General features: G+C 37.1%; 3 protein-coding genes across 4 annotated transcripts in view; 1 reads left to right on the top strand and 2 right to left on the bottom strand.

Moving 5' to 3' along the window:
- Positions 1-23,869: 23,869 nt before the first annotated feature.
- LOC145793577 (uncharacterized) lies at positions 23,870-25,366 on the bottom strand. Its single transcript, XM_082876439.1, has 2 exons — positions 24,556-25,366; positions 23,870-24,408 (listed from the first exon to the last, which is right to left on the bottom strand). The coding sequence occupies exons 1-2, from the start codon at positions 25,364-25,366 to the stop codon at positions 23,870-23,872; spliced, it is 1,350 nt and encodes a 449-aa protein (XP_082732565.1).
- A 24,849-nt stretch (positions 25,367-50,215) lies between these two features.
- LOC114281426 (AP-1 complex subunit sigma-1) lies at positions 50,216-56,125 on the top strand. The gene is made up of 7 exons (XM_028223870.2): positions 50,216-50,516; positions 53,234-53,320; positions 54,345-54,436; positions 54,530-54,638; positions 54,737-54,772; positions 55,622-55,708; positions 55,819-56,125. The coding sequence occupies exons 1-7, from the start codon at positions 50,514-50,516 to the stop codon at positions 55,888-55,890; spliced, it is 486 nt and encodes a 161-aa protein (XP_028079671.1). The 5' UTR covers positions 50,216-50,513; the 3' UTR covers positions 55,891-56,125.
- Positions 56,126-65,731: 9,606 nt separating this feature from the next.
- The window catches only part of PTP1 (protein tyrosine phosphatase 1), a 9,664-nt gene continuing 3,306 nt past the window's right edge, over positions 65,732-72,089 (bottom strand). The window contains exons 5-8 of one of the 2 annotated variants that reach the window (XM_028223868.2): positions 68,828-68,962; positions 67,593-67,741; positions 67,355-67,496; positions 65,732-66,078 (exon numbers count right to left, since the gene is read on the bottom strand). In XM_028223868.2, coding sequence (XP_028079669.2) covers positions 65,995-66,078; positions 67,355-67,496; positions 67,593-67,741; positions 68,828-68,962 — 510 coding nt within the window. In that variant the 3' untranslated portion in view covers positions 65,732-65,994. The remainder of the gene's footprint in view (positions 66,079-67,354; positions 67,497-67,592; positions 67,742-68,827; positions 68,963-72,089) is intronic. The other variant, XM_028223869.2, reaches the window with a different exon arrangement.

The following is a 72,089-nucleotide window of genomic DNA, read 5'->3' as shown; positions in this document are numbered from 1 at the left end:
GCACCGGTCAGAGGCCGCATGAGATAAGCCTGGATGAACTCAGCGTAATTGCCCTCGTCTCTAAAGCGCTCCGAGTCCCAGCCGATCGTATAATCCATCATCTCCTCAAAGGTGTACCTCTCAGTGTGCCTTATATGGATGGAAGGCGGCCTCGGGACTACCTACTCCGATAAGCTGAGGGTCTACCGCAAGAAGCGCTCACCCAAGTACCATGCCCGACAGACTGGACCCTCCAGTAGAACCCTAAACAGGCCAATCTCTCGAGCATCAGCATACCTCTCTCGAACTACGTCAGGCAACGGGGCCCAAGGCTGCTAGGTGATCTGCAAATAAAACATAGTTTGTTATCTATTGTTATTGAGAGTCCAATTTAAAGCAAAGCTTAAATAAACTATAATGTTTGACATACCTCGGCTGCGGTGATGGTGTCAAAGTAGCGGCGGAAGAACATGAAGGACTCCCGTGGCCTCCGCTCGTATCTCACATCGAAGCGGTGAGAAAATGGAACACTGAGAGGGATCTCCTCATCTGGCACTGGGGCAAGCCTAGGGAAGTAGGCATACACCCACAACTGTATAGTGTAACAGAGCAGATATGAGTATGCTTATCAGATAAAGTAGTATACAGATAAAGCAGAGTGCAGTATATGCAGGGTATTGTGCAATGTGTGCAGTGCACAACCAGTGTAAAGCAGATTGCGTGCGCGCAGTGTGTGTGATGTACAGATAATGAAAAACAGAATTAAAAAGACAGAAAAAGGGAACATGTACCTCCCAAGCTCGCCAGTAGCCTCCAAGTAACTGTCCGCTGCGGCGGGAGGATGAGCTCATATACACATCAAAAGTGGCCAAGCCTGAGCCACCCCAGTCGTAGCCGCGGATCCGCTTCACGTCCATAAGCGCACTCAGCAGGTAGAGGGCGACGGTGTTCGCCCGGTCGGCGAAGAGCGTGGTCCCCAGCAAAAATATGATAAAATCGCGAGCGTACTGCTCCTCCTCCTCTCGAGTAGTAGGCGCCTAGATCCGGAAGTGATCCTCAAACCATGAGTACCTCACAAATCCTGCCCGGGCAAGAGGTGGCTGAGTGCCGAGCAAGTGTGGCTGAGCAACATCCCACTCATCCATATCTGTATCAAAGGGGATCAGATCACCCCCTACTCCGATGTCTGTGAGCATGAAGAAGTCAAAGGGAGTCATTGTCATCTCCTCAGTGGCAGAAAGGTAGAAGGGGTTGGTGGTATCCCACCACCTCTCCACCAAAGCAGCAAGAAAGGGCCTGCTCCCAGTGAGGCACAAAAGTCCCATGCAGAAGGTCCCAAAGCTGGCCTGGTCGACAATATGGCGAACCGCATCAGGTAGCTCCATATATCATCCTCGAACGACGATATTCCCATACCCCCAGAAGGCATGGGAATCTCCCTATGTTTAAAGACAAACATATGCAAAGTAGTGTCGGATGTACAATGTTTGAATGCCTTCAGAATTGGGGAAAATGCAGTGTGGGTGCATATGTTCGAGTTTACACAGATATTAGGTGGGCTGAGCATACGATGTAACAGTTTGTTTGGGTTATTCAATTGAAAATGCAGTGCGTGTGCATGTGTTTGGGTACGCTCAGAATTGATGAAAATGCAGCGTGTGTGCATGTGTTCAGATTTAAACAGATATCGGGTGTGGGTGTGCTCACAGTGAACTATAGCATGTGATGTATCAGTGTGTCTAAGTTAAGCAGTTAAAGAACAGAATCGACTATCGCAGTTATATGTTCTACATTGCAGAAAATGAAACAGAGGAAGAACATACCTCAGCGGCGCTGTAAAACAGATGTGACTCTGGCTCGCGCAACAAAAGCTCTAATGGCACGCCCTGCGCATAGTTCCTAAAGTGGCGGATGCCATCGGGAGGCAGCACGTGTATCGCCGACCTGTAAGTCGCCGGATCGAACGGCCGAATACGAAGAGGTAGGAGCTCGACCTCGGGGTCCACGTCCATCTCCAGGGGAGTCCCACCATGTGGAATGTCGTCTGTCATCTCAAAAGGAGCATGAAAATGGCCGAGAATGTGAAAAAAGGGCAAGAATGCGAAAGGTTAACCCAAAAGTCAACCCCGAGAAAATGAAAAACGGGAGAAAAGGTCGGAGTGTGGAAAAGGCACGAAAACCAAGTAAACTTGGGGGGAAACAAACCCCAAGTAGTGGAAATCTAGAAAGAAACACCGAAAACCGAGTTTTGTTCGGTTTAAAGTGTGTGAAACGGGAAGGGTTTCGCGAATCGAACAACGAAAAAGAGTCGAAAACAAGAGAAAAACACGGATCGAAGGTCGGGAAATCACCTAGGGAGAAAGGGAAATGCTTTTCGAGCTTAGAGAAGTGAGGATATGGTGTTTGGAACCCCATAGTTAAAGACCCGTGGCCAAAGGACAAAACTGCCCCTGAAATTGCCATTTTTAGCCGATCGGCCAAATTGTTAGCCGATCGGCTAAATATTTGGTTGATGAGATTATTTTGTGGCCGATGGGTGGCCGGTGGCCTCCCCTTGTGGTCGATGCACCTCCTACACCCTTGCTTGGGTCATTTATGTGGTTTGGGACCTTCATTCCTCAAGACAGTGCAAGGAAGTGGACTTTTGAAGTTTAACCGGCTTCCGTGTTGACCTCAAACCATGTCTTCTGTATGCGATGCTCGGTACGTGCAAGGTGTATCCTTTTTTGTATCCTTTTGTATCTTGCGAGATTCAGAAACTGCTTTAAATACATTGCATTGCAATACTTTGTCATGTTCGTAATAAGCGCACCATCTCTTGTATTGTTATGCGCTTTTATATGCACTGTCACGCACACCATGCTTGCATTGTCATGCACAACCCTTAGGTCGCATTGTCTTGCACCCTCCCTCCATCTGCGTTGTTTCACGTGTTTCATTTGCATCATCATGCACCTTATCAAATTACGTGCATTGTCATGCATTTCAGTTCACATGCATTGTCATGCATTTCAGTTCATGCATTGTCATGTACGTCTAATTTGCATTGTCATGCATTTCAGTACGTGCATTGCCATGCATTTCAGTACGTGCATTGCCATGCATTTCAGTTCATGCATTGTCATGCGTGTCTCATTTGCATTGTCATGCATTTCAATCTCGTGCATTGCCATGCATTTCAGTTCATGCATTGTCCTACGTGTCTCATTTGCATTGTCATGCATTTCAGTACGTGCATTGTCATGCATTTCAGTATGTGCATTTCCATGCATTCCAGTTCATGCATTGTCATACGTGTCTCATTTGCATTGTCATGCATTTCAATCTCTCGCATTGTCATGCATTTCAGTTCATGCATTGTCATGCACGTCTAATTTGCATTGTCATGCATTTCAGTACGTGCATTGCCATGCATTTCAATTCATGCATTGTCATGCGTGTCTCATTTGCATTGTCATGCATTTTAATCTCTCGCATTGTCGTGCATCTTTCATTTGCATTGTCATGCATTTCAGTTTATGCATTGTCATGCGTGTCTTATTTGCATTGTCATGCATTTCAACAACTTGCATTGTCATGCATTTCAACAACTCGCATTGTCATGCATCTTTCATTTGCATTGTCATGCATTTCAGTTCACGCATTGTCATGCGTGTCTCATTTGCATTGTCATACATTTCAACAACTCGCATTGTCGTGCATCTTTCATTTGCATTGTCATGCATTTCAACAACTCGCATTGGCATGCATCTTTCATTTGCATTGTCATGCATTTCAATCTCTCGCATTATTGCATATTTCATTCGCATTGTCTTGCATTCCCTATAACCAGCATTGTCTTGCTCGTTATTTGCGTAGTCTTGCATTCCCTATAACTAGTATTGTCTTGCTCGTTATTTGCGTAGTCCTGCATTCCCTATAACCGGCATTGTCTTGCTCGTTATTTGCGTAGTCCTGCATTCCCTATAACCGGCATTGTCTTGCTCGTTATTTGCGTAGTCTTATATTCCCTATAACTAGCATTGTCTTGCTTGTTATGTGCATTGTCTTGCACCCCTCTAACTTGCATTGTCTTGCAAACTTTTCTAACCTGCATTGTTTTACAAACTTATCTAACTTTCATTGTTTTGCAAACTCATCTAACTTGTATTGTTTTGCAAACTTCTCTAACTTGAGTTGTTTCGCAGATCCTTAACTTGCGTTGTTATGTTCGTTATTTACATTGTTATGTACGTCTTTAACTCGCGTTGTTTCGCATGTTCTACCTGCATTGTTATGCACACTTTACTCACGTTGTCACGCAGTTTTAAATTGCATTGTTATACATGTTTCTAACAATATTGTACTTGTTAAGTTTCTTTCTTTTGCAGGCACGATATTGTATGTACGGTTCATTTGAAGCTGGCGCGACCAGACAAACCAGACAGGTATCGCGTACTCCGTGTGAGACGAACCAGAATTATATAATTCTCTTACATCCTTTCTGCATGTAATGTAGTTAAATTTGTATTTGCCTACTTAAAACTGTTGCATGTTTTTCTTCGTTACAGTTTTCTTTGCATGATCATAAGTTATATTCGGCACCCTGGATCATACATTGATTACTAACATGTTCTTTGTTTTGGCTCGGAGTACACTGTGAGTGTTTATGTTTTAGCATCTCGTATGTATGTGAGTGTCAACATGACAGCGTGCTTGCCATGAGGCTAATTGCTTATGTGATATAACTGCCTGAATGCCTGTGGGTGAAGGTTAGATTGCTTGAATTGGGACAATTCATTGAAATTCGCATTTTTAGCCTACTTGCGAGTAGCAAACTTCAAACCATTTCCAAACAAACATGAGATATTTTGTTTCAACTTAGGCAATCTAGTCTATACTTGTATGTTGTGCGCATCACGTAGTAAGCTAGCTAATAACCGGAACAAAAACACATGTGTTTTCAAAAACAAGATATCATGCTTAGTACAGGCCGATCTTTGGATCGGGCAAGCGGGGGTGCTCATAGATGACCTTCCCCAATCATAACCAAGTTCCCGAGCCGAGGCAACTTTGGTGATGACGGACACGTGGCCTTTGGCAACGAGTCAGGGTTTCCTAAATTCCCCCAAAACAAAATATTTAGGTGGCGACTCTGTATCTAGAAAAGCAGTCCATGTTTGGCACTTCTTTCTTAAAAATTAGTTTTCCAAAACGATTTGTCGGATTTGGACTCTTTGGTGATTTATCAGTCTCGCATTGCATTTTGTGGGATTAGATTCAAAACCGTGACATTTGAGTCCGAATTGTAGAAGCATGAGGCCCTCGGGGTGCGTCTACAATATATATATTTTTCTGATATGAATATTATTTAAAGAGATTTACTGTGCAATCAAATTTTTTAAATAAAATAAATTATTATATACAAGTCACTATGTAAATTTGTTTTCACATTATTGTTTTAGAAAAAGGTTAGCAAATCACTATTTATTGAGAATGACTTGACCAACATTTTCAAACTTTTGTGGTTACTCCACATGATTGAAAAAAACAAAGTCAAAAAAGAGCATCTTGAGCTCATGTCATCCATCGTCAGAAGATGAGCGTTTCTTCTCCCAACGGGCAAATTTTTAAGTATAAATAAAAGTGTTGTGTGTGGAGAAAAATTAAGAACTTGAAGGGAAAAAATCTGTGTACTCCAAAATTTTGAGTGTATTGTATTTTGCTCTTTCACTTTCAGATCTAAGTGTAATATTTGTTCTTACACTTTCATATTTACTCTTTGTGAGAAAATTATTGTTAAAAAGGGTTAAAGTACCTCTTATTTTTATTCATTATTTTGTGAGAGATTTTTGTAAGAGTAAGGTACTTATTGTTAAGTGAGGCTCAATAGATAAAAATAAGACCTGTGTAAAATCCACAAGCTTTGTGAAACCTTGGTGGTGTATTGATTCATTTTGATAATGAAGAAATTCTCAAGGAGGTTCCTTGGGAAGTGGCATAGGCCCGACGTGCCGAACCACTATAAATCTCAGTGTTTAATTTTCTCTCTCTATCTCTCTTACTTTTGTATTAATAATTATTGTTTTGTTTTTTATTCTGAATTTTGTGTTTATTATTTTTTTTAATATTATAAATTATTTTTTTAATAACCTAATTCACCCCATCTCTTGGGTTGCCTAACTAAGATAACAAAATGCCCCTTCATTTTACAATATGTTACACCCTTTTTAATATTCAAATCATCAAGTCGACACTTCACTATCTATGGCACCTGTTTTTCATTAATGGAACAATAATCATTCCCAAAATATACTAATTCGCACTGACATCTACAAGGAAAATAAGTACGCCTGCAATGTAACGCCCCAATTTTTATACCCAAATGATAATACGATAACCGTGGTTCTTTAAAGAAAAATTGAAAATAAATTCCCACACTTGCATTACATGATACAAATAGTCTTCAAGCAATAATACATTCACTTCAAATCAAAATAACATAAACAAATAGATACTCCCAAGAGTTTACAAGTTTCCAAGGCTTAGGTCTGGTTACACAAAATGGTTATTCAAACCCACACAAATACAGCCCTTGGCTTACAAACAGAGTTACAGCAAAATGAGAGCCTTGTACTCTCAACACATATTTCCTCGCCTTTAGTTAGATGGGATCACCACATCTTTTCCTACACAAAAATCACGTAGGGTGAGCATAAAGCCCAGTAGGAAATCCTTAACAAAGTATATACATTTTATACAAGTCTCAAGAGATGAAATGCATATGTCATGCTATGTCCTTTTTTTAAAGTAAATCACATTTTTATCTTTTGAAAACCATCATACTCAATGATGTCATGCAATTTCAATTATTCAAAACTTAACAATTTATTTCAATGGCAGTAAATACGACTCTGGTAATCCCTAGGTCGGTGTCTGCAAGTAAATTATATAAGTACTACCAAAATTGTCATTTTTACCGGTATTAACCGAAAGGCTCGACATCTATCCGCGCGAGTTTTCGATCTTTTACCCCGGACTCTTAGGCCAACATACTCAATATCATCTACACTACCTATCAAGACTTACCAACGTATTTACCCCAAAATCATTCCATAAAAACTTGTTTCTCAACATTCTTTTCTCAATGCAAGTTTTCAAATCAACTTTCAAAGTTTAATGTAATCAAATGAATTGATATGCTAATTTCACAAGATGAATATAAATACTTTTATTCCAATTCATCATCCAAGGAGTAACACAATTCCCTCTTCTTAAGTATCCTTAACAATTAGTCATTTCAAGACTATTTCAACATTTTGAACAATAATTTTCAAAATGAACAACAATTCTCATATTCCATGAAATTCATCATTTATATAAAAATAAATAAGAAATTTTCCAAACATCCATTTATTTTGACAGACAAAATAAATATAACAATATCATTCATGGGTTTTCAATTTCTTTTAAAAATCCTCAATTTCTAGGTTTTCTCACAAAAACTATACAACTCAAATCTTTTGAAAGAAAACTTTTCAAAATCATATTTTCTTCAATCAACGAACATTAAAACCCATAAGATCATTTTAAAAGAACAAGAGATAAACTCACTTTCAAAATCGCTCAACTTCTTGAATCAACAATCAATTTTTAAAGCTATCGAAGGATGATTTCGGAAATCATCTAGATCTTACAAAAATATATATATATATATAACTCTAAGAAAATCCCTACCTCAAGTAATGAAGAAGAATTGAGATGAAACCCCAAAATCAACGATGTCTAAACTTGATCTCCACTACACACAACGAAGCCCTCGAGATGATAACCAACTTTGATGAAGAACTTAGGTCTAAATCCTAATGGATTTGGAGAAATCAAAGAGAGAAGATGACTTTTAGAGAGAAAAGCTCTAGATCTGAAATTCTAGAGAGTTTTAGACAGAGAAAGAACTGAAAAAGTGATCTGAAATATCAAATTCACGAACTGATATAACATGGTCCACTTGAGTATGGAAAGCCCCGCTCGAGCGTCAGACACAGCCTCCCGCTCAAGCACGGAAAGCTCCGCTCGAGTGTCAAATATACTTTCCCAATACTTTTGCAGACATGTCAAACTTTTGGAGCCAAACATTCTCCACTCGAGCGCATAAATGGCCGCTCAAGCAGACAAGCAACTTCAAATGCATTTTGCATTTTTACTTCGGGGGTGTAACAACCCTTATCCGTAATTAGCCACTAATCCATATTTAATGATGCTAATTGAGTGAATCAAATGAATTATTGGGGTTAGTATGTGATTTGCATGATATTTGGCTTACTATCTGTTACTTGTAGAAATATCTGTTTGAAATTCCATTCTAATATGTAAATTGAAAGCCTTATCGGCATCCGAAAACGAAATTGACTACACCGATATGTTATTTGGAATTTTTAGAACCATATGGAAAATTTTATCAAAATTTGATTCAGTCAGATTAATTAAGTCATGTTTGGTTAGCCTAATATTCTAATTATTGTATTTTTTGCACCATAGCTTTATATGAGCCTAATAAGCTCATTTGAACTCATTTACTTCATCTCCCTTAAGTGGAAAAATCTAAGAATTTACTTGAGAGAGAGAGAGAGAGAAGAAGAAGAAGAGATTGAAGAGGAATTGAAGGAATTCACCAAGATTGTGCAAGTATCTAGCTAATTCAAGACTCTAGGTAAGATTACAACCTCTAGATTGTGTAACTAAGTCATTTAACATGAAATTTCTTCAAGATTATGAGTTTGAATGTGTATATTGAGCCTAGAATAGAGTTTGAGTTGCAATTCATGCATGCATGTCCATTTTCTTACAAATTGAGCATGATTTCCAAGAATTCTCTCTTGCATGTTTGAAATTCATCTTCATTTAGGGAAATCATCAAGTTTCAAGTTGTTTTGTGGGGTTTGATCATGTTTTGAGGAGTTGGATACAAGAAAAAATTTATGCATGTTGTGTTCATGAACATTCATCATGTTTTAAGTTGAAATTGTGAGTTTTTGACAAACTCTTGGGCCATGATTTTATGAAATAATGCTTAATTCATCATGTTTTACAAGTTTACTATGTTATCTCAAGTTTTGGGGCCTAAGAGATGTGTTTTGAAGGTTGGAATTCAAGTTTTGAGCTTACAGGTGCAATCTGGAAATTCCAGAATTTACATCTACGCTCGAGCGTGGGAGTTTACGCTCGAGCCGCCACTCTGTGTGCGTGCACTCCGCTCGAGCGACCAAAAGTCCGCTTGAGCGTGAATTGCAAGCTCCCAGAAGTTTCATGCCGTTTGCAGATTGGTCGAGCGAAGGAATGTGCACTCGAGCGACCATTCATATTTTGCATGTCTGCTCAAGCGAGGAAAGCTACGCTCGAGCGTGGACCTTATTTTCAGAAATTTTACCTAAGTGTTCCAAGGCATGTTTTGGCATCCTCATTGCATCTTAGGCATTCCTAAGCCTTAATTAAGCCATAGTAATGAGGTTATGGATTAGAAACACACTAAGCAAAGAATGTACTAAGTTACGAGATTCAAGAGTGTGTTTTCATCTATGGGATAAGAAAGAACAAGAATCAATATAAAGTAAGCTAAGCCGTGTTGGCCACATGAATGTGTAATGATAAGACATGCTTGTGTTATGTATTTTGTGATTGTAGGTCAAGACTCGGGGATTGATTGACCACCTACTGGAACCACTGTGAGTAACGTTATCGTAAAGATACATTCATATGAAATTATGTTCCAAATGAAATGTGATAAGCTATGATTTTTGAAATGATATCTGTTTTCGTGAACGAATATTCCATGTTTGAAATCTGTTATGGCATCCATAGATAGTCCCAAGTCATGGGGAACGGCATGAAAATGCAGGTCCATGACATACAAGTAATTACGAGATCTCGTTAGCCACTTCATTGTGGTGATATGTGTTTAATCGGTATCCGAAACCGATTACTCTAGTCGGAAGACGTTCTGTGATGTGTTCTATGGGATGTACCATTATTATGTTCTGATATGAGGATGATTATGCTATGATCTATTTTCTACTTATGATATGTTCGGATTTCGTTCACTAACCCCTTTACCTTAATGTTATTCACTGGGCTTTAGCTTACTGTTTGTATATATATATGTATAGGTGAGCATTCTGGAGTTCGAGCTTGAAGGCTTTTGTTTGGATCTGCGGTCCGTTGTTAGCCAACCATTGTGCCTCACGTGGAGGTTCCCGAAGCGTCCTGTGTTTAAGTTCTGGGGTTTCTATTTTTATAAGACTTGATTTGATGTCGTTGGCTGTACTTAAAATACTGTAATGTGTGTGGGTATAATGTATGAATGATTTTTGATTATGTATATAAAGTTTTAAATATTCTGTTCACATAAGTCAGCACAGCTCATTGGACAACTATATTTATGTATTTGCTTCCGCTAGCCCCCTTAATTTTGTTAATCTGTTCAGAGGCCTTCGGTAATCCAAGGATTACTCGCCGGTTACGATGCTAAACTTATAAGGGCGAGTTTGGGTCGTGACAGGGGGCGCTGCCACTTGTCCCCGCCTGGGCGTTGCCCCGGACCCGCAAAGGGGTGTTGCCCCTAGACCCCCACAAGCTGACCGGGCAGCTCGATCCCTGATCTACTTAGCGAAGTGGTAAAACATGAAAGAATTAACTTTTGATACAGCTCTGCAAGGCACAATTCGGGTTGGATTCGCATCTAAAGGTTTGGAGACATTACCTGTTCCAAACAGACCGCTACAACCCGATAACCAAAATAAGGGGAATACAAGGAAACTACGATATGTAACAATAACATTGTTCAGAACCATACCAACCAGAGCCTAGAACACCACACAGAGACAGATCAAAATTGGGATCGCTACATGCAAACTGCCATTACCATCTAACCTCCGATCATACATGTTTACTCTGACCAACACACTTGTATTGGGTGTGCAAAGGGGGAATATTTTATCAACTTTAATACTCTTTTATTTTTATCTCAACCTCAACTGAGAAAATAAATTAGGCAACGCAAGTTCAATACAACTGAAATCGCTTGCTGAAACACCTTCAACAATACCAATTTTTATATCGTTAACCTTCATCTACCTAAACATTACAAATAAATTTGCTTATAAAAAAATAATTCTAAACAGTATTAAAATACATTTGACTCCTTAATGTAATTTTGCATTCTTTTCCGCTAACAGTAGCAGCCTCTAAATATATAGCACCCTTCTGAATACTCTTCACATTTCCTAACAACGTATCTTTGTAGTCGATCCAAACATTCACTGGGCAAAATGGATCCATAACCTATTTTCTAGTGTCGAACATGCTCTTTGTCCTTGCCACCGACGAGCTTGATTCTCATTTTCTTCAGCATACAAAACCTATCGAACTGATTAGGATCAACAATCCAAATCTCAGGATTACCCTCACCAACACCAATAAATATCTTATCAGGTGTGAGGACTGAATCTAACGAACTATTGTCACTTATGATGAAAAAAAGAACGTGATGCACCACAGCTTCTTCTTTGGCGTCTTGTCCTAATTGAACATTCCTAATTAATTTTATACTCTTAACCATGATTTTGTCCGACTAACGGTCACACCTTTTATTTCCTAACTCAATCTTATTCAACAATTTCGTCACACCTCTATTGTCAAATGTAACGTCCCTTAATTGTGCATTATATAGTTGTAACTTCCTTACTCCCCTTTTGTTCTTTTTAATGTATTGAAGAATATTTTACGCATACCGTCTGCAAATATACGTTGCTCTAAAAGGTGAACAACCACAATAACTACGCTTATATCCACTGACTGTCGATGTTCTTGACATCTTGTACGCAAAAGGAGTTTGATACTAGCTGCTTACTACTTCTTCCATATTTTAAAAAACACTCCAACTCTTTTATCTCAACACTTCTACAGGATCTGTTACTTCTGTTAACCCTTCTATTCAAGCACCTTAGCTTTGATATTTTTGCCCTCTGTTATTTGTACCCATGAACAAACTTTGTTGGAGCTGACAATCGGCTCTCTTCCCAAAGTATTATTTGCCACATCAAAAAACAATTTACACACATTTGAGTGAACTGTGTGTAATTTTCGGGATACTCTTTTAAGGAGAAAAGACATATCTATGATAAAATAAGAATTACTGAATTTGGCAAAGATAAAATCAAATAGAAATGTCAGTAAGAGACATTTTTCACGACCCAAACCCGCCCCTATAGGTTTAACGGCGTAACTGGCCAGTAATCCTTGGATTACCAAAGACCTCTTATCAGAATGACATATAATTAAGGGACTACGGAAGTAAATATACAAAATATACATAGTCCATAGAGCTGTGCAAACATACATGGGACAAAAATTTGAAACTTTATAACATAAACACATAAGATGTCATGTCCACATAAGCCTCACAACACTATGCAAGCATCATCAAAAGAGACTTAGCCCAGTATACAGATAAACGAAACATAGACATTCTTAGCATGGTACACAAAGTAACTCTTGACATGGTCCACAAAACTTGACTTCTATACACGGGAACCTCCCCAGGAGGCACGGTGGGTGGCTTGACAAAACATAACTTAGGCTTTCAATTCTGGGCCTGATCACGCGCCCGGTCACCTACATACATAAATAATACAGTGAGCTGGAGCCCAGTGAATAATAACAGAGTAAATGGTTTAAATGAATGATGTCCATCACAAAGTCAGAAATTAGAATTTATATCAAAAACAGATTTATATTCATATTCTTGTTCAAACTGCATACAGAGATCAGAGTTCATGCTTCATCATACATAGTACATCCATTAGCGTTATCATCCTTGTCAGTTCCATAAGGAATTTCCGGTACCGGGAAACTTGTAACATACTTGTGTTACGGTATTGTTACCCTCGGGAAAGGGCCTTGAGACCACGGTATTATTACCCCCAGACAAGGGCCTTGCGCTCATAAACCACGGTATTGTTACCCCTGGGCAAGGGCCTTGTGCTAAGGACGCCACGAATACATTTCAGAAATTTGGACAATCATTCATTGTACAAAATATAACATTGCATAAAATAGATCTTAATTTATAACATTCAGAAAATAATTAAAGTTAAATATAACTTTACTAAGTTATTACTCACAGATTGTCGTACAGCTCGATAGCCAACCAATGGATCAATAGCTTACGGCGCGTGACCTACATAAACATAACAGATACATATACTGAAACACACATTTGGATCGTACATGACTTATCTCATTTCGTTCTTAATGTGTTTCTAGCCTTTATCCTCATTATTATGTCTTAATCTTAGCCTAGGAATGCCTAGGATGCAAAGAGGATGCTGAAATGTACTTAGAAACACTTAACAAAATTTGCTGAAAAGGTTGTGCATCTCAAGAGTAGGTTCCGTGCTCGTTGAGCAGTGGCCGTTTGCAAAAATAATTTTTGAGAATTTTTACTGAGGTTGACTAATTTTCTCGAAAATTATTCCATTTTTTCAAAACTGGACCATTTCTTGGACCCAAAAAGGAAAATTTTCAGTGCTCATAACCTAACTTGCATGATTTTAAATCAGAAAATCGAACAAGCATATTAATCTAACTCTCATGTTGGTCAAAATTGTTTTAGCAGAATGTCAAAAACAAAAATGGTCAAAATAATGAACTAGAGGCACAGTTAAGTCAGGTGTTCTACCTTTTCCCCATTGTCAACATACTTGCCAGGAAGGACACTGTACCTGCCAGAAAAGGGCACAACAGAAACTAACAGCAAAATGCCGAAAGTTCTCTCATCCTCCAAGCAGTGAGGTATCAAGCTAAGTGCGAAGCACGAACTGGAATGGAGCAGGATATTCCATTCCCTCTTCTGGACAGATCGAATCACGTCCAAACTCCCTAGTAGAGCATCGTCAACCGATGTCAGTTGCAGACTGGCCACACACCTAGTTGTAGCACAACCCCTCTGTGGGGGAGTTCATTGTTGTGAGCAGAAAAAGAAGAATCTAGCAGAATGCTAGGGGGCAAGAGCCCGTAATTTCTTGTTTATCCATCAACCACCCAGGGGAGGGATAAAAAATGAGAGATTGAAGAATAGAGAGATGTGCGTGGAGAGAAAAAGTGAGGAAAAAGGCTTTCAGAAAAACAGAGCCGGAGGGTCGAGTGATGTGAGGATCACAAATGAGAAAGGGTGGGAAAACAATACCCGGAGAAACTAGCTCCTCATGCACTGAGAGGTCTCTCGTCTTTGTAACACGCCTGAGTGTCGTGTTTGTTGTCTTGTTTGTTTCAATTCTTGTTTTGAGTCGTTTCGAGTGTTACTCAATTGTGTTTAGGTTGTTTTACCTTTTGTTTTCCATCGTTGAGTCGTTTTCGCTGTGTTCAGTCGTAGGCTTAATACCTGGTCGAAAATTCATCTTTTAATTTCAAAAATGATTTGTTTTGTGCTTAGAGTGCTGTGCCAGTCTCCACATTTGTGCAAAACAAGATTCGTTCTTTCATAAAACCGCAGGGTTCAACCCAAGTCATGTCAGAACAGTGAAACCAAGACCTATCTGAAGCTACATAGGTTCCAAACTGCAAAGTAAAAGAAAAAAGGGAAAATTTGGAGCATCTAAGTTTGTTTCAGCTTCTGCAAGGCCCGTCATTACATCCTGTATGTTCAGGATGAGCTGCGTGTTCAAATTGAGCGGTGTTATGAGCTGTGTGCCAAGAGAACAGAGCTGTGTGTTCAGAATGAGCTGTCTGCCAAGTGAACAGAGCTGTGTGTTCAAAGGGAATAGAATACTATGTTGACTGTTTCACTATTTCAAGCCAGAATGACAATCAGAAGTGCTCTCCCTGAGTACCATTCCCCGTCAAAGTTGTCTTGGCTTTGTTTGCAATGAGGGAAAGTTGTGAGTATGATCAAGAAGAAAATGGCATTTGTGGTTTCTGCATGCAGAAGTTACCATTTGTCAGCGTTTTCAACACCTTTGTACTGTGAGTTGAAGGTAGGAGTTCGAAAAACACAATGGGAGATCTCCGTCAGAGTAGAGCGGTTTACCGCCACTCACTCCATGAGGTACTTTCTAAAGCGCCGCTTTGTTTGTTTATTGCATTCCCTAAACATCATGCTCTACATTGCTTGTAGCATGTACTGTATCATCGTACCTATTGCGTTTATTTGCATCTTGTGTTACCTTGTACCATTTATCCTTTTATGCCGAACGACATTTAGGATCGTTGTCCTCCGGGACTTTTTCAGGTTGCGCCGAGCACGGGCCTGATAGGTTTTTTTTTTTTTTTCGAGCCTCTTCTCACGATTTCAACGTGGTTAAAGTGTTCTTTTCCTCACACGTTTTCAGCGTGTTTGGAATTCATCTCAGGTTGTGTTGTGTACGCACCAGGTGATTGTTTTCAGACCTCTTCTCACGATTTCAACGTGGTTAGAGTTTGGTTCTTCCTCACACGATTTCAGCGTGTTTGGAATTTTGTTGACCTCTTCTCATGATTTCAGCGTGGTTAGAGTTTGGTTCTTCCTCACACGATTTCAACGTGTTTGGAATTTTGTTGACCTCTTCTCACGATTTCAACGTGGTTAGAGTTTGGTTCTTCCTCACACGATTTCAGCGTGTTTGGAATTTTGTTGACCGCTTCTCATGATTTCAGCGTGGTTAGAGTTTCGTTCTTCCTCACACGATTTCAGCGTGTTTGGAATTTTGTTGACCTCCTCACACGATTTCAGCGTGTTTGGAATTTGTCTCAAGCTGCGTTGCGCACGCTCCTGATTGGTTGTTTTGGGATTTGTTTTTCCCTCTCTTAATTCCAGCGTGGTTGGAATAAGTTCCCATTCGCATCTACTATCTGTTACATCATGTCTATCATATCTGTTTTTCTTTCTGGTCTAGGAGACCTTAAATCCTCTAAAGGTGCAATTCCTTTGGTGTTTGTCGTGCCCGAACGACTCCTAGTGGTCTAGTATAGTCACCTGGCTGTGTTTGCGGTGAGTTCCTAGGGGACCAACTGAGACGGTGGAAACTAGAGTTCGAATGGCTTACGCCTAGAACGCAAAGGTTCGGAATTTTCGAGACTAAAGTCTGGTTTAAATACCCAGGGGTATATCCTCGACTTGAAATCTGTATGGCAACCCTATAGATTGAGATAGCATGTATATGCGCCTCAATTCTGGATACTAAATCAACCTAGTCTGTCACCCTATTGGAGAATAGGAAAAGCTGCGACCATAGCCAGGGAGAAAAGTAGTACCTGCCGTTCAACCGAGAAGAAGCAAAAGATCCCCAGCAGAATGAGGTAGGTCATTGCCAATTGCCCCTGTAAGGTATCTTCGCTTCCTAACTACTACATCATCTAGTATGTATATTACATTGTACATAGCATACATTACATGCATTCATTGCATTTAGAATATATATTGCATTGTAGTGCGCTTCCACTTGCATTGTCATGCACTCTTCACTTGCGTCGACACGCATGTTTCGCTTCCACCTGCATTGTCATGCATTCTTCACTTGCGTCGACACCCATGTTTCATCTCCACTTGCATTGTACATTGCATTGTAGTTTGCATGCATTTACTGCATTATCCATCTATGACTTGCGCCTTTCCATGTTGAGCTTGGTCTGGTGTGTGCCCATACTTTTTGCGCCAGAGCATGGTTATGATATTATGTGTATGCATCCAGTGTTGAAGGTGACGACACCGTTTCCGTGTCAGGCATGGTTTGTTTGTGTCCATACCTGTTCTAAGCAAGATACGGTTTGGCCGCGTGCCTTATCCGCTCCATCCATTGCATATTGAATATATATTGCATTGTAGTTTGCATGCATTCACTGCATATCCATTCTATCGCTTGCGCCTTTCCATGTTGAGCTTGGTCTGGCATGTGCCCATACTTTTCGCGTTGAAGCATGGTTATGATATTATGTGTACGCACCTAGTGTTGAGGGTAATGGCACCGTTTCCGTGTTAAACGTGGTGTGTGTGTGTCCATGCCTTTCCTAGGCAAGATACGGTTTGGCCGCGTGCCTTATCCACTGCATCCATTGCATTTTAGCTAGTATGTATATTGCATTGTACATAGCACATATTGCATGCATTCACTGCGTCACCTCCATCTATCACTTGCGCCTTTCCATACTGAGCTTGGTCTGGTATGTGCCCATACTTTTCGCGTTGAAGCACGGTTATGATATTATGTGTACGCACCTAGTGTTGAGGTTGACGGCACCGTTTGCGTGTTAAAGGTGGTTTGTTTGTGTCCATGCCTTTCCTAGGCAAAGTATGGTTTGGCCGTGCGCCTTATCCATTGCATTGTAGTGTAGTGTGTTGCATCCAACATTTAGGATCACGATCTTTCCTCAGCGGGTCATTCCTCACTTATATTATGCCACCCAATTACTTGCTTTATCTACGAAACGCATAGTTATAAGATTATGTGTGCGCGCCTAGTGTTGAGGGTGTCGACACCATTTCTATGTTAGACGTAGTTTGATTTTGCATCTCCATCCCTTCATGATATTTGTGTGGTTTTGTACTGCCTATGGTTTGATTGATTCAATTGCATATCATTCGCATTGTTTCAATACATTATATATTATTACATTGTTTTGTAGTATTACATATCATTTTGCATCTTTTATCCGCATTGATATGCGTCGCACTTAGGCTGTATTGTCTTGTATCCAATCCGCATTGTTATGCGTCACACTTAGGTTGCATTGTCATGCATCCACACTTTGCTTGCGTTGTCACGCACTTTTCACTTGCATTACTGTGCATGTTGCTAACAATATTGTACCTGTTAAGTTCTCTTTCTTTTTCAGGCACGATATTGTATGTACGGTTCATTTGAGGCTGGCACGACCAGACGAAACTGGACATGAACGATATTGTATGTACAGTTCATTTGAAGCTGGCACGACCAGACGAACCGCACAGGTATTGTATTCTTCGCGTCAAACGTAGCGAGAATTACATAATTCTCTTACATCCTTTCTGCATTGTAATGTAGTTTGGTTTTTGACTTGCTTAAAACTGTTGCATTTATTGTATGTATTTGCTTCGTTACAGCTTTCTTTGCATGATCATAAATTATGTTCGCCTTTGTGCATTGTTCTTGCATCTTGCCCCTGCCTTCGGGCACATATCTTGCTATCTTGTATGCTTGTCTAAGTCTTCGGCCTTGTCAAAAATGGGTCGTCTCTGGGCTTTGACATTCACTCACGTCATTGTTATGACTTTCGAGTTCTGTCAAAGAGGGGCAACTGTAGACACTCCATTTTCGACCGTCCTCAAGACTTGGACGTCATCGTTTGAACACTCGATGATTATCCTTGTTCGTGTTCGTCTTAAGTTCTCGGAGGTTTCGGTCGCATACCTTGCCTCAAGACCTCTCGACTTGTTTGTTTTGTGCTTGGTTGTATACCAAACACTTGTGTTTTGCTTCTGAGGGTAGGGAATGGCTTGTTGGCCATCTCCACACCTCACCGGCCTTGGCTTGAGGCCACCGGCCTAGTTTTCTTGCCACCGGCCAAATATTTTGGTCGGTCGGCAGTGTTTTTGGTCGGCCGGCCATTTTTGTTAGTTAATCGGCCATATTTTCCAACTGACCCATGTTCATCTACTTTATGCAGATATTTAGTGCCAGCTAGCACAGCTGGCATGCACAATTCACCCCCTCCATACACGTTTATCTCTTGTTTAGCTTGTTTTGGAAGCTTTGCAAGATTGGGATTCCATAAAGAGGGAGCTTCTCCTCCCTCCTCAAGGGTTCCCGAGGTCTGAAATTAGGGTTAGGAGAGTTTTGTATCTATTTGTCTCTGTATCTCCCTCTCTTTACATATTTGTGTGTGTATAAGGTTGTTTTGTTCATATTTTTGCACTAGAACACCTAGTAATACACCATCCTTGGTAGCTGAGGTCCTTGGAGGTTGATTTTGGTGTTCTTGGGTTGCTTTGGACTCAAAAAACCTGCTAGACCATTGTTCTTGAAGAAGGTCTATAAGGGTGAGTATTCTTGTTTTAGTTTCCCCATTTTTGCACAAGCTTTTAACCTATCTTGTATATGTTTTTAAGCTTCGACTATAACTGATAAAAGTTCTATTTTTAAGTGCTTTAAATAGTTGTTTAAGATTATTTTGGTGTTTGGGGTTGTTTACCCCATCTTAGGCCTTGTTTGGCCTCATTTTTGTGCCTTTTTTGTGAGCTCCGAGACCACCTTGTATTGGCCTTCTCACCACTGAAATCAAGAGGCATTTCAGTGGTGGGGATGGTGTTTTGAGGTCCTAAGAAGGAGAGGGTCATCCCCTCTCCTTCTTGTCTTCGATACTTGCCATATTTGCCTTATGTGTGAGCACCTTGTTTAAGTTCATGTTGGCCATGTCTTAGTTGATATTTGGTGTTATTTTGCCATGATTTACCTCTATCCAAAGTTGGTTTAGGCGTGCCATACATGCTATGTATACTTGTCTTGTAATCCCTCGATTTTGCCTTAACATGCATCTAGCATTTAGACCACTATGCTTACTTGTTTTGGCCTAACTCCATGAAGCTTTTGGCCTTCTCTTGCCATGCTAAAGGTCTGATTTTAGTTGTTTGGGTCATCCATGACTTGCTTTGTATGGTTACCATGCAACCTAGCTTGTATGCTTTGAGTGTTGGCTCCTCTACCATGCTCTATTTGCATTATTTCAGTGGTTTGGCACCATTAATTATGATATTTTAGTCCTTGTTTCATGCTCGTATGCTTGCATTTATAACTCCTTTAATGCTTTAAAGAGTTAGGGTTGTATGCCTCATGGATGTATCATTGTGTATGCCATCATGTCTAGGCATTTGGGATGCCATCTAAGTGGGTTTTTGGGCTCATTTTAGTATGTCATATCTCTGATTTTGGTCGCCTAAATCATGCCATGTTTGGTTGTCTTAGGCGTAGTGTAACACCTCTTTGGTGGCCTTGTATGCCTCATGCCTTGCCTCTTTTGTTTTAGCTTGTTTTAGCTTTGGCCATTGCATGTTTTAGGCTTACTTTGGCATGATTTGGAATTGTTTTGGTCCACTTTAGTCATTTGCTTCATGTGTCACATGATCATGGTTTGAGCCTTTGGGCTAGTTTCAAGTTTTTTGTGCATGATTTGTTTGCATTATTAGGTTGATTTGGCATCATCCTTTGCATGTTTTCAGAGCATTAAAATGTTTGCCATGTGCCCATGTTTGTCCCTTTTAAGTGTCCTTAAAAGTTGTCATTTTATGCTTAAGTGTTGAACCATTATACATGCATGTTTATATATGACTTTGTCCCTCATCCCTTAGCATTTTAGCCACTGATTGTGGCATGCTTGAGAGCTACCCATGTTAGTGTAAGTCCATCTCACCATGTTGTTGCATGCTTATTTCATTTTACATGTTGTTGCATGCTATACATGTCCACGTGTTTAGGTTGTATTCTTATTGCATATTGCATGTTAACATGCTCATGTTGCATTAGATTTGTTGCACACTTGAGTTATTTGCATGCTTGCTTGCCTAGGTTGCATTGCATTGTGTGTGCATCTCTTGCCTCTTGATCAATCATGATAGAGGTTGGGGCCCTTATGTGTTTTTGTGCATTTCATTTGATATCAAATTGCACACTTGGCGCCTTTGGCCATCATGCATTGAAATGCGTGATTGGTGGCCCGAGGGTCGAGAACCAAACCGCCTTGAGTTCATAGCATGATAGGGAGGGTGGTTGTGCATTCATTGCCTTGTAAATTCCTGGCCATGCACTGTCTGTCCTCTGCTGCAGCAAAAAACAGAGTTCTGCAGGAACAGATGGCCGGTCGGCCCTCTTCAGTGTCGGCCAGCTACCAAAGTCCAGCCGATGGCCCCACTTTTGGTCGGTGACCACTTCCTAATGGCCGGTGGTCCTATCTTTTGGCCGATGACCTCCCACAGTGCTCAGGGAGTAGTCCAGAAGTAACCTTGAGACTTGTGCAGTCCTCAGAGGTGTAGAACAGTGCAAACAGAGGCAGCATGAGTATGGCGTCGGATTTCTGAGCGAAACCGAACATGCATGCATTCATCCCTTTTCCCGAGGCCTCTTTATTGCTTTCTTAGCTTAATTAATTCATTTAATTAGTTAAGTGTTGTGTAATAATTAATTAGCTTGTTAGTTAGTTAATTTGCATTATTCTTTCGGACCTTCCGAGAGAGGGCAAATTGTGTAATAAGCGTGCGTGTGTGTGATGCATGTCTTCTAACCCCACGTCTTTCTCCCTTTTATTTAATCGCTTACAATGGTTAGTTATAGGGCCCGTTTCAATTAGCATACTTATGATAGCATGTTTGCACACATTCATTCGTATTGCATGCACTGGGCTCGGCGCATCATGCTAACTGCATTGTATTTCAATTCCAATTTGAATACATGTATCAAGTTGCATTTCACATGACATCTTAGAATAGCCAAGCCTATTTCTAGTTGCATTTGGCATATGTTGCATTAGCCATTTTAACATGAACTAGGATCATGCATTTGATTTCTAACTAGTTTCTGTTTTGCCTTGGAGTACTAGGTAAGCATTTACGCTTTAGCATTCTTGCATGTGTGTGAGTGTTGCCATGACAGTATGCTTACCATGAGGCTATTTGCGTATGTGATATAACTGTCTGAATTCCTGTGGGTGAAGGTTGAATTGCTTGAATTGGGATAATTCATTGAAATCTGTGTTTTAGCCTACTAACGAGTAGCAAACTTCAAATCATTTTCCAAACAAACGGATATGCGATGCTTTGTTCCAAATTAGGCGATCTAGTCTATACTTGTTTTGCTACGCGCATCACAGAGTAATTCTAGCTAATTAATCGGAATCAGAACGCATGTGTTTTCAAAAATGAGATATCATGTTTAGTAGTGGCCGATCTTTGAACGGGCGAGCGGGGGTGCTCATAGCTGACCTTCCCCAATCGTACCAAAGTTCCCGAGTCGAGGCAACTTTGGTGATGACGGACATATGGCCTTAGGCAACGAGTCAGGGTTTCCTAAATTTTTCAAAAATAAAATATTTAGGTGGCGACTCTGTATCTGGCAAAGCAGTCCATGTTTGGCACTTCTTTCTAAAAATCTGTTTTCCAAAATGATTTGCCGGACTTAGACTTTTTGGTGATTTATCAATCTTGCATTGCACTTTGCGAGATCAGATTGAGAACCGTGACATTGAGTCCGAACTGTAGTGAGCCCAATGAACAAAATGGGGATTCCCTCCCGGGGCATTCGGGGACGTCTATAGAAACGGCTGTAGCAGTCTGGCAGGCATTGATGTTCAGCTTTAACTTGTTGGCAATGTAAGCATCGAGCCACAAAAATCAGCAATGCTTTTTTTGATTCTCGGCCACCAGAAATTTTGTTTCAAATCATGGTATATCTTTGTATTCCCCGGATACATAAAAAATTTAGAGGTGTGGGCTTCAATCATAACACGCTTTCTCAAATTCGAACAATCAGGAACACAAAGTCTATTCTGGAATTTCAGCACATTGTTCTCCAGCACAAATCCTGGCTTCGATTTTTAAGTCTATGTCATCCACAATCTTTTTTAGGAATTCATCTTGCAGTTATTTCTCCCTAATCTCTTCAATGATTGTAGGTTGAGCAGAAATGACGGCCATGACCCCGCCCTGTTTACGCAATGCAATTTCAATCTCATTCTTTTCCAAGTCACATAATAACTCTCTTTGACTGGTGAGCAAACAAGACAATTATTCAATAGATTTTCGGCTTAAGGCATCTGCCACTGTATTATCTTTCCCTGGATGGTACAAAATCTACAAATCATAATCCTTGATCAGTTCAAGCCATCTCCTCTGTCTCATGTTCAATTCTTTTTGGGTAAAGAAATATTTGAGGCTTTTATAGTCTATGTACATTTCACAGGTCACACCATACAAATAATGTCGCCAAATCTTCAAAGCAAAAACCACAGCGGCGAGTTCAAGGTCATGAGTCGGATAATTCTTTTCATGGGGATGGAGTTACCGAGAGGCATAAGAAATTACCTTTCCATTTTGCATTAGAACACACCCCAAGCCTTTATAGGAAGCATCACTGTAAATCTGAAATCCATCCATTGCGTTTGGCAAAGTCAAAATTGGCGCAGTTACCAGTTTAGTTTTCAATTCTTGGAAGGCTGACTCCCGTTGATCGTTCCTGTCAAACGGTACATTTTTCTACGTCAACTGTGTCAATGACATAAGTTTTGAGAAATCTTTCACAAATCTTCTGTAGTAACTTGCAAGTGCCAAAAAACTTCTAACTTCTGACACATTAGTTGGTCTTGGCCAGTCCACGATGGCTTCAATTTTCTGAGGGTCAATAGAGATACTGTCCTTATTTATTGCATATCCCAAAAATGCCATGTCAAGCTAAAATTCACATTTGGACAATTTTGCATGCAGCTTCTTTTGTCTCAAAATATGTAAAGCAGTTAGCAAATGGTTCTCATGCTCTTCCCTACTTTTGGAGTAAATCAAGATATCATCAATAAACACAACAACAAATTCATCTAGATATGATTTAAATACCCTGTTCATAAGATCCATGAAGGCAGTAGGTGCATTAGTAGTCACCCCAAATGGCATTACCAAAAATTCATAGTGCCCATATCTAGTCCTGAATACAATATTCTCTACATCTTCTGCCTTAACTTTTAATTGGTGATACCCAGAACTAAGGTCTATCTTAGAGAACATTCGTGCTCCCTGCAGTTGGTCAAATAAGTCATCTATTCGGGGCAATGGATATTTGTTCTTGACAATTACCTTGTTCAACTCACGGTAGTCAATATATAGCCTCAAAGACCCGTCTTTCTTCTTGACAAACAACACTGAAGCTTCTCAAGGTGAGGTGCTCGAATGGATGAATTTCTTGTCTAAGAATTCTTGGAGTTGGACTTTCAACTCTTTCAGTTCAGAAGTTGACATTCTATAAGGGGTCTTAGAAATTGGTTGTGTCCCGGGTACTACATCAATGGTGAATTCAATTTCCCTATCAATTAAGTCCCCAGGTAGATCATCAGGAAATTCATTTACTACAAAGATGTTCTCAACAGTAGAGTTATCAGAAGTCATAGTCAAAATGCAACACAAGTAACTCCGACACCCTTTTCTCAACAATTTTTTGGCTTTCATAAATGAAATCAAGTATGGCGGAGGAACTACCCCGTTTCTAGTAAAAACAAACTCAAGCACATCAGGTGCTCTAAACACGATAGATTTACTCACACAATCAATGGTGGCACAGTATTTCGTTAACCAATCTATACCAAGTATGCAGTCAAAATGATCAATACCCAATGGTAACAAATCAACATACAATGTCACATCTCCAATCACACCATCACATGCCGGATAAACAGAAGTACATATCATAGAACCTCCAGATGGTATAGAAACAGATAGTAAACAGTTCATAGGTTCTAACGGGCTAGTTAATTTCTGAGAAAAAGCATACAATACAAATGAATGCGTAGAACCAGAATCTATCAACACATAGACATTTTGAGTACAGATAGAGATTATACCTGACACCATAGATTCGGTATTTTGTACATCTCCAAGCACTAATGTAAACACTCGGCCTTGTCTCAGAGTCTCTCTCCCGGTATGGGTTTTCACATTTGTTCTTGGTATAGGAATGGATCCAGCTGAACTTGCCGTGGGACGATTAGCATCAATAGATCTCATCGGACAATCTCTGATCATGTGGCTAGTCGTGCCGCATCGAAAACGAGCGCCCGGGGCTCGGTAACACGTGCATTTATGTCTTCTTCCACACTCAGAATAGACTAGCATAGAGCCACTACTTTGACTTGAATTGCTTGATGATCCAGTATTTTGCTTTTTGTTTGTAAATGATGAACGACCCTTCCAAAAATTGGATCCGTTTCTTTTGCTTCTCCATTCTGTTGTTAGTGCTTTGGTTTGTTGCTTTGCTGCCAAAATGGCTTCTGTCATCAACAACCTATCAAGTACTTCCACATAAGTAGACAACTTCAATACGCCTACTCTGTCATACATATCCAAATCTAGTCCTCCCTCAAACTTTAAGGCTTTCTTATAATCCGAGTCCACTATGTGTGGGGCAAAACGAGCTAATTCAGTAAACTTGGCCTCATATTCGGCCACCGACATCCTGTCTTGCTTAAGTTCTTGAAATTCCGACACATTTCGATCCCTAAAGCATTGGGGAAAGTACTTGTTGTAGAAGATCTCATTGAATTGAGCCCAAGCCATATTCCCATTACTATTTCGGATCAATAACCACCATCTCCGAGCTTCATCTTTAAGAGTGTAGGTGGGCAATAAAACCTTCTGAGTCTCAGTTTTGCACATATGTGGAGAATGGCATAGCACTCTAAGCACAAAATGACATGAAATTGAAAGTGAGAAATGAGTTCTCAACCGGGTATTGAGCCTACGACCGACCATAGCCAAAACGACTCAAGAAAGGAAAACAAAAGGTAAAGCAACCTGAACACATCTATTGACACTCGAAACGACTCAAAACAAGAATCGAGACAAACAAAACAAAAGACACGACACTCAGACGTATTCCAATGGCAAGAGACCTCTCAATTCACGAGGAGCCAGTTTCTCCGGGTATTGTTTCCCACCCTTTCTCATTTGTGATTCTCACATCACTCTGGCACTCAATCTCTTTTTCTCTGAAAAGCCCTTTCCTCACTTTTTCTCTCATCACACATCTCTCTATTCTTCAATCTCTCTGATTTTTTATCCCTCCCCTGGGTGGTTGATGGATAAACAGGAAGTTATGGGCTCTTGTCCCTAGTATTTAACTAGATTCTCCTTTTTCCGCTCACAACAGTGAGCTTCCCCACAGAGGGGTTGTGATGCGACAAGATGTACAGCAGATCTGCAACTGACATCGGTTGACGATACCCCTGGCTTAACTTGATCGAGATAAGCTACAACATGTCCCACCGGCCAGGTATACAATTGATTGGTCTCACAAACATTGCGTTTTCTACGTCCCCATTCCGGGTCAAACACTAATTTTTGATTTGATCATGCGGATGAAGGAACCGAATATCCCGCTCCATTTTCAATCTGTGTTTCGCACTTGGCTCGATACCTCGCTGCTTGGAGGATGAGAGAGCTTTTAGCCATTTGTTGTTAGCTTCAGTGGTGCCCTTTTCTGGCAAGTAGAATACCCTTTTCTAGCAAGTACGGTGCCTTTTTTGGCAAGTAGAGTGCCCTTTCTGGCAAGTATATTGACAATGGGGAAAAGACAGAAAGCCTAAATCAACTGTGCCCCTAGTTCATCATTTCAACCATTTTTTGTTGTTGAGCTTCTACTAAAACAATTTTAATCTATATGAGAGTTAGATTAACATGCTTGTTCAATTTTTTGATTCGAAATCATGCAAGTCAGGTTGTGAGCACTGAAAATTTTCCTTTTTTGGGTCTAGGAAATGGTTCAGTTTTGGAAAAATAAAAAAAGTTTTGAGAAAATTAGTCAACCTCATTAAAAATTCTCAAAACTTGTTTTTACCAATGGCCACTGCTCGACCAACACAGAATTTACTCTTGAGATGCACAACCTCATATCCAAAACAATGGAAAATTGCCCCTTGTCTAAATGGGACTGCATGGCAACGAAAAGTTGCCCCTTGTCTATATGGCACCACAGCGTACTGTAATCAGTCCTCAAAGTGACGATCATAACCGAACTCTCGGATACAGAGAAGACAAAGATGATCAGAACCATTACATGGACACAATCGATTTGGAAGTGTTTATGGTTGGACTTCAGAATGAAATTGCCTACGTATCCCAAAGATGGGAATCAAGCTTGATGTAGTTTCAGGTTAAGGTACACTCGGGTATGAACCTCTCCTTTTACGCTCTAACTTTTGCCAAGGCCGCCTTTTTGGGTTTCAACCTTGTGAGCTCTGTTTTTCTTTTCTTTTCATCTTTTCATTTCTTTTTATTCTTTTCTTTTCTTTTCATCTTTTCTTCATTCTTTGCATTTTTTCTTTTTCTTATCTTTTCCTTGCTCTAACTTTTGCCTGGGTCGCCCTTCCGGGTTTTCGGCCCAGCGAGCCTCTCAAGGATAAAAAAAGTTTAACCTATCCATGTTGATCGATTTTGAGATCTCGAAGCCATCTGCATCTAGGAGAATGGCTGTTGTTCACTGATGATGTAGGAGTCCATCCAATGGGGGCTGAATTTGCCCCTAGTATTATGGAGAGGAACTCGGTTGTCCTTCAACAATACTTTCTTCTTCCAGCTACTGGAATTTGGCTTTCTTGCCAGTCTTCATTGGTTTGCGGAATGACTCATCTTTTGAATCTTTGAGCACATCTGACATTTTTGCCCCCAGTTCAAGGGCTACTTCTCACTCAGCTTTGCAAGCTTCCGTTGATAACCTTTAATCTTCTTGATCTGACTTTCTTGCCCCTAGTTCAAGGGTTGTTTCCAAATCTGGCTTGGCAGGCCTCCTTTGATGTCATACGACCTGATTGCCCCTAGTTCATGGGCTGCTTCAAATCTGGCCATACAAGCCTCACATTGTGGTTGACCATTGAACATTCTGAATCAAGATTCAAGGTTTGAAAGCAAAGGGGTTGAGTCTCGAGGCCAAGAGCAATCCTATGCTGTACAATCTCAAGAGTGATTCCACACAGGTCTTCGCAAGACCGCGCAAAACATTTTTTGAAATCGTTTAAGCAAGCGACTAGTCGCTCGCGCTGAAGACAATATAGAACCAAACTGGATCAAGCCAGGATCCTTCTCAGTACGCACATTAACAAACATGATCTCATTCATTAAGGGCTTAGCATGCCTCTCTTTCTCTTAGTTTGATCAAATTTTACAAATCCAGAGGAATTCTTTCCTCTTTGTTTTCAAAACAGTGTTCAAAAAGTTTTGAAAAACTTAGGTCAATGCAATGATTTCAAGGCACAGAAAAGTAGGTAAAAAGCACTGTCGTTTCATTCAAATCTTCTGGCACAACTGGCTCCATGACAGAAACAGACTCAAAAGAAAGAGTGCAAAAGACAAACACAAAACAAGCTAGTGATATCCGAGGTAACACCCCCGAAATCATCTGACTCTAACACAACAAGACTGACTCGATATAACAAGACAAACTGGACTGACTCAGTACAAAAAGACTAACTCAAAACAACATAACAGAACTGACCCAATACCCAAGTCAGAAAGTACAAAACTGGCATTTGCACATTGCTCAAAACAGTGCGTGCCATCCATCACATCTAGAGTAAACTGAGCGCCATTCGCAGGTGGTTCATCCCCCGATCACATGATCATATTATCCCCCTAGTTCACTGATCCAGTGATGATAGACTTTGTAGAGCCTGGTGCGACGATGACCTCGTTGTCAATCAAATCTTGTATTTCGTGGCGAAGACGAAAGCAACTGTCAGTGCCATGACCGGTTTATTGATAGAAGGCACAATACTGGGTAGCATCATGCTTAGCTGGAAGGGGATTCGGGAGAGGTCGCGGCTCAAGGGGTTTGAGATGGCCTTGTCCAACAAGGATTTGGAAAGCTTTGGACAAAGGCATATAGAGGGCATGAAAGACCCTTCGACCTCGGGGTTAGTACTTCGAGGTTTGTGGATTTTTGCTGGATGCACCGGCAAAGGGATTGGTAGGCGCTGACTGGGTCTGTTAATCTCTTCCAAGTGTAGGATTAGAGCTGAAAGGAATGTTCCTGGTATGACGGCCCTTCTCCTGGCTTGCCCTTTGATTCAAACTGCTCTCATTCTGAATGGCAAAAGTGCCATCCATAATCTTTGTAACAACTGCAATCACTTGCTGTTTGTTCAGCCCTTTGGCTTTCAAAGCCTTAACAGCCCACTGAAGGTGTTCATGGGGACCAATGTCTACCCCTACCTTGTTCTTACCACTTGCCTCCACTTTGCCAAGGGATTGGCCTTCTTCCAATGCAACCCGTCCCAAGATTGGGGAGCCTTTTGGCATGAAACTTTTAGCATGTGATGTGGTCGATGATGGAGCCAATATCCCAGAGACCAGATCTGCCGCTGTTCTCTGAAGATCTTCAATCATCCCCATCAACTCAGAAGTAGTGGGCTCACGGGTTTGAGATGATTAGGGTCCAAGTGCATTCATCATGCATAAGTCCATGCTGGCTAGAAGGAACACCTCAGGCTTAGGTAAATGGGCTGGGGTGATGTATATACTAGGGTCATAAGTGGATGGCAGTATATGGATGAGGTTGAGGTAGGCAGGAGATATTTGGTCATTGGGGTCTGGAGGTGGAGCTATCATCCGGTTGTCAATGAGATTCTAGACCTCATGACGAAGGCAGTAGCAACGATCGGTGCCATGACCGCGCTGCTGATGATACACGCAGTATTTGGAGGGGTTATGCCTGGCAGGGAGTGGGTCAGACAATGGTTGAGGATCAAGGGGTTTGAGATACCCTCTTTCCATTAGGACTTTTAGTGCGCTGGTTAGGCTCATATAGAGGGGGGTGAAAGTTCTACCTTGAGCTCGGGTTGGGCCGGCTGTTTATAGGCTTGGTTTGGCAAAAGGGTCGGTTGTGTCAACTATGTTTATTTCAGTGGGTTTGGAAATAGTGCTACTACCAACATTGGTACTCCCTGAAATCACCCTCTTTATCGGTTCACTTGTTCTAGGAATAGTCCTTGTGTTGAACACATTCTCGATCTAAACCCCAGTTCATGCAAACTTTTGAAAGTGGATAGTGGAACGACTATCAACTTTTGCAACATATCAGGCTCAAGGTTACGCACCATTATCTGCACTTGGTCTCTCTCAGAAGGCCGATCTGTCATCTGTGCTGCCTTTGCTCTCCATCTTGCAACAAATTCCACAAAAGGTTCTGTAGGATTCTGATGGGTTGTTTCAAGCTCTTGGGTGGTCATTTCAACTTGGGTATTGTAAGAATACTGATCAACAAAGGCCTCAGCCAATTCTTCCTAGTTCTGCTTCATCGTATTCTCCAACTTGGCATACCAAGCAGCTACTACACCCGATAGGGTTCTTCTATACAGAGAGAGTTTCTGTGGCTTAGTCAGACCCATCGGCTTCAGGACATCCAAGAAAAGTCGGATATGTACCATAGGATCTCCAGACCTGTCGAAACGGTCAATATATGACATTTTGAATATGTCTGGGAGCCGTATGTCAACCTCGGGGTACCCATCCTCAATGTCGGGAATGGAGTTAAGGCCCTGTGCCTTTTTGAATTGCTTCTCAAGGTTCGCAATTTTCACTGCAGTCGGATTGAGCTCATTAACATTAAGGGGATAAAGCTTCTCATTAGGCTGCACTAGGGGTCTGAACACCTGAGCTTGAGTCAACCTTTCTCGGGGATTTGGACCCTGCAAATCTTCAGCTGGCGGAAGTGGATCAAAGTTCGGCTAGGGTCCCGAAGCTGGATGTGAGGCAGATGCCCTAGATGGGCATTGCGTTTCAGCATTGGTCTCATCCTGCATAGCAGTTCCCTGATTTAATGTCGTTGTCATGTCTTCTGGACTCTGTGCCATCACGGTCTGCTGAGTTAGAACAAAGATGATGTGGCCAGTGATTGTCGGATCAGTTGAACCGATGAGCCCTGACTGGCCTTTCTTTGTCTTGCCTCAGCGAAGGAACACTGGTTGTTCTTTTGAACTGAATCTCTGACCTGACAAAGTCTATCAACACAAGTCCAATGTACCCAGGAGATATTGGAGCCTTCTGAAGCTATAGTTCCAGGACCTTACCTTGCAAAAGAAGAAAACAGACAGCATCTCAGCCTGATTTCACCAGAACCATTATGAGTAAAGCTGAATGATTGTGCTCCCTATAGAATTCTGCCCAAAATTCTACCTGTAAACTGATACCCTCAGGCCGATACTCAGACTTGCAACTGATACATACAACCTCTAGAGACGCACTCTAACAGCACATACCAAGCAAGTAAGAGCCAAAACGCACCTATGGTGAGGTAGGGTTTCCCTGTCCTATTTTGTCAGGAGCTAAGGTTTCACTACGCACGCAACGGCTTTCAAATAACCTACAATCGGGTAAGCAACCTGTCCTAGTTTGGAATGGTCTTTACGGCTTCTGATATGCAACTAGGTCGAATGGTCAAAAAGGGTGCCTCGGTAAAAATCGAGGTTTGTGTTTCCATCGTGGTAGCGCCTGTAACCGGTCAGCCTTATGGCACGCTTTTCCAAGCAGGCCTCCAGCAAACCGTTTAGGAATAGCAGATGGCAAACACTGTGACTTAAGCGCACCAATGCAAATGCAATGCAAAGAAACACATAAGTGTAAACAAAACAACATATCATGATGTTCGAGTCAAGTTCTCTAAATCCCCAGCAGAGTCGCCAGAAACTACAGACCGCCCGAACTCGGCTCCGCGCGCGAGGGTGCGAATTTGAGTTCTAGCTACTACAGTTCGAACTCCTGTCACGGTTCTGAATCTAATCTCACAAAGTGCAATGTAAGACTGATAAATCACCAAAGAGTCCAAATCTAGCAAATCATTTCGGAAAATTGATTTTAATCAAAAAGCGCCAAATATGGACTGCTTTGCCAGATTTCAGAGTCACCACCTAAATATTTTATTTTAGGAAATTTAGGAAATCCTGACTCGTGCCTAAGGCCACGTGTCCGTCGTCACCAAAGTTGTCTCGGCTCGAGAACTTGGGTACGAGGGGGGAAGGTCATGAAATGAGCACCCCCGCTCGCCCGATCAAAGATCGACCAATACTAACATGATATGTTGTTTTTATAAACACTTGTGTTCTTATTCCGGTTTATTGGCTAACTTACTATGTGATGCACGTAGCATACAAGTATAGACTAAATCACTCAATTTGGAACAAAACACCTCATGTTTGTTTTTCGAAAATGGTTTGAAGATGCTACTCGCAAGTAGGCTAAAATGCGGATTTGCAGCCTCAAGTGGGCTTAAAATATGATGATTTGCCACTTCAAGTGGGCTTAAAACTCACATTTCGATGAATTGTTCCAATTCAAGCAATGAAGCCTTCATCCATAGGCATTCATGCAGTTATAGCAATTAAGCAAATAGCCTCATGGCAAGCATGCTATCATGGCAGTCACTTACAAACATGCAAGGATGCTAAAGCATAAACACTCACAGTATACTCCGAGCCAAAAAAGAAGCTAGTTAGTAATCAATGCATGATCCTAGCTATGTTAACAATGCCTAATGAAACACATGCAAAAATGCAACTAAAATAGGCTCGACTGGCTAAGATGGCATATGAATGCAACAATTTGGTACATGTATTCAAATAGGAATTGAAATACAATGCAGTTTGAATGATGCGTCGAGCCCGGTGCATGCAAGACAAATGAATGATGCAAACATGCAAAGCATAAGTATGCTAATTGAAACATGTCCTAAAACTAACCATCAAAAGCTGGTAAATGAAAAGGAGAAAGACGTGGGATTAGAAGACATTCACACACACACGCACACTTATTACAACATTTGCCCTCTCGACGGAGGGTCCGAATGAATTTAGCTAACTAGCTACGTTAATTAAACTAATTATTACAAACCAACTAATTATCTATGCTAAGCTAATTAATTATTACAAAACTTTAACTAATTAAACAAATCAATTAAGTTACAAAACCAATTCAACTTAACAAATAAAGCTTTAAAAAAAAAATAAGTTGCCACAGCTCTGTTTGAAAAATAAACATTCATGCACTCGGTTTCTCGTCTGAAAAGCTCTCCGGATGCTCTTTAGAGGCTCTGTTGCAGGGTGTCTTCCAGTTCTTGTTGCTGAAACTTACCAAAACAGTGCTGGGGAGTGCACCAGTGGCCTGCCGGCCATGAATGGTGGCTGCCGACCCCCCCGTCGGCCAAGGATGCACACTACCAGCCAAAGATGAGAGGGTGCCGACCACTGGTGTGCTGTGAATCCAAGTTGCAATATAGCACAAAACAGAGGAAATTGAGGGTCTCCCAAGGGTATGTACGTACTATGCCCCTCTATATCACCTCAAAACATTAAGGGAGAGGGATCGTTGGATCCAAAACCATCAATCAAGCATCTAGATACGTGATGGCCAAAGATCCAACATGTACAAATTTAATAAATGCATGACAAACAAGACACTTAGGCCATTTCCTTATCATAAGAAATCAAAGGCAATGGAGACCAAGGGTGATTGGCTCACTTCATCAATTCGAGTATGAAGTGAGCTAATCCACCTTGTGTTCAACACAATATCTGATTGAACACAATGCAAAGCAAGCAACATGACATGCAAACAACATGCTAATCTTGGCATGAAATGCAAGACTCTAACATGCAAACACTCATGCACAGCATGCTAGAATACTTAAGCATTAAAAGCTAGTGAAAGACACAACACTAGAACCATGCAAAGCAATGCTCAATGGACTAAACCAATACCAAACAGACCTCATGCATTCCAAAACAGTGCCCTAAACATGTTGGAATTGAAGCTCAAAGGACTAGACAAGCATGCACACATGTTGGCCTATGAGCAAGGCATGATACACAACCCTCAAAAGCTATGAAGAAGTAAAGTATATGAGAGTGTGACTACACTATATGCACTGAAATTACTTGCTAAATGGTGTCGTACCATGCAAACATCACATGCATAATATGTTAAAGGCCTCAAAACCCAAAGCTAGGCAATGCCCTTTACACTACAACCATACTAAGCAATGCTCAAATGACCCTAACCATTCAAAACGGATCTAAGGCAGGTCAAAATAGTGGCAAAAACATGCTAGACTTGTAGCATAGATGGCAAGAAAAATAAGCTCATGTATTGGCTCACCAACAAGGCATAATGCCCAACGTCTCAAAAGCATTGAAAGAGTGATAAACATGAGAGTATGACAGTGAAACATACTCTGAAATCATATATCAAATGATGCTATATCACACAAATGTCACAAATAAGGCATGCTAGGGGTCTCAAAGCACAAGACTAGCAAAGTCATTTGCACTATAGCCCTACAAGGCAAGCCATGCATGACCAAGGCCACTTAAAATAGACCTCAAGCATATTAAATTAATGGCAAAAATGTGCTGGAGCAAAGCTAACACATGCTAGAATGATGAACAAAAGCATGAAGCATGTTAGGCCAACAAGCATGATTGCACTACAAGTACCAAAAGCATGCAAGAGGTGACCAAATCAATGAAAAATAGAGTTATGTCATGGCAAATAATTGCTAAAAACATGCTTGAACTAAGCAAATTCAAGGCACAAAGATATGCTACTTTGCAAGGCTACAAGTAGGATTACACTACAAGTACAAGAAGCATGCAAGAGGTGACCAAACTAGCCTAAAAAATAGTTATGGCAGGTCTAAAAAGTCACAAAAAAGTGCTTAAACAAAGCCACAAAGAAGTAGAAACACATGCTCATTTGGTGGGCCATCAAGACAAGCAAACAAGATAAGAGGAGGGGGGGCCACCCCCTCCTATTTTGAGCCTCAAAATAGGTTTTCCACCACTAAAATTCCTTTGGAATTTAGTGGTTTTAAGGACAAAACAAGATGATTTCAAAGGCTTTAAAGGAAGGCAAGAAGCTTAGCAAATAAGCCACCAAAGAGGGTGAAACACCCTTAACTCCAAAAACACTTTAAACTATCATTTTTAAACCTTAAAAACAAAGGTTTTTGTAGTTGACAACTAGGCCAAAATCAGCATGAAAAGATAGCCAAGGTTGTGTACAAAAACAAGCTTGAAATGAGGAAGTGCTTACCCTTGAAGCACAACAGCAAAATGGCCAAAATTTTGAGTTTAAACCAGCTTTGAGAGCTCAAAATAGGGATCTTAGCCCAATGGTGATCAAGTTTGATCAAGGATGCTTAGGCCAAGGAGAGGTGTATCTCCAAGTATACCTCTTGTATGCACACAAGGGTAAGAGAGAGAGCAAACCTGAGAGAGAGGTAAAGATTTAGCTCTGAAAAATGTAGAGAGAGAGAGAGAGAGAGATTTTAGTGTGAGAAGCTCTCAAACTTGCCAAAATGTTCTAACCCCCTAAAACAAGAGATATGGCTTCAAAATATAGCCAAAAGAGAGCTTGGTCAAAATATCTGAGCTGGGGGCTTGTGCATAATAGCTGGAGGGAAAATATCTGTAAAATATCTGATTTTTGACATTGTTGGCCAGCCGGCCATCACTGGTGGCCGGCACTGCATCATCCATGGCCGGCACCCTTCACCAGTGGCCGACAAAGAAAATCTGCTCTGTAGGTCCAACTTCAAGTGGGCATATCTCATTCATCTGGACTCCTTTTTAGGTCATTCTTGTGTCCAAATTGAAGCCCCGGAAGTAAGATTTCCAATGGTGGTAGCCTTGCATCAAAATTCCTACTGTGAAAAAAGTTATGCCTGTTTTGGTGAAGCCGCTCAGTTTCGATCCTACCCGGATTCATGCTGAACTTCTCCCAAACTAGTTTTCTTCTCTCCTCTCCCATTTTCTTCAACTCCAAACCCCTAAACAAGGTATTTTGAAAGATTTTTCAAAGATTTCATCTCTTTTTCATTCATTTCCACTTTGTCCTTACTCGGTTTACCGAAAAGCGTAGCATTTAATAAAATGTGAGCGTCGAAACATCGCAGAAGAATTTTCAAAAATATTTTGAAATAGAGGGTTTCAAGGTCTCAAAATCTTTTGATCAAGATAGTTTTGGTCCCAAAAGGGGTATGAAGTTGGGATTTGACTCTCTCATTGCCAAAGAAATTGACCCTTTTCACTGCACATCTTCATCACCGAGTAAACTATCAGTAGCGCCCAAGTCTTAAGGGCGGTCAAAAATGGGGTGTCTACAAGAACACTTCAAATAACTTCTCTATTTCAAGTAATCATGTCTCCGCTTTCAACGGTTCACTACCACCCAAGAAAGTTGGCGGTTTCATCTTCATGATTTTTTGCGTTAGGTTGATGATGTCATCATTATCCAACTCAACTTGGACCGGAGGAGGCATCGATTGTTGTCTTTGTTGCTGTGTTATTGCTTTAGTTAGAGCGGTAATCATTTGTTTCATTCAGCTCATGCGAGCCTCTGAGGATTCACTTACATCATTACTTCTTGCATTCTCCATTAGCTATAGGTAAACAAAACAATAATAAACATAGACGAGTAATCCCTTCTCAGAATATTCAGTTTCAGTTCATTTGTTTCATTTATGTGAGGTCAAGTTGAATTCATGTTCAGATCCAGTTGTCATAGTAATCAACTCATACACTCACACATGCACATGAAATGTCCCTATTTCTTTTCTAGGACACCCTATAGCTCATATAGACTCGTGTGTGCGGTATATCACGTGCTCTGATACCACTCTGTCATGACTCAAATCCACCCGTATAGGTTTAACGTCGTAACCGGCCAATAATCCTTGGATTACCAAAGACCACTTATCAGAATGACATATAATTAAAGGGCTGCGGAAGCAAATATACAAAATATACATAGTCCATAGAGCTATGCAGACATACATGGAATAGAAATTTGAAACTTTATAACATATACACATAAGATGTCATGTCTACATAAGTCTCACAACACCGTGCAAACATCATCAAAAGGGACTTAGCCCAATATACAGATAAACGAAACATAAACATTCTTAGCATGGTACACAAAGTAACTCTTGACATGGTCCACAAAACTTGACTTCTATACATGGGAACCTCCCCAGGAGGCACGGTGGGTGGCTTAACAAAACAGATCTTAGGCCTTCAATTTTGGGCCTAATCACACGCTTGGTCACCAACATACATAAATAATACAGTGAGCTGGAGCCTAGTGAATAATAACGAGTAAAGAGTTTAAATGAAAGATGTCCATCACAAAGTCAGAAATCAGAATTTATATTAGAAACAAATTTATATACATATTCTTGTTCAAACTGCATACAGAGATCAGAGTTCATGCTCCAGCATACATGGTACATCCATTAGCATTATCATGCTTGTCAATTCCATAAGGAACCTCCAATACCGGGAAACTTGTAACATACTTGAGCCACGGTATTATTACTCCCGGGAAAGGGCCTTGAGACCACGGTATTATTACCCCCAGGCAAGGGCCTTGTGCTAAGGATGCCACGAATACATTTCAGAAACTTGGACAATCATTCATTGTACAAAATATAACATTGCATAAAACAGATCTTAATTCATACCATTCAGAAAATAATTAAAGTTAAATATAGGTTTACTAAGTTATTACTCACAGATTGTCATACAGCTTGATAGCCAACCAATGGATCAATACCTTACGGCGCGTGACCTACATAAACATAACAGATATATGTACTAAAATACACATTTGGATCGTACATAACTTATCTTATTTCGTTCTTAGTGTGTTTCTAGCCTTTATCCTCATTATTATGTCTTAATCTTAGCCTAAGAATGCCTAGGATGCAATGAGAATGCTAAAATGTACTTAGAAACACTTAACAAAATTTGCTGAAAACAGGGGTCCCGATCGAGCGTAACTTCTTTCACTCGAGCGGACAAACAAAATGTGAGTGGTCACTCAAGCGCAACTTCTGTCACTCGTGCGGCCTATAAACTCTACAAAAGTACTAGTTACTTGATTTTTTCGCTCAACACACGCTTAACGGTTGCTCGAGCATGAGACTGGGGTCTTCGCTATGCTCGAGCACAACTCTTGTCGCTCGAGCGGTCTACAAAACGTGAAAACTTTTGGGAGCTTTCATTTCATGCTCAAGCGAACTTCTGATCGCTCGAGCGGAGATACAAAAACAAAGGTGCCCGCTCAAGCGTAGGATCTATAGCTCGAGCGGAGAGGTTGAATTGTGGGATTTCCAAATTCACCTCCATGCTGCAAAACCTAAATTCAAAGTCTCAAAATGCAACTTTTGGCCCCAAAACTTGAAAAAAATTAGTAAACTAATAAAACATGGTGAATTCAAAATCATGTCACAAAATTAAGCCCAAAAGCGTTGTCAATTGTTCAAAACTCAACATTGAAATTGTGAAAACATATCATTACATATCATGCATGTAAAGGTGCAAGTTCAAAGCTTTCAAAACATGATCGAATGAGGTGTCTAACTCAAAAACATGTTGAATTCTTAGAAGAAGATCAAAGTAAGGACATGCAAGCGGAAATTCTTTGAAAACAACCTTAAATTGTGATGAAATGAGCATGCATGCATGCTATGGTTCAATTCTCTTCAATTCTAACTCAATTCTTGTATCAACCAACTTAATTCTTTAGAGTTCATGTCCTACACATCATAATTGTACAATCTAAGGATTGAATTCCTATCTAGGCTTGTCAATGATGCTCTAGATGATCAATTGTTTGAAGTTCCATGCCAAAATCTCTAAGTTCTATAGCAATCTTTTTAATTTGAGTTCAAACTCCTCTTCTCTCTCTCTCTCTCCCTCCCATATTTTGGTGTCTCAGGATGAAGAAGTGAGAGTGTGTATGTGTGAGTGTCTAGTCATATAAGCCCTAAATAGCCTTGATTAAGAGTGAACTAATTAGACTTTAATTAGTCCAAGCAATGACCATTAATTAATTCGCATTAATTCATTCTGAATCGAATTTTAATTAAACCTATCATAATGTTCTAAAAATTCCAACTAACACATATACCAAGTCAATTTCGTGATCGGATGCCGATAAGGCCTTCAATTCACAGTACAAAACAGAAACAGAAACAGATATTCCTATGATAGACAGATAGAAACTCATATAGAACATAACACATGGAATTAACTCAAGCTTTCATCTTAATTACTTGTTAGGCATAATTAATCTTGGTTAATCAGCTAATAATAGGTCAGGATTGTTTCACATTTTGTTATAAAAATGTTAAGAGCCTACAAAAGAATAATAATTTGGGTAAATTACACTAATATTTTTTTGAGATTTAAAATTTATATATTGAGTAACATAAGTTTTATATAATTGTAGTAATTTTTTAAAAAGAATAATTCTTAAAACATTTGTTCAAGTTTTTATTAAAAATTTGTTAGTTGTATACATAAAAAAAAATAAAAATGATATGATCATCTCTCAAAAATTAGAATACATATTTTATCTTTATTTATCTATGTCTACACATAATTTGTATTAATTTTGAGCATGACTAAAAAGATATGTTGTGATAACCCTGTTCCGTACTATGCTAATTGGTCCTTATTATGAATATGATTATGTGTTTGATATATTTATGTGTACCATTTATGTGAAAATATGTGATTTTGAATTTCTATCTGTTCACCGTAGGAATATCTGTTTGATTATCTGCTTTGAAAATTAAATTGAAGGCCTTATCGGCCACGAAACCCGAAATTGACTACGCCATTGTGATTAGCATGATTTTTAGAGCCTACGGTGAAATTTGATTGAAAATTGATTCGGATCAGATTAAATTAATTTAATTGATGAATTAGTGCCCAATTTATTTATTATTATTAAATTGATTTAGTGGGACTTGTATAAAAGGGGCAATACACACTCAATTCCTCTCTTTGTTTCATCTTTTGGCTGATTTAGCTCTCTAGAGGGGGAGAGACCCGAAATTAGGGAGAGAGAGGGGAGAAAATCTATATTTTGGTCTTGAAGCTTGGAAGTCTTGAAGTTAAACTCAAGAATTAACTATAGATTGGGAAGATTGGGCTTCTAGGTAAGCAATTGATTTTGAATTCATGAGTTTAATGTGTAATATTGTGAATTCAAGTTTGATTAATGGCCAAGAACATGAATTAGTTTGATTATAAGGAAATTGAGTTGCATTTGTTGAATTTAAAGTCAATAGATGCATGCATGTAGGAAATTACTATGAATTTCCATATTTGAGCACAATGTGTATGATCCATGTTGGGTTTTTGGTTTAAGTCCATGTATTTGATCATCTCTTCACCAATTAAGTTGAGGATATTGTGTATATTTCACATGCAAGTGCAAATCATGGGAGTTTGAGTCTTGCATGTTTGAATCTAGTGTGTTGGTGATGAGTTTAAGTTAATTTGAGACATGTATGTGATTAAATTGTGAAATTGAGCTTCATTGTGTTGTAATTTGGTGTTTATACCATGTTAGGATATGTATATGTGAAGTTTGAGCCAAAATCATGCATTTGGAACCTTTGAACATCAAATTGAAGCTCAAGAACATGTTCTGGATTTTCCAGAATTTTGATGTCCGCTCAAGCGGGGAAACCGCCGCTCGAGTGTGAAATTCGTGTTCCCAGTATTTTCTAAAGACATGGTGTCTGCTCGAGCAGGGAGCCATGTAGAGAGGCCTTCCGCTCGAGTGCCAGAGTTGGCGATCGAGCGTAAATTTGACATATCCAGCACTTTTGCAGACCTCGTGGGTCCGCTCGAGCGAGGAAGTCCACGCTCGAGCGGGGACCCTGTTTTCTGAAATTTTGAAAATGCATTCTGTGTTCCGTTTTCCATTCTCTTTCACTTGCAAGCACTCTTAGGCATACATTGAGCATTATAAATGAGTTAAAGAGATAAGAATGAAGCCTAAAGAGGAATATGTGGATTTAAGAACGGATTGAATTGTTTGTGACCCTTTTGTGTTCATGGAATGTGTAGCGTCGAGCTCCAAGGAAAACCAACCAACCGATCACTATGAGGCCCCTGACTTTTTTTTGTAAACCTTGTTAGGTCCCTAAATTTTGAATTATAATAAAGCCCTTAGTTCGTCGATTAATCGCAAATTAAGCCCTAGGACTGAAAACGCATCACGGGCGAATCCATACAAACCCTAATCGATCCTGGAAGCTTAGAAATCACTTCTAACACTTTAATATTAACTACTTAACTCTCAAATTTTAGATTAATCGCTCTAAACCTTAACTTTCAATTTTTACAGTCATCGTTCGGTTATTTACCTTTAAATTCAAAGCAAGATAATACAAACTGAATTATTTTATACTTGAAATAGATACTTTAATTGAACCCAAGCCCGCACATTTTTATTAAATCACAAATTGACCCCAAACAAGTACTATTATATATTTATATATATACACTTTTACCCAAAAATCTTTTTTAATAATATATTTTACAATTTTCAAGATTTGTACAAAATATATATATATATATATATATATAACATGTCCATCAATTCACCATCACATGGCTAGCCATCATATCCCCCTAAACTATAATCATTGTACTTTAAAATCTCTTGAAATCTTGGAGCAATAATGACTTTGGTACCTATAAAGATTTGCTATATATATGTGTGTACTTCTAACTAGAAGATATTTACACTAGTTCTAGACCTAACTAGATCATAATTAAATACATCATTAAGGTTCTAATCCTCCTCATTTCATTACATTTAATGTGAAGCCCTGAAAAAATATATTTTCTTTAAAAAAAAAAAAAAAAAAAAACCCTTACATTTGAATTATTTCCTTAAAGCCCCTCAGTTTCTTAAACTATTTCGAATCTTGCCAGATAGCATTTTTAATTTTTATCGGAACAGGAATTACACTAGCCGGATTAGGTTCCCTAACCTAATTTAATTTAATTCTGCATAAGTAAGGTTCCAATACATGAGTTTAATTCCAAGCCCTCACTTCTTTATTTAAATTCTAAATTTACCCCAAACTAGTACTTGTACCTTGTACCTTGTACCTTGGTATACCATCAATCTTGCAATATATATATAGGTATATATACACCTTGAGGGATGTGCCTAGGACCAAAATTAATTAAAATAACAACCCATCACACTTCCCCAAGACTATGATTAAGATATTCTAGGAAATCCAAACCTAGTGACCTAGACCTAGGTTGCAAATCTCAAAACTAGTTACCTTTCAACTAAAGATCAACTAATTGATGCCAAAACCTATGATTTAGCACCTTAGTTACTCCTATCCCATTTGACACCAACCAAAATCCTAGCTTTCCCATCAATTTTCAACTAAAGGGCTTTTATGTCCTTTTACACCAAAATTGCCTATATATATACACCACACCCCCTAGCTTACAAACTCACACAACACACTCACTCACACACACATTTTGGTTAGAGAGAGAGAGGAGAGCAAGGAAGAGGAGTCTAGAGGAGGAGAGGGAAGAAGAAGAGATTTTCATGTGCAAAGTTAAAAGGTAAGCCACCAACACAACCTTCTCTTCATTTTCTTTTCTAATGCATGTCCTTTTAAAGATTTTAAGTGATGTTTCAGATCTGTTATTATCATGTTCTTATGTTAAAAAATATCAAGATTTGAGTATTGTTTCCATCTCTCTTGTATTTTCCTCATTTTGGTACAAACCATCTTCTTTTTGTACAAATCTCTCAACTTTTCAAGGGTACTCTTTCAAACAAATTTTCTGAGTTAAACATGTGATAGTTAGCATATTTTCTTCACAAAATAAATGAAACTTTCCTATGGTGGAACCTTCGTTTTTATAAATTTCCTTGTTTCGGGCATTCTACCTTAAAACCTGTTTTTTTAGTCAACTTTCAAAAATTCCAGAAAAATGTAAAAAAATATTCTGAACCTATATTTTATGTCAAAACCTTCCTTAAGGAGCTAGCTTTCAACTAAAATTGGTTTCATCGAAAAACATTGAGTGATTTGCAAGAAAATCAAGTTTTCGTAACAGTCGACAGATCTGGGCAGATTCTAGACAGATTCTGGAATAGTGCTGGACTATTTTCTAAATAACTTAAAATCGGGAAAAGCAATCCCATTTTCGAAAGATGTTCTAGGAACTAGATCAAATTCTCTACGAACCATAAGGAAAACCAAGTCCGGTGGATGAACCTAAGTAGTCCTTCCACATTAACCTTCATGTGATGTAAATCTGGAAATTTGTTATGTTTGGATGTTTTATACCCTTGTATTCATGAAAATGTCTAATGGCCTATTATCATATCTTGGCATAATGTTGTATGGGTATGTTATGTTAATTATCTTCTTATCTTGAGGAGGCATGCTTATGTGAATTTTATTTTATCGTTTAGTTGAACTAACCTTGACTTAAAACACTTAATTCAATGGGAAACCTAATTGGGAGGGTATTGGGTTTTCGAGCACTTGATAAATGAAAAGATGAGAATAAGTGTCATATGGATTGTTGGGATGCGTTCCCTATTTGAAGTTAAAGTCTTGCGCAAGTGGTTTTCAGAACCCTTGAACGGAGCGGTTGTATTCGGACCCTAGGTGGTTTGGTGTGAGGAGGGATTCGGGCAAGGCCCTATTTCACCGTCTCTTTTGAGGCCCTGCGGTTGGCGCTACGCGGTATATAACCGTTGGTAGGCATCCGAGGTTAGTTCTGTAACAAAGCAGCAAAAGAGGGGGCATACCGAATAATCCGCATCCGATTCTTGTGGTTGGGAGGACGGAATCTCTTTGGGGGATTTCTAGTTTACTGACATCTAACTTAACCATTTAATTATTTAATTATTTATTTATTGGAGTATCATGCCTTACTACTTGATGTTATATTTTGTGATTGTGTATTGGACTGGGAAAAATGAGTGGGGTGTGTGTGTGTGTTTACTGGGCATTCAAAGCTCACGGCGTATCATGCTAGGTGACGAAGAGGAACTCATAGCTGGAGATGTCGAACCTGAAACATTTGAAGACTTTGGTTTATCCTAGAAAAAAAAGGTAGGAGTTCTTTTTGGATATTTTGTAAGACTCATGCGAAGATTTAAACTTTCTTTTGGGGTGTAATGTAATGGAACGAACTTTTGTAATAAAGGATATTCATGGCTATTATGTTCTATATATTTATATGTATGAACCTTATCGTTGCTTATGAGACCTTGTGTCAATACCTTTTAAGATCTGTCAAAAGCGTAGTACGCTGCCTAAGAAAGCTGGACTTAGAAGGGAGGCTATTTTGACTCCTCCGGCGATCTGGGATCTTACTTGGCTATTGACCATAGGACTCATTAGTGACTCTCCCTTGTCTGCAACCAATAGCATAGAATCGGGGCGTCACAATCACTGTGAGTAATATCTTAACAAAGATATCTGAAATATGTTGTTGTCCAAATTACTTACTTCTATGTAAGTTTTATAAGTTCGTTGATTCGATTGGTGGACAATGTTGCTATGCCAAATGAATAGGGCAGAGGCCAGTTTGATTTGAATGATAGAGTGAATGGGCCAGAGGCCGTTTTGACAAGAATGAATGGATGGGCCAGAGGCCATTTTGACAAGAATGAATGGATGGGCCAGAGGCCGTTTTGACAAGCATGAATGGATGGGCCAGAGGCCGTTTTGACACGAATGAATGAATGGGCCAGAGGCCGTTTTGACAAGAATGAATTGATGGGCCAGAGGCCGTTTTGACATGAATGAATGGGCCAAAGGCCGTTTTGACACGAATAAATGAATGGGCCAGAGGCCGTTTTGACATGAATAAATGAATGGGCCAAAGGCCAGTTTGATACGAATAAATGAATGGGCCAAAGGTCAGTTTGACATAAATAAAAATATGAATTGGGCCCAAGGCCGTTTGAAGCATGTTGTTCTACATACCGTTTGTATAACTCCTTTTTCTGATATTATTCACTAGGCTTTCACTCACGTCCATTCATGTGTTTGTAGGTGAGCCAAGAGAAGTCCAAACCCAGCCCCAGTGAAGTCTGTGAGAAACAACAAAGGTTTTGAAGAGTCAGCCCTTGCGTCTCATGCACGAGACCCGTCTTCGCCTTTTTGTCATTTTGTTTTATTTTGGTAATGTGGGCGAAGTCTGTGAATATGTTGTATACAGTTTTCTTGGGTTGACTTAGACTTATATGATCTTGTATGTACAGAACCTTGTGTAGTACACATTTTGCTGTGAGTAATATGCATGTGTATGGTATGTTATGATGTGCCATGTAAGCACAGCTCTATGGACAAAGTTTAAAACTGCTTCCGTTTGGCCCCCATTAACTCTGTTAACATACATTTGGTTTGGTTTGAGGCCGTAGGTAATCTCATGATTACTGGCCGGTTATGTCCTCAACCCACGGGGGCGGGTTTGGGTCATGACATATGTAATTTTGAATATATATATATATAACAAGCATCAAAGTTTTAGTATAAATATTTTAAAAGAGATAACAATATTTTTTCATGGATATAAGGTCATCTCCAATCTAGACTTGTATCTTTTTATCAAATTTAAATTTGATAAAAATTTAGTGAAAACGATGCTCTAATAATTTCATCAAATTAATATCAAACGAAGGAAAAAGTATATTTTTCATCAAATTAAGAGAGCGTTTAGCCTTTCGTCAAATTTTATAGATAACCATTGGTGGACGACTGGCCGGATAATTGAATTTTGGCCTTATGGACCAAAAATTTACTTTACGCCGGACGACTAAGCTGGATTTGATGAAAACCTTAGTTCATTAGAGTGCATCATATCAAACTTTTTATCAAATTTTATGAACGATTAGAGATATTCGATCTAAATAATTATTGATGAAAATAAAACTAAATGTCATATAAATTAAAATAAAATAAAAAATCTAATACAATATTGTCAAAATTATAAAACTTTTTCTATTTTGTTCAATTAGCGTAATTTTCCTAAGAGTGCTGCTATTAGCACTCTATAAATTATTTTGGAACCCCTGATTTTTAGTTTTTTTGTTACAATAATAACCTCAAATAAAATTACTACAAAAGATATCATTAATTTTGGAATGCTCTATCTCACAATTAAACCTACACATCCACTATATCATAAATTAAGGTTTATGAGAGCCCGTACCCCCATCACCACCCATCCATCTTCCCCAAATCCCAACTTCAAAATCTATCCAACCTCAAAATCTTGAAAACCCTTTGGCGGCAATATTCCGACAGTAACGATGGCAACCATGTGACGATCTAGACTTGTTAATCGTGACTTTAATTAATCAATTAATTATGCGTTAATGCTAATTGAACTAAGTGCCAAGTAATTTAATTTGTGCACATCTGTGTAAATTGGAAAATTGTTTGTTAAGGTTACAACTTTGAAACTGAAATCGACAATCTTATCAGGTGCACAAATTGAAATTGAGTACATGGATGGGCTTATGGGAATTTTTAGAGCCATTTGAGAAATTTAATTGAAAATTGATTCAGTTTACTGAAATTATCTGTCATTGAGTGATTGAATTGAGCCTTAATTGGAACTATTAATTATGTTCCTGCATGTTAATTATGTGGTTAAGTGTTATTGATTGTTATGAGATTTATTAAATTGTATTGCTTGAACAGATAGGTTAGAATGAAAATTAAACCTGTCTGATTTGCTAATTTTAACAAGTTAGAATTAAATAGTTGGATAGAAATTAGAGCCTAATTCACCTTAGTATATTTTAATTTAGTGTAATTAAGATTATAAGATGATGAGATTAATTTAATTTGAGTCAAATTGATTTTAATTAATTTCTTTAGTCTAATTAATTTGAGTTTAATGGTTTTTACTCATCAAAGAATATAAAAAAATAGACCTAGTGGATCTTGTTGGGTAGCCTTAAACTATACACGTAGAGAGAGAGGGAGTAAAGACTTGGTGAGGCAACTCAACATAGAGAAGGAAGAGAAGAAAAAGAAAGTGAAGAAAAGAACACCCAGAGAAAGAAGAAAATTAAAGGAAAAGTACGATTTCAACTCAATTCTCTAACTCTAGGTAAGAATTCCTTGCTTGTATCTCACCAATTTGAATAATCACATTCATATTTATGGAATTCTAGATTATTTAAGAAGAATATAACCTTGATGAGGTGAATTAAACTTGATTGTAAGAGATGTTGATATAAATGGAAAATGTATACATGCATGTCAAGATTTTTAAATATTCATGACCATACATTCATTCTCTTGTATGGATTCATAAAATGAAGTAATTTCCCATGAGAGCTGAGGATTTTAAGCTTTAAGGATGCAAGTTTTAAGATTACACATTTCAATTCATGGAATAAATATTAGAGTTGGGTCTATATAATTATAAAATGAGGAATTAGAAGAATACAAGCTTAAAACTCAACATGCATGGCATAATTTTAGTTCAAACACGTATTAGTTTGCATGATCCTTACATGCATGTCATGTTTTCAAGAATCCATGAACAAAACAATCGTTTTCTAAACTTATTTTCAAACATGATTCATAAAGTTTGAGAAGAGATTAAACATGAATTAGAGCTTGGGTTCAAGAAAATAGATGTTTCATGAAATTGAGTTTCAAAAATGGAAGAATGAGTTTAATTTGATATTTAGAGCCTTATAAAAATTCAATTAAAAATCTGATTTAGGTTTGTAAAATTAGATGTAGTCATATTAAGCCTCAATTGAGAATTAATTAAATTCAATTGAAATTGAGTTAGGCTTAAGATTATGGAAATAAATGTGAAGATTAATTATTTGGGCCTTGATTTGCTTGAAAATGGAGGCGAAATTGCAAAACGTACATATTTATGAGTTTCTAATTTAGTAATTTAAACATGATTGAATAATTGTAATTTGATGTGTATGAGCCTAATTTATGTTTGATTGTGTAATTAGTGAACTTAATAAGGGTTGGTATATGATTAGATTATTTATATTTAATTAGTTTGGTTAATACATAGCTAAACATATTTTAATTGGAGGTTAATAATCTAATTTATTCCTAATACTAGTCATCCATATTTAAAAAGGAATGGAAGAAAAATAAATAGGAATAACCAAATGAAAAAAAAAGAATCAAATGAGAGAAAACGAATAGAGATCAAACGATCGAATTGAATATAATTGTCAGAGTGTAATCGTAATTGTGTTGTGCTTGACTTTATTTGTTTAGGTCAGACGCCGAACCATTAGTACGTGTACCGAGGAGCCTACTGTGAGTAACAATGTTGTAAAGATATGTTCAAATTGTATTTATTTTCTAAATGATAAATTATATTGTTTTTAAATGGTTACTTTTTATCGATTGAATGATGATACTCTTTTGAATTGTATTCGTGGCATCCATAGCGTATTGTTATTGTTATTGTTATTGTTATTGATATTGATATCGCTATTGTTACAGAGATCTCTGTCAATTCCAAATCTTAGAACTATTGTTATTGTATAATGGCCATCAATTGATTGTTCGGTCTTTTGAGACCTAGTGTATTGTTTCTATTGGATGTACCACTTATGACCTATATGAATATGATGGATCGAATTGAATGATTGATTGACAAATGATATTGGTTGAAAATGTTCTAATGCTAATCGATTGTTTCAAAGACTGTAACGATATCATTCTTAACCTCTTTACACATCTGTTGTTCACTGGGCTCTAACTCACTGTTTATTATATATATGTAGGTGATTGAGCACCGGATCAAAGCTAGTGGTGTCGACCAGAACCCTTATTTTGTCAAGCCATCATTGGTCAAGTGAAATGAATGTTTTATGACTTTTGTTAATACTGTTTTCGATAATGGGATTTAATTCCTTACATTGTGTTTTGTCTTGTATATATGAGCTTTATAGACACAAGTGTTCGTGTATATAACTATGTATATGAAAGTTTATTTCCATTCAGGTCCTCACAGCTCGTTGGACGATGTATATTATTATTTATTGGCTTCCGCCAGCCCCTTTATATTGTATTATTGTCATTATTGTTAAACAGGCCTTTGGTAATCACGGATTACTAGCCGGTTGCAACCCTAAACCTATAGGAGCGGGTTTGGGTCGTGACAAACCATTTGATTACCTATACTTTTCCGGTAATGACAATGAGTTAAAATTTTTCTGGCAACTACAACTCCATAAAACGAGAGGAGTACAACAATAAAAACTTAGAGAAGCTTCATAGCATTGATGTTGCTCTTAGGTCAGAGGAGATTGGCCTTGTAAGAGTAAGTTTCTTGAAAAAAAATGACAAAAATAATAAAATCTGTTCGTCATTTTTTCAAGACTGAACTCTCGAACGTATGACCAAAATTCAGGAACATAGGCCCGGACATTGTTTATTTGTTTACAAACAGGTAACCAATCATTATTCATAGGTTCAGACCTATTTTACTGATCACACTTTCAAACTTAATTTGTATTGTTATTTATTTCAAGATGATGGCGAATTAACAGTTGAAATTCTTAACACTCGCAGAAATTTTATTTTTTCAAGTTCAGGAATACAGGCTCGGATATTATTTTTTTGTTCGGAAACACATTTCCGAACATAACTTATTTGTTCGGGAATACAAGTTCGAACATGAAGGAAACTCGCCATTTTTGGGTACACTATAACTTTGTTTTGTTTATGGCTCTCTCTAAATTCTCACCACACACACACCTACCTACTCACACTACCACAGCCCCAAGACAGAGATAGAGAGAAAAAAGAGAAGATATGTTATGGTAGAAACGGAAGCACATCCAAAGGCTATACCATGTTAAACAAGAGTCGTTGATCAACAAGTCGGCATATTAGATGGCCTAAACAAGATTAAAATCAAAAAATAAAGATCTCTCTCTCTCTGTGTAATAGTTAGTCAAAAGGCTATTCCATGTTGTAGCTTATATGGACAATATTCTTCTTCTTCTTTTTCTTGAGTTTTGAAAATGATGATACTCTTCTTATTCTTGGTGGTTTTGTTAGGATTTTTTTGGAAGAGAGTTTTTTTTTTTTGGGTTGGAGATGTGGAATCAAGATCCTCTCTTTAATCTCTCTTTTTGACTCTCTACTAGGTCATTGGGCCAACTTTTGGGTCCAAATTCGATGATCTGAACCATTCACATTTTAAGATTTGTTGAGTATTTTATACCTGTAAAAAATCAAATTGATCAGATATCAAACCGTATGTATTCGGAAAACTATATATTAAATTTTTTTAAAAAATATTTTTTAATTCGATGATCTGAACATGTAATTTCTGATATCCAATCAATTTAATTTTTTACAGGTATGATATACTCAACAAATCTTAAAATATGAACAGTTTAAATTATCGAAATTAGACGTAAAAGTGGGCCCAATAGCTCAGCGAGAGAGTCAAGAAGAGAGATCAAAGTGAGGATCTTGATTCGGGAGTGTGGAGGGTGTGCATTTAATGGACAGAATGTTTAAAGGATAATTTTGATATTATTTTGAAATAATTTTTTAAAAAAAATTTCAAAATTAAAATAAAAAAAAAAAAAAAAAAAAAAAAAAAAGAAGAAGAAGAAGAAGAAGAAGAAGAAGATGTGGAGGTCCAAAATAATTCATCATACCACTCTTGTCTAATGAAAAAATAGAAAAGGTAAATGACCAAAAAGCACAGAATCGAGAGAGAGAGAGAGGAGAATAGAAGGGAAGAGGGAGCTCTGTTGCACCCAAACAGCGAACAAGCGGTGCGATTTAGAGAGGGGGAGAGAGAGAGATAGAGATAGAGAGTGTGGATAGAAGAGAAGGTGTTTTTGCTATTGATTTGATTCGGTTTGTTTGGATCGATTCAAAGATTGATCATCCAGTTATCATCATCTCTGCTTCAAAGCTTCAACCATGGTAAATCCAATCAAATTCTTTTCAGATCTTCTTGTTGATTTCATTTCCCTTTCTTTTCTTGACATATATACGTGTATATAATATGTTTATGTGCGTATATATATTTATGCAGTCGAAATATTGCTCAACAATTCGTAATTATGGGATTTGAGTCTACGTTGCTTCTAATTGTTGGATCTGGAACCTATTTATTTGGTTGTGTTTTCAGTTTTTGTTATCTTTTAAGGAAAACCAATTTCGGGAAAATCTCCCCAAAATAATCCAGTTTTTAGGAACAATAAAAAATTTATTTTAAAATTTCAGAAACTAATTTGGCTTGGAAATGAAATGGTGTTTTCAAATTCATTAATTTTTGTTTTCGAAAATGCAAAAAACTAAAGCACGATAAAAATTTCATTTTTTTAAAAAAATCTTGTGTTCTTAGGGTTGAGATTTCTTTTATGGTAGCAATGTTACATTGGTATTTATCGGCAGTATACCCGAATTTCGTCTGTCTAACCCCGAAATTTTGGGCAATTATGTTGACAACCAATGTTTTAGATCTGTATTTGCTTTTGTGGATGTTAAAAATGAAAACTTAATCCCTCTTGCTTTGTTTAATAACCCCCAATGAATGCCCTTCCCTTCATTCCATCTCCACATATTGGCCAAATGGAGAGGGTGCTGAAGGCAATTGATGTTATCTTGGGAAGGGACCGCAAGAAAGCAAAGAAATATATGGATTTATGATCCATTATGGTGTTTAGTGCCCTGTTTATTGAACAAAAGCTTTTGGACTATGGGTCATCAACATTTTCCGGTGATCTATGATGTATTTGAGTATGATGAGTACAGTTGCATAGGATGGGCTGGGAGAAGTTGAGCGGAAGATTGGTTTTGACTTTGAAACTATTAGCCCCGTGAAACTAATTTGTTTGGATACTGAAAGTCTGTTTGGTTTTTGGGTTTGTTAAGCAGAAAAAAAAAAATGAAATGAAAAGAACGGATGAGGAAAATGAAATAAGAAAAACTAATTCCCTACTTTTATTAGGTATTTCTCAAAAAATCCATTTTTTGGGTTACCCTTAGAAAACTGAACTAGTATTATTAATTTCATTTTCCTTTGATTCCACAAATTTGGGATCCAAAAATAAATAAATAAATAAAAATTTATGCATGTAGGATTCAAATTAGTTTGCCCATAGGTAGCCCAAAGTTTTTTTTTTTTTTTTTTTTTTTTTTATGTGAGCAATATCCATGTACACAAATGAGCCCCTTAAACTTTTCAAAGTCAGCATATAAAACAGTTTTGGATTCTACTTTTTAACTAGTCTTTCATCTAATAGGAATTTTTTTTTTAAATGTTAGCTTGATAAGATGATTTTTTTATCATATAAATGTATGATCTACATAACTCCAATTTTTAATTTTCACAAAAATTTGTTACTGCCAAACAAGTTGCTTAGAATTTTAGATATGATTTGTGAGATGATGATATAACCATATACATGAGATGATCTTTGAATTTTAGATATGCCAAGTGGGAACAATAGATGGCAGTTGCCATTGATCCTTGCTTTCTCAAAGTCTGGATTTCCCTTAAATCTTTACATGCTGAGATGATATAACCAAGCTATAGGTTGCACAGGTTTTATGTTTCTTTTATTTTTTTAAACTGTTACTTTTTAGGCATTGATTCACCCAGGGGGAATGTAAGACAGTAAGAAGACTATCCCTAAAATGTAAATGGACTCTGCTAGAGGAAATTACAAATTTTTGTGAGGTGGACTTTAGTGGAGTTACATATCTCAATGGTCCTATATTTTTATTATACTCTTCTTTGTGAATTGCTGATTTTGCAAATTAATTTGTGAATCACAATACGCTTCAAGTGGTTTGCTAATATGTTATCTTTTGTCTATTGCACTGTATGTTTATACGTACACATCTTTTTTTGTTCTTTTATGTGAAAATTTATAACATCTTTGGAAGTTGAGGCAGAGGTGCATGTCTAGTTGTGCAAGAAATTTTTTTTTTTTAATTTTAATTCTGTGGTACTCTGCCGAGGAAGACTTGCAGGACCTCCTTTTTGTTGATTAATACCAGTCTCATGAGAAATGTATGGCTTCTCGATAAATAATTTTTATTACTAGATTGCTTCCTGTTATACTATTAATGGGAACATTCATTGCCCCTATGATTTCTTGTTTTTAAGTTGTAATTTAGAAAGGAGATGGCTTGCATTTAAGCTTCATATCCTGATAATAGAACTTTCGAAAAACCCTTATTGAAGATGCAAAAGTATATAGTGATCTTTGTGATAAACTTAAAACTTAACCGAAATGAAATGGCTCCTTGTTGTATAAGTGATTGTTTGCACTATGAACAAACTACGTGGAACCAAGTCAGGTTTTCTCATACTGATTATAAATTGCTTTAGCTATATATAGAAATTTCATATTTTTGAAGAAGCGATGTAATATGGGTGAATAGTATGAGGTAGCTTATTATTCATTGACTGTTATGTGCCCCTTGTGACAAAACTGGTTTTGCTCGTTGCTTCTTTCTGAACATAATTCTTACTTGTGGGAAATAACTCGCTATTTTAATGAGATATGTAAAGGGTTAGCTTTCAAATAGAATCATGTCTTTGCTAGAATAATATAATGGCTTGTGTTTCTATTGCCTATGAACATGACATAATGCTTAGCGGCTCTATGCTTTTGCACATGTTCCAGATTCACTTTGTGCTTCTCATTAGCCGACAAGGAAAGGTGAGGTTGACAAAGTGGTATTCACCTTATACCCAGAAGGAAAGAAATAAGGTAATTTTAATTTTGCTTATATTTCTGATTCCTGGAGGTGCCATGCCAAGTGCATTTTTGGGGGGGAAAAAAAAAGCAATTGAGTGCCCCCCTTCTTCAAGTAATAAAAGATATAGTAATTATTGAAAACCATATTCTATACCATGTTTGTTTCAGGGGATTAGGGAGGGAGATTGGACTAAAAAATATGTGGGGCCCCAAATGTCCCCCAATCCTCCTTAGTCCCATGTTTGGGTCGCTGGATAAGGGTGGATTGTTTGTCCAGCTGGATAAATAATCCCCCATTTTCATGGGATTATTCATGCCACCCTTGAGATAACTAATCCCCCTTTGGATTATCTTCCTTCCTTAATCTAGTGTTCAAAAATAATCCTCCAATGCTTATCCTATTGTTTATGCCTCTCTAACTAAACATAGTACAATAAATCCTACAACAATGATAGAGACCACTAATTTTAGAGCTCTAAAAAGACCACTAATGACATGACACTCAATAAAAAAAGAAAAAAAATACAACACCAAGGCCAAAACATTAAATCATTCATGGTGAGGTCCACTGCCACATCATTAGTGATAGCACTAATTAGTGCTCCCACTCATTTTCCTAAATCCTATGGTACGCATCCAATATCCCATGGCATGAAATAAAACCACTAGGGTCCCACAATATTCTTCTCTCTCCCAATCCTATCCTCTGAAACAAACATAGCCAAAGTGGCTTTGCATTGGGAGAAGATTCATAATGAATTCTTCCATGGCTTAAATGACATGTTATTTTTTGTTCAAGCTTTCTTTTGAAGCAAGCTCACCGTTTATGCAGAACTAAGGCGTTGTCATTGTAAAGATTTAAGGAAATATATTTTAGTCATATATTTGACTATTTTAATTTCGTATGGTTAGCATATCTGAAATTAATTTGCGCAAATATGTCAAATGACAACTTAACCATATATAGCTTTCCTGAATTGATGTGCATTCCATTCATCATTGAAATGTTACAGCAATGGATGTTCAATTTGCACAGGTCGTTCGAGAGCTCAGTGGTTTAATTCTTACACGAGGACCAAAGCTTTGCAACTTTGTGGAGTGGAGGGGTTTTAAAGTTGTTTATAAAAGGTAGCTTTTGATTTCCATTGCCAATTTGATGTTCATGCTTGCAACCATGATTCCATGAGAAAGGGTATTCTGTTAAATTATATATTTTTGCAGATATGCCAGCCTGTATTTTTGCATGTGCATCAATCAGGATGACAATGAATTGGAGATCCTTGAAATTATACACCATTTTGTTGAAATACTTGACCGGTATTTCGGAAGTGTGAGCCTGCTAGACCTTGGAAAATTATAAATAATACTAATTAGGTTTATGCACTATCTTTAATTGATTTTCATGGTACTTTGACTCTGCTTCATCAGGTCTGCGAGCTGGACTTGATCTTCAATTTCCATAAGGTATTTTGTGTTTTATCTGCTTCATGTTTAAATTCTTGATCTCTTTGCTTTGTTGGGGAAGATCATCGTATAATGAAGAAAATTTACCTTTTTTTTTTGGGTTGCTTGGGGCTCCAAATTGAATCGATTACAGTAGGTGGAACTGAATGGTGGAGAAGGATGGATTCATTTTGTTGGTCCCAATAAGTTAGGGTTTTCTTTGCTTCTATTTGTGTGTGTGTTGTATTTGATATTGGACACAAAAATTGTGTATTGGTTAAGACAGGCAATCCATTAGGGTCTCTGTAGTCTGAGAAGTCAAGCAATTGATTAAGACAAGTTAATTTTTTAGATCTCTCTCTCTCTCTCTCTCTCTCTCTCTCTCTCTTTCTGATCAGCTACAGAAAGAGATTTCATTAATTAGAAAAAGGGAAACAAAAAGAGGACAAGAAGTCCTCTACAATGAAAAAACGAAATGAACAAAAAAACATCTAAAATGAGACTTCTTCAGCACTTTGTTAGTGAACCTTCTTCAGCAATAAAATGAGCCTTTTTCCCCCTACAAGCCAATTTGCAAGTCTTTGCCTGAATCAAAAAGAAAAGGAGTACCCTTTTTTTTTTTTGGTAAACCAATTATAGTAGCTTTTCTCATTTTGTTCTCAATGGTTTTTGTATGACTTTTTATTCAACCTCGGCCTTTGTTGGAAAATCAGATGAAAAAGTTTAAAGCAAAATAATCCTTTGAAGGTGAATTGTCATTTGTAGTCTACATGTCAACTTTTGGTAGTGTAGAGTTACCATCTGTGGTTTGTGATTATACTTGATTGCTCTATAGTTGTTGAAAAGTATCTGATAGAAAAAAGTTGGCAGGCTTATTATATATTGGATGAGCTTTTAATTGCTGGGGAACTTCAGGAGTCTAGCAAGAAAACAGTAGCACGTCTGATTGCTGCACAGGTATTAGATTTCGAGATTATCTGGCCTTAATGTTTCTTCATATTTGTGAATTGTGGTGCGCTTTGCCTCACATGATTTTGCGATTATCTTAGTTTATGCTTGGTTTGTAGGATTCTTTAGTGGAGGCTGCTAAAGAGCAGGCTAGTTCAATTAGCAATATGATCGCACAGGCAACCAAATGAGAGTACAGTAAAAGTTGTGCTTATGTTTTGCATGGATTTGCAGTCCAGAGTCGTCGTCGTTGTCTAGTTGTGCTCAATGTTTGTCATGGATGATTTTTAATTTTTTCCATTGGTGGTTTTGTGTGTTCAGGATATTTTCTATTTTTGTGATTCTATGGGGCTCTGCAAAACTGCATATTATACCCGCGCTTTTAGTTTGTGTCCATTCTTGATATTATGCTTTTTTGACATCCTATAACTTCTCTTGGTATTTTGTTGTCAATCTATGACTTCTTCATCTCTAGTCAAAAAGATCCATCATTGATTCATGGTTATAAGGGTAAATTACACTAACACCTCTGCTCATATAAAATGTAACAACTCTTAAAAGAAAGAAAAATAAAAGAAATTACGTTTAAAAAAAAAAGTATAGCAAAAGAAAGAGGAAAAAATAAAAAAATAAAAGTAAGGGAGTGTATGAGTTCAATATTTTTATTCTGTCTAAATAATTATAATGATAGGGGGTTAGTGTAATTTCTCAGACATTAAGGGTGATATGTATTAAATTCAAATCTCAAGAGTTTGAGATGATCTAAATAAATGTATTTTTTAATTTTTTACAAAACGATGTGCAGAAAAGTAGAGAAGTGATGTAATCTAAAAAAGATAAAAAGTGTGTACTTATCAGTTTATGCCAAACCACTCTGAATATGTCATTGTTATAAATGTGTAATTTACCCTAATGATAAATGTTACTGTTATATCATTCTGGCCTCCGTTTGGGAAGTGGGTTGGCTTTTTGGCTTTTTAGCTATTTTAGCCTGGGCTGAACTTTTTAGCTTTTTGGCTTTTTTTGTGAGAGAGGATTGTAATGATTATGGGTTGGATTTGATGTTTTGTTTTTTGTGGCTAAAATAGCCTATTTTGTTTTTTGTGGCTATTTTAGCCAAAAAAGTCTGGGCTTTTTCTTGCCAAACGGAGGCTAATCTGTTTTATGTATAAAATTTGTTTGTAAACTATTTTTTTATAATTTATTAAATTGTTTTTGCAACTTTCATGTGAAGGAAAGGTTTGGTTTTCTCATTAATCACTCGTCTTATGACCATGAAAAATATTTTTTATTTATGTTTGTTTTCTATTATATCAATTTTCAAAAAATAAAAAAATATTTTTTAAAAAAATATTTACTACCCACGAACACATCTTAAATTTGGTAGAAACAAAATTGGTATTGAAGCAAATTGATCTAAACTTTCATCTATATATTATATAAGTGAAAAGAGATTATCGTGAGGAACACTGTGAGAGTTTCAAAACCTCATAATAAATTTTTGAATTTATTGAATTAAAAAATAAATTTAAAAAGTAATATTGACTAATCCATTAAAGTAACAGTTTTCAAAATATTATAATTCCATAATTTATAATTTTCAGAAGGAAAGATACAAAAAAAAAAAATTCCATATCTTTCCAACCTAATCCTCTCCCACTGATTTTTATTGCTTCTTACTATATTATAATATTATTCATATCATATACTAACTACTCTCAAAACTTTAAAACTCATGATAAAAATTAAGAACCTTTAAAATATTTTGATTTAAATACACATTTAATATCTTTTGTACACTACACTCATATGTACCAATATTTATGCCTAAATTATAAATTTTTTAATACATGTGATGGGTGTGAAAAGAAATTAAGGGCTCGTTTGGTTTGATTTTCTGAAAAAAATTTGGGAAATTTTCTCTACAAATAAGTTTTCAAAAATAATCAAACCAAACAAATTTTCCCAAAAAAATTTCCCAAAACTTGTAAACCAAACAAGTTTTCCAAACAAATCTCTCTCTCACACACATCAAATCAATCACTTTTTCCAAAACTCTATCTCAAAATAATTTTCTAAAACATCTTTTAAAAAAAACCAAACCAAACATGTTTTCGTACTTTTTATCTCTAAAACACATCTCTCAAACACAAACCAAACATACCCTAAGTGTGTATGATTATAAGCACCTTTCTTATATTAGCTACATTCATTGATTTTGTTTTCAAAAATAAAAAATAAAGAATTTATATCTCATCAATTTAATTATTTAGTTAATGGCAATTTTTTTAGTATTTTTTATAATGGTAACTTAATTTCACAAATAATTAATTATTTTTAAAATATTAAAATATTTTACGTGAAAATTTGAGGCTTCACTTCTTTGATCAAGTTCTATGCTAAAAATAAAATTTATGAGCTAGCTTAATATGATGTTAAATAATTCCTTCAGATGTAAATATAATTTAATATTGGACATATTTTAAGAATAATAAATATATAATTTCTTAATTGAAGCTTTAGAATATTAATAAATATTCATATTTTTTTATTTTGGTTATAAAAAATTTACAATATTTTTACCATTTTAAAAAGTAAATAAGTGGGCAATGTAATGGTTGGGCATGAACCAAAACAATTATCTAAAATTTGGATTGATGAATGTATAGCATAAAAATCAACCAAATTCAGTTTTTATTTGATCCAGTAGTAGCTCATATCCATCATAACTTAACAAATTGTTAAACATAAGTTTAAATTGATTATTATTAATTGTTTTTACTAATTAATCGATCAATTTTTAAATCGAGCCCAATGTAGAACTAGAACAAACTCTATATTTTAGGTTTAGCATTATATAATTTTTTCATAAATAAATATAATTAATTATTTGTGTAAAATTTTTTACTATAAATATATTAAATTTTCACCAAAAATAAATAAATATGCCAAAAATATAAATATACATACATTTTCTTATTTTGGTTATAAAAAATAATCATAATATATTTACCAATTTTAAAAATAAAAAAAATAAGTGTGTTAAGTGATCATGAATTGAGTATGAATGAAGATAATTCTTCAAAAATTAATTGTTGGCATAAAAATTGATCTTCACCTAACTTCTAAACTAATTTTAATGTTTAATGCAAGTACTATCACTCAAATTAGTTCATAATATTTAAAAGCTGATAAATTATACTATAATTTAAACATAAAATTTAAATTGATTATTACCAACTATTTCTATTAATTGATCGTATGGTTAGAACAATGCTAATATTTTAGGTTGACCTTGGATAGTTTTTTCACACATAAATATACTTAACTATTTATGTAATAATTTTAAATATAAATATAAAATTCTATCAAAGTTTTAATCTTTTGGGTAAATTACACTGACACCCCTGAGATTTATGTTTATTACAGTTCCGCCCCTCACATTTGAAAAATTACACTAACCCCCTGTTAATTTAATTTTATGTATGATGATCATTATGGTGAGGGGAGAAATTGTTATGAAACTTTAAACCTCACGGGACAATCTGTAATGAAACTTTAAACCTCAAGGAGGGAAATGTAATTTTCAAAAGGTGAGGGGGGAACTATAATAAACATAAACCTCAGGGGGTGTCAATGTAATTTACCCTAATCTTTTTAATAACTATGTATAAACATGTACATATTTATTATTTTATTATAAAAATACTAACATATATTCATTCATCAATTTAATAAATAAATGAGTTAAGTGATTCATGTTTAGACATAAACTAAGACAATTCTCTCATGGCCAAGTTAAAATAAATGTTAAGTCAATTAGATTATGTCACTTTTAGTGTTTAGTATAATTATAAATCCTCGCGCCAAATCTTATATATTTTATTATAAAAAATACTAACATATATTTATTCACCGATTTAATAAATAAATTAGTTGAGTGATTCATGATTAGGCATAAATTAAGACAATTCTCTAATAATTAGATTATGGCTAAGTTGAGATAAATGTTGAGTCAATTAGATTATGTAACATTTAGTGTCTAGTACAACTATAAATTTTCAATAATTTTAAATATAAATATAAAATTTTATTAAAGTTTTAATTTTTTTTAATAACTATGCATAAACATATACATATTTATTATTTTATTATAAAAAATACTAAAATATATTTATGGGTTAATTACAACAACAAAAAAAATCAAGGGTTTCGCGTGTTTTTCAATTTAAACCCTAGAGTTTCATCCGTGTTTCAATCTGACCTCTCCGTCTATCTCCATCATACTAAACTAACGGAAATTTGAGTCGAATTTCATATTTAAACCCACATGTTAAAATACTTGTATCTCCCTCGTCGTAACTTCGTTTTGCCTCATTTTTGCGTCGTTGGATTCACCTCATGGCGTAGTTTTCATTTCACTCTTCATACGCCTTGTTCCACATCTTTTTACTTGCCTTTGGAGCTCCGAAATTTGGCCAAAAATAAGATTTTTCTCTCTTTAGGCAAAATTTTCAAATTTAAACCCACGTGTTCAAACACTTGTATCTCGCTCGTCGTAACTCCGTTTCACTTCATTTTACGTAGTTAGATTCACCTCATAGCCTAGTTTTCATTTCATTCCTCATATGCCTTGTTTCACCTCTTTTTGCATGCCTCCAAAAGTTGGCCAAAAATAAGCTCTTTTTTTTTTTCTTTTTTCTTTTTTTCTCTTTCTTTCTTTTCCTCCTCCTCCGTGACACCTCCTGGCTTGCTGCTACTACTGCTTCTACTTCATCATTATTATCTGTAAGATGAGGTGGTGGTGGTAATGGTGCGGTATCGTCGAGTAGTGATAGGTATACAACTACACATAAAAATCAAAAACCGAATGAGTTGGTGAGCATGTTAAGGCACCTTCGTTTCCAATCAAGTATCATCCATTGCATCTCCACTGCCAAGAATAATGTTGCAATAGCTGTAAGAAAAAAACAAAAAACAAAAAAGAGAGGGAGAGAGAGAAAGAAAGAGAAAAATTTTATTTTTGACCAATTTTCGGAGCTCTGGCAGCATGCAAAAAGAAGTGAAACAAGGCATATGAGGGGTGTAATAAAAACTAGGCCATGAGTTGAATCTAACAATGTGAAAATGAGGCAAAAAGGAATTATGATGAGGGAGATACAAGTACTTGAATATGTGGATTTGAATATGAAAATTTTGCCCAAAAGAGAGGAAAATCTTATTTTTGGCCAATTTTTGGAGCTCCGACAGCAAGTAAAAAGATGTGAAGTAAGGCGTATGGACAGTGAAATAAAAATAAGGGCATGAGCTAAATCCAACGACGCAAAAATGAAGCGAAACGGAGTTACGACCAGAGAGATACAAGTGTTTGAACATGTGGGTTTGAATCTGAAAATTTTGCCAAAGAGAGAAAAATCTTATTTTTAGCCAATTTTCAGGGCTCCGACGACAAGTAAAAAGATGTGGAATAAGGCTTATGAAGAGTGGAATGAAAACTAGGTTATGGGGTGAATCCAACAGGCGAAACAGAGTTACGATGAGGGAGATACAAGTGTTTGAACATATGAGTTTAAATCTTAAATTCTACCCAAATTTCCGTTAGTTTAATATAATGGAAATAGACGAAGGGGCTAGATTGGAACATAGATGAAACTTTAGGGTTTAATTTGTCGAAATTGAAATTATGGGATTTAAATTGAAAAACACGCGAAACCCTAGATTTTTTTATATATATATATATATATAATTAACCCTATATTTATTCATCAATTTAATAAATAAAGGAGTTAAGTTGTTCATACTTAGGGTTGTTTTGGGAAGTCGGTAAAAAGCTGACTTTTGGCTTTTTACCAAGTTTTTTGCCTTTTTTGGTAGTGATTTGGGAAGTTGGTAAAAAGCTGGCTTTTTGCTTTTTAGTTTAATATTTATTTATAGTGTCAAATCAAATTAAAATGACCAAAATACCCTTACCCAACATAAGAGAGTTATTTTTTTATTTATTTTTCATAGGCCCTAATTTGTAATTTTAGGGCTGCGTTTTTGGCACTTGCCAAAAAACGTGGCTTTTTACCATGTTCCCAAAATGGCACTTAGCCACAGACTAAGACTATTCTTTAATGATTAGGTCCTGACAAAGTTGAGATAAATGTTGAGTCAATTAGATTATGTCACTTTTAGTATTTAGTACAACTATAAATGCTCAAGGCAACTCTTATTTTTTTTGTATTCGTGAATTATGGCATAGGAGAAACTATAATTTTATGTTTAAAAAATCAAAAAGCCAACAACTTCTACTAAAAAGTTGAAGATTTTCTTTTTTTTTACTTTTTGCACATCTTTTCGTAAAAAGTCAAAAAGTCATCCCAAATATACTAGTTTTCTTTACCTCATATTGTAGCCAAAAAGTTATTAAAATATCATGTTCCCAAACGAGGCCTAAATAGACATTTTTTAACTTCTACAGAATAGACAATGGATAGTTAATAAATTAACAAAAATAATTTATTATGATTGGGCTATTTTTGATATAAAATAAACTAAAGTGCAAAATTTATGAGATAAAATGCTTTTATATTTCACTGTAAATATAATTTTTGTAATTTTATTGCAATTTTTTTAAAAATATATTCCACCATAGTTTATTTATTTCTTATAAATAAATTTTATGTTATTATTTAATTTCAAAATTAATTTTTAATTATTTATTTAAACCTGTGCATAGCACAAGTATTAGGGTTTATAAAATAATTTAAAAAAATTATACCTGTATTATGAAAATTCGTTAAACAAAAGTGAGTGAGAGAGAAGAATAAGAAAAAAGTTCAATGTGAGATGCCAAAACTAACGATTATGAGAAAATCTAAAAGTTGTAATTGGTTGATAAATGCTGATTTTAGAAAAGATAAAATGATAAAAGTCACTGGTAATTCACTGTTTGTCATTTTCATTTTGTTATTCAATTTTTTTATTTAAACAAATTTTGATAGATTGAGTTTCACAAAAAATTATTATTATTATTATTACCATTATATGGCATACTAAAAAAAATGTAATTAGTAAAAAATAATAATAATAATTATTGAGTTTCACGTAGTTTACGATATCACCTAATATATGGCAAACTAAAATTATAAAACCCTTGGAAAATAATAATGTATTTATATTTTATCATAAGTGTAGATTTTGTTTATAAAAATAAAAATAAAAAAGTGCAATTTTATAATTTATCATAATTTTTATTTAATTTTTACTAATTACATTATGATTTATTTTATTGTTATTTAGAACTTAAAACATAGCATTAATGATTTTTTTTTAGGGGGGGGGGGAATCATAAGCGAAATTGTGATAAAAATAATTAAAATTTAATTAATTTTATTTATTACTGTTTAATTTTAATTTAAAAATTACGAGGTCTTTTTTAGGGTATTTGGTATTAAGATTTTATAGCATAAACAATATCTAATATTTTCATAATGTCTAAGGTCCCTCACACATCGATTCAGAAAAATTTCAATCTAGAGAATTTCTCTAGACTTTCCAGAAAAATTCTCACCAAATTTCTCTGGACTTCCCACTCTTTGGTTTGCACAAATTTCTCTGGCAAATGATATGCTTCCACCACCATAATAATCTCAGTAGTGGTCTCCAAATTGAAATTACTTTAGTTTGCACAAATTTTACTACTTTGCAAATTTCTCTGACAAATGATATGCTTCCACTACCATAATAATCTCAATAGTGATCTCCAAATTGAAATTTCTTTGATTTGCACAAATTTCTCTAGTTTACAAATTTCTCTAGCAAATGACATGCTTCCACCACCATAATAATCCCAGTAGTGGTCTCTGTAATCAAAGGAACACTAATTTCATCCAGAAAATCTTCCATGTAGTCTACAAAATCTCCTCTTTGCCTCTCAAATTTGCAATCAAATGGTTCGACACCACACCCGAAGATTGAGAGTATTGAGAACCCCTCGGATCACCCAACGTCATCGAAAAAAACCTAACCCTACCAAACCTTAGTTACGAAACTGCCGATCACTTGTGAACTTCCCCAAGAAGAGATAAAGAATCGAGCTTATATATATATATATATATATATATATATTCTAGAGCATGTGTGTATTTGTGGAAGGACAAAGGACCAACAGAGGCAACGATAACAACAGCACAAGTGAGGCTTTTGGCGAGAGAGTTTTTGTTGGCGGAGGTGACGATCTATACATGATCGGTGAAATCGTCCATGGATAAGGATGCTTTGAGCTTCGCTTAACAGAGGAAAGAGAGTTAGAGAAGACAACAACGATGAGGACGATGAACTCTAGCGATGGAAGTGGAGTTTGTCGAAGAGAGAAGAATAGAGAGAGAGGAAGCGATGGAGAGGCAGTTTGATTTGAGGGGATCCAATTTCTTTGTGATATACGAATGTCAAGGGTTGAGTAACCTTATATATCATAAAATAATATTATGAATCTCTTCCATTATTAAAAATAAGAGAGATACTTTAAACTAATTTTTCCTAAAATTAATTATTAATTATTTATTTAAAACCTTATATAACACGCGTTTTACGGTAGTATTTTGGGAGCAAAAGACAGGATTGTGTTAGGAAAAAAGAAAAAAAGAAAAAAAAGTACGAAGGATCAAACATCTTATTCATTCAGTTTTTGTGTTTAGTAGAATTAAAAAAGAAAAAGGAGAAAATGAGTCGGCACTTTATTTGTGAATCTTTTTGTTTAATCCTAAAAATATGAAAAACACTTTTTTTTCATGGGATTTAGCTTTTAATAGGTGGACTAATTGTTTCATTGTTTTTAAAATGAAAGATTTTATAACTTGATAAAAATATTATAAATTATATAGTCCACAATAAGGTGGAGTTATTAACAGTTCACAAACAAAAAATGATTTTTTTTTTTTTCCATCATAAATTTAAGATACAAATAAGATTAAAATTTTTGAAAAGCAGAAAAGTACTCTCCCATTAATTTTCAAACAGCAGAAGGAGAATCCATTACTTTTCAAACCAAGTTGTAGCACGCTGAATAGAATATGAAACTCCTTTCCAGACAAACCTTGCATTTATTTTGACAATTCACGTTTTTTGTATTAATGGTTGCATTAGGAATAGTGGAGGTGCTGATGGTAGTGTTTGTTGGCATTAGTAAAAGTCTAATCCAAAAAATATTTTTCATCCTTTAAAAATGGAAAATGTTTTTTTAGTTAACTTTGATTTTCCAGTACTAAACATAAAAAAAAAAAAAATACAAAAATACAAAAAAAACATTTCCACCAAAACAAATAGTGTAAAGATAGCAATTTTGACTTTAATGAACACCAACTATGTGATTCAAGCTCTCTTTAGGTTACTACTAAAAAAAATAACTTTTTTTATACTATTTGAGCAAAAAAATAAAAATGCATGTTCAACAAGTGCTGCTTTAAGTGACAACAAAATAAAATAAAATAAGTCACTTTTTTTTTTTTTTTTTAATAAGATCCATCCTTTCTTAAAAATGTACAAAAGTCAATACTTTTTCAAAAAAAATATTTTTTTGTAAATTTTATTTAAATTTTCATTTCCTAGTCTAGATTCAATGTTTGAAAAACTAAAATAAAAAAATTCCACTCCCTACCTGACCTTTCCCAATTACAAAAATAAAAAAATAAAAAAAATAACAACTTTTTTAACATTTGCAAATGCGACGTTAACCTTAAAACAAAACAAAGAAACAAAACCCAGATCTGTTTGGGATTTAATCCAGGAAGCCCCCAATGGTGAAACATAGATATTTGTAGTTTGATCCGTATGGATCTGGTTTCATTCTGATGAACTGAAAAACATGGGTTAGGTCAAAGTTATCCTAACTCTTATACCATGACTTGGCTCTCATCGTATTCTGTGATAGATGAAAATCACTGAACCACGGAACAACAGTTCATTCGATCGGGTTTGTTCGAGAGCATCATGATTATAAACTGAAATTGTTGGCATCATGCAGTTAAACATATCCTCAAATACCCTAACTTGAAGAATCAGGAACAGATCAATGTTTATGCAAATGATTCAGTTTGGATTTTTACACAGTTTAGGAGAGAAACTACACAACAGAAATGAAATTTTGTTCTGTTCATAGAAATACGATAAATGGACCTGAAATATTTTTTTCTAACTCCTGCTGCTAAAGAATGCAAATCTGAGTAAAGTTGCGCACCTTGATGAAACATATGGCTCGACTTTCTTTGTATATAGCTTGAATAACAAATTAGGCCACCAATCTAAATGGAGATTTATATGCCACTTTGTTTGTTGAACTCTAAAATGAGGTCTTCAAGTTCATCAACAATAGCATTGTAGCAGAAAAGGTATTGATCCTAAAGAACAGGGAGTAGCATACATCGTCAGCAGAGGAAGAAAGATAAAAATAAATAAATAATTACAGGGAGAGTATATTAATGCCATCAAAATCTCCTCATTGTTACAACATTTACCCCAGCAATACAACTGTAAGTGAATCCCGAACATATGTTTGATTGGAAACCATCATGGAAATCAGAAAGAAACAACTTTGGCAATTTTCTTCCCTTGACAAAATATTCCCTGGGGGCCTGTTTGTATCTTAGGAAACTGGGGTAACAATTGCCAATGCTGAGAATATGTACAACAATTGTGTTTGTTGGAAAAATATTTCTTGGGAAAATGAAAAATTAAAACTCCTTCCTAAAATCCCAAGGAAAAATTTATTCTCATTTAAAAGAATTAATGAACCACACACACCAGATCCTTTACAGGAGTTTTTTAACTTCATGAAAATCTTTAAGTTCTTGTATTGCTAGGCTCACGATGTATCAACTCTTCTAAAATATTTCTCTGTATATTTGATAGTATCAATGAAGTCCTTTTATGTACCCCATAAAGAATTATAACCTCGTAAACTCCTAATATTGATGTTCTCATTCCCTACAGTGACAATTTATCTGGGGACAAAAGCGTATCCAATAGTTCTTGATCTTTCTTTCTTAATTTCTCTTCTTCTTAAGATTTCCAATCCTTGAGAGTTACAAATTCCTGAGAGTTTTACTACTAGGCTATGTTTGGATCATGGATTTGGATAGAGATTTGGAAAGGAAAAAAAAATGTGAATGAAATATAAGTTAATTTTTTTCTCCATTGCTCTCGCCTATTCCTTTACCTTTCTAAATCCACACCCAAATTTATGATCCTAACACAACCTTAGGGAATGAGCAAACCCTTGAAAGGTACGCATAGCCGGTAAGTACCCGGTACTCGTACAGCATCATTTTTGGAGTGCCCATACTTCATAGAACATTGAGAAGCAAGTAGCCTTGATTAATAAGCTTTTCATTTATGATTTGAGCAAAGACACGCTAGCCTACATATCAAGGAAAGCTGCAGCACTAGATAGAGCAGAATATGTGGGCCCCCCATAAAGATAGCTTTTGACATTTCATATTGCAGCATTTCCCTAAAGTTTTTGGGAAGGCTAGTTGACAATACCATCGCTCATTACTTCTATTCTGTTCACATTGTTATGATAGGAAAATAAAATGTGCAGTTATCAAGCTGTTAAAAAGCCCACAGTAGAACAAGGATTGAAATACGGAGCAACAAACAAAGAAGGAAATTTACCAATGTTTGAACCATTCCAATTCGCTGTGACCTAAACATGGTTATGGTATTAACGAGGTCTAAAGCAGTCATATCCCCAACTAGGACTCTTTGGATTGTATTGTGAATTGTGCAATAAGTTCCGGTTCTCCCAATACCTGCACTGAATAAGAGAAGAAAATGTCTCAGGAATATACGTATAAATTGCTTCCTGAATATTGCTGGAGAATATTTGATAAACAAGGCTACATGAGCTAACCTGCAATGAACAACTATTGATCCTAGAGTGGGTGATACACTGTAAGTTCTTTTTAATATTTCACGGACAGCAAGGGAGTCCTTGGGAACTCCATGATCAGGCCATTCAGGATATTGAATATGCAAAACAGACAGTGGTGGCTCTTCTGACTGCAACACAGATAAACAGTAAGGAAAACACAAACAGTTGTCCAATCCTTTCCCTTTACTTCTTTACATGTACAGAACTGACATTCTAAAAAAGTCATAATGGGAAAAGGAACAAGTACACCATATATATATTGCACTTTACAATTCACAAGTAGTTTTTCTTTATAACTAGGACAGTCCTGAGTGGGATTCCAGTCTAATTTTGGGTCTCTTTTCAAGATCCCAGTTAGGATTGAAAAGAAAATTGAAAATCGGCGAGGGATTTCCTGTGGGAAGGAAAGGATGAGGGTAGAAAGGATCATTTGATTAGATGGGGGAATTGTTTCAACTCCCAAAAAGAAAGGGAGTCTTGCTATTGGGAATATTGTGGCTAGGAACATTGCCTTGCTTGACAAGTGGTTATGGAGATTTTCCAACGAAGGTGAGTCACTATGGCAATCCATTGTTAAGAGCAAATACAGGGTTCATGTTAATGGTAGAGATCCTCAAGTTGCCATGTCCATGTCTCCATTTTTTTGAAATCGTCGTGCCCCGTATCTGTGTCCGCATATGTATCTGTGTCCGTGCTTCTTAGTATATACATATATATGTACATACTTATGTTTGTAAAACGAAGAGGAAAATATAATTTGTATTGTGCAATTGCCAACATCTAATATATCAGGGCATAATCCATGGTGTTATCAGATCTCATATTTGGCAGGTGGTGGCATCTTATGCCTCTTCAGGCAGGAAATTGATCAATGGACAATAGGAAAATGAAGAAGTGATGCTTTCTTCAGCCATAGTTGAAACATTTTTTGCTCATAGCAAGTTGGCCCATCTCATGTGCAATCAAAACACTTTGTCTGCCAGTATAGCTCCAGAGTTACATATATAAAATGTTTTTGGTAACTGCTACTTAAAGTACTAAAGTAAGTAGAACAGTTAGGCATTTTTTTTTTTGTTTTCATTTTGAAGAAACAAACTGTATTTGGTTATCTACTCCATGGTTAGCCACATTTCTTTTCAAAATTAGGAAGTTAGAGCTCTCATAAATGATATTTTGGATTTCTGCAGCACATCACTTAGAAAATGTTAACTTACATCTTTGTAATTCACCTCCAAATGGCGCAACACTATTGCAGTGTCGGATGTTTTTATCCATTTAGTGGCAATACAGATATTACCAAATTCTCTAGGGCCATCCTCTGCCTGAAAATAGTCTCCACATTTCACCATCTGCACAAAAATTTCAATATAAGAAGATTCCAATCAAAATCAAAAGAATATCTTACAGTTCAAAGAGAGAACTAAATAAAATAAAAGAGGAAACTTAAAGAAAATAGCATAAATATATCTCTATATGGTTCCTGTGCACAATTAAATAGTACAGAAATCACCAATGGGAGAAGTTGTTTTTGTAAGAATTTATGTATTTATTGATTGATATTTGATTACAAGATTGATGTGTTGATATATTGTATTACAAATCAGAGTGGCATTATATAGGAGAGGGTTTGGGTAGTAGGTGTAGTGTAGTGGAGGTGGTAGGTGAAGTGGGTGCTAGTGGAGATGGTAGGTGGAGGAGTAAATTGGTAAATTCTAACAGCCCCCCGCAAACTCAAGGAGGATAGAAACTAACCAACTTGAGTTTGAAGAGAGGAACAAAACAAGAAAATACATAAAAATAAAAAAGGATAGGAGACACTGTATGGTCGTGTCAGACCGTTGTAGAAGACACTGTATGGGGTGTCATAACGTTGTAGAGGACACGGTATGGTGGTGTCAGACCGATGTAGAAGACAGTTTATGGGGTCATGTCGGACCGTTGTAGAAGACAATGTTGTGACAGTTTACGGAGTCTTGCTGGACCCTTGTAGAAACTAACCGGAATCAATGTCGGGACAGTTTACAGAGTCTTGTCGGACCCTTGTAGAAACTAACCGGAATCTATGTCGGGACAGTTTACAGAGTCTTGTCGGACCCATAAAGGAGCTAACCGGAATCAATGTCGGGACAGTTTACAGAGTCTTGTCGGACCCCTTAAAAAATCGCACCCTCAAAAGGTGCGCCCAATTTTTCAAAAGGCGTGCCATCAAAAGGCGTGCCCACTTTATCAAAAGATGTGCCATGAAAAGGCGTGCCAGTTTGTCGGGCGTCAAGAGGCGCGCGATGCGCGTGGCTGGCCCTGGCTATTTAAAACAAGGTTGAGGCGAAGGCTGTGCATACTAGTCTGAAACCTCTGAACGCTCGGAGAGCTTGTCTCTGCAAATCTTGAAACACCCGGAAACCAACCCTTCTCTGAAACACTTAGCAACCCAAAAACATGGCCTCTTCTTCCCGTCCAGCTACCCAGAACCTGCTCACGCTCTTTCCAGAACTGAACGAGCCCACAAGAGAAATAACTGGTGCGGTGGCCAGTGAACCGCAACCAAACACCTCTGGTTTTGCTCCATTGAACTTTCCGATGCGGTCGGTGGAGCAAAAAATGGCGGTGCAAACTGATATTGAGGCTAATCAGTATACTCTGAAGTCATGCGTGGAAACCATGACGGCGGTCACAAACTTGTCGAACCGGCTGCAGAGTAGGACAAATGAAGTGCAACAGTTAAACTCCCAGCTGGCTCTGCTCCAACGCATGTATAAGGATGCGCGAGCAGAGATAAGCGTGCTAAGGGCAGAAAACAAGGAGCTGAAGCGGAAGGCCACCGTGATGTTCCGATTTGGAGGGCCGCCATATGCGGCAGTGGAGGAGTATGGGGGAGTGAACTTGCTCGGCGGTGTGGAAAACACGGAGGCAGCACCGTCAAGGACTGTCCAAGACGGAGGCAAGAAGAAGAGACCGGCGGCAGAGTAGATCGGTGGGTGGCCGTCTGCAGAAAAGAAAACAAAGTTGTTGTTGTTGTTTTTTTTTTTTTTTTTTTTTTTTTTTTTTTTTTTTGTGTAAAATGTGGATCGGGGTTGATCCCGATATGAATAAAATGAGTGTATTGGGCAAATCCGAATGGCGAGCAGAAAAATTAAACTGGAATGAATTTTTTTTTTTTTTTTTGGTTAAATAAAATAAGAATAATAAGAATAATAAATAAAATGAAGTGGGGGAAATCAGTGGAATCAATTAAGGCTAGGATAATATATTGGAGTGGGGAAAAGAATGATGAGAATGTTGAGTATATAATAAAATAAAAATGGGTATGTGAAAAAGAGTAAAAAAAAAGGGTTTTAGAGAAAAGAAATAAAAATAAGAGAGTTGAAAATCAAACAGAAGAAAGAGAGAGGACAAGCCCACGTGGGTTGCCTCGTTTTTTTTTTTTTTTTTTTTTTTTTTTTTTTTTTAATAAAATAAAATAAATAAAAAAAAAAGTGTCATAAAAGAGATCAAATAGCACATGGGGCTGTTATTGTGTAAAGGGAAATATGATGAACCCACAGAGGCGGCGAGAGAGGCCTCAAAAGCAGGGAAATTTTCAGAGCTTGTTTTTTTTTTTTTTTTTTTTTTTTTGCTCTGTGTTTAAAGGAGGAGGGAACTCCAATTCACTGTATTCCACTTCTGATTCGAATCGAGTGGTTTATGCGACAGAGACTTTGTTTTAATCAGTGAGTGAGAAGATCAAGGTTTTGGAAGAATCGACGTCGGAGAGGAGAGATCTGAGATCGTCGACGGCAATGATGAAGTCCTGGTAGTGAGCTCTGCAGACATCTTCGATCTCAGCCTCCTTGGATTTGGAGAAGTGGCGGAGATGGTGGAGGAGAGTCTCGGGCTTGCCGGAGGCGAAGGCTTTGCGGACGAAGGGGCCTAAGTCTTCGCCGTTGCAGATGGAGGCGGAAAGGAGGAGTTGGTCGAGTTTGTCGGCGGAGTCGCCGCTGTCTGTGGCGGCCGGAACGACCTTCCGGCGAGATTTGAGGGTTTTGAAGTGGTTTATTACCCGCGGGCAAGCACTCCAGAGTTCTGCATCAAGGCTTCATCTGTGAGGGCTTCCATGAGGATTCAATGGTGCTCTGGGATGAGGTTCAAAATGCCATTTGAAACCGAGGATTCTTCCCGGATTAGCTGGTTCATGGGAACCATAGCTTCTGTTCAGGATGCTGACGCAATTCGCTGGCCTAATTCCCCATGGAGGCTTCTCCAGGATGTGTTGATTGCAATTGAATGGAAAGTGTGTGTGTATGTTTGTTTTAGCCCAGATGCGCTCTGTCTTCACCCCCAACGAGAGAGAGAGAGAGAGATTTGGTTGAGGGAGAGAGCCGTGGGCCTTGGTGATCGATAGCTCAGTTATGGGATTTGTGGCAGCGGATGGAAGGTATGTGTAGAGGTCCGGCGGGCGGCCAAGGCGAGGCTGCCGCCCGCCGGTGAAGCAGAATTACT

This window comes from Camellia sinensis, chromosome 6 (assembly GCF_055761805.1).
Source record: "Camellia sinensis isolate YWXY chromosome 6, ASM5576180v1, whole genome shotgun sequence".
Classification (NCBI taxonomy): domain Eukaryota; kingdom Viridiplantae; phylum Streptophyta; class Magnoliopsida; order Ericales; family Theaceae; genus Camellia; species Camellia sinensis.
The sequence above is the reverse complement of the archived record's forward strand: the minus strand, read 5'-3'. Positions and strand labels throughout refer to the sequence as shown.

What these genes read in the sequence shown, in the direction of transcription:
- LOC145793577 (XM_082876439.1), bottom strand. Translation starts at nt 25,366, where the DNA reads ATGTGCAAAACTGAGACTCAGAAGGTTTTATTGCCCACCTACACTCTT. An exon ending in TACCGAATCTATGGTGTCAG is followed by an intron (nt 24,409 to 24,555) that starts GTATAATCTCTA and finishes TACCATCTGGAG; the next exon opens with GTTCTATGATATGTACTTCT.
- LOC114281426 (XM_028223870.2), top strand. An exon ending in TTGACCGGTATTTCGGAAGT is followed by an intron (nt 54,639 to 54,736) that starts GTGAGCCTGCTA and finishes CTGCTTCATCAG; the next exon opens with GTCTGCGAGCTGGACTTGAT. An exon ending in CACGTCTGATTGCTGCACAG is followed by an intron (nt 55,709 to 55,818) that starts GTATTAGATTTC and finishes CTTGGTTTGTAG; the next exon opens with GATTCTTTAGTGGAGGCTGC.